Source organism: Cherax quadricarinatus, chromosome 33 (genome assembly GCF_038502225.1).
Source record: "Cherax quadricarinatus isolate ZL_2023a chromosome 33, ASM3850222v1, whole genome shotgun sequence".
In the NCBI taxonomy this organism is placed as follows: domain Eukaryota; kingdom Metazoa; phylum Arthropoda; class Malacostraca; order Decapoda; family Parastacidae; genus Cherax; species Cherax quadricarinatus.
In genome coordinates, this window is record NC_091324.1 from 27,293,742 (window position 1) to 27,365,830 (window position 72,089).

The 72,089-nt window shown below is 39.1% G+C and overlaps 2 protein-coding genes and 1 long non-coding RNA gene across 9 annotated transcripts in view; 2 read left to right on the forward strand and 1 right to left on the reverse strand.

Moving 5' to 3' along the window:
- Positions 1–5,854: 5,854 nt before the first annotated feature.
- On the reverse strand, positions 5,855–17,406 carry LOC128693921 (cell death regulator Aven). Its single transcript, XM_070090964.1, has 6 exons — positions 17,268–17,406; positions 16,312–16,379; positions 11,398–11,520; positions 10,368–10,529; positions 8,989–9,161; positions 5,855–7,679 (listed from the first exon to the last, which is right to left on the reverse strand). The coding sequence occupies exons 2-6, from the start codon at positions 16,361–16,363 to the stop codon at positions 6,780–6,782; spliced, it is 1,410 nt and encodes a 469-aa protein (XP_069947065.1). The 5' UTR covers positions 16,364–16,379; positions 17,268–17,406; the 3' UTR covers positions 5,855–6,779.
- A 2,155-nt stretch (positions 17,407–19,561) lies between these two features.
- Positions 19,562–60,133, forward strand: LOC128693833 (uncharacterized). 7 transcript variants are annotated; one of them, XM_070090966.1, is made up of 12 exons: positions 20,247–20,410; positions 20,527–20,593; positions 34,130–34,262; positions 38,846–38,954; positions 39,393–39,617; positions 40,338–40,601; positions 42,875–43,043; positions 46,792–46,926; positions 52,664–52,808; positions 53,166–53,282; positions 58,744–58,882; positions 59,921–60,133. In XM_070090966.1, the coding sequence occupies exons 3-12, from the start codon at positions 34,184–34,186 to the stop codon at positions 60,015–60,017; spliced, it is 1,479 nt and encodes a 492-aa protein (XP_069947067.1). In that variant the 5' UTR covers positions 20,247–20,410; positions 20,527–20,593; positions 34,130–34,183; the 3' UTR covers positions 60,018–60,133. The 7 variants fall into 7 exon arrangements, with proteins under 7 accessions (XP_069947066.1, XP_069947070.1, XP_069947069.1 ...); XM_070090967.1 differs by having other exon boundaries at positions 20,248–20,399; XM_070090965.1 differs by lacking the exons at positions 20,247–20,410; positions 20,527–20,593 and adding an exon at positions 19,562–19,659.
- A 10,047-nt stretch (positions 60,134–70,180) lies between these two features.
- LOC138853558 (uncharacterized) overlaps positions 70,181–72,089 on the forward strand; it is a 2,035-nt gene continuing 126 nt past the window's right edge. Inside the window, exons 1-2 of the long non-coding RNA XR_011392726.1 lie at positions 70,181–70,620; positions 70,706–72,089. The exon at positions 70,706–72,089 is cut by the window's right edge and continues 126 nt beyond it. This is a non-coding gene — a long non-coding RNA (uncharacterized lncRNA). The remainder of the gene's footprint in view (positions 70,621–70,705) is intronic.

Below are 72,089 nucleotides of genomic sequence, written 5' to 3' on the forward strand. Positions count from 1 at the left end.
ACAATAAAGAAGCCTCTGTGGAGGGAACTTAGCACTGAGTTCATGGAGTCATTCAAGCAATGTGCTGATACTTTACATACGAAAGATTGTCATTACATTGAGGATTGTTATTATTACAGTTAGGGGGAAGTGCTAAACCCAGAGGGGTTATACACAGCCTGAGGAATGGGAGGCAATAAAGTTTAATCCAGAGAATGGAGGACAAGTCAAATTCTTTGGCTCAGAAACTCCCTTCTAGCACTAAGGGAATTATTTATTTGACAATATCATTCCAGCGTTAATAGCTAACCATTCTTTATTTCCCCCTTATAGTTACATTCCTCTATTACAACCTTTTTTCTCTTTTTTTTTTGTAACAATACCACCAGTCCGATAACATTCTTCTTTGCAAATATACAGGGTCTAAAGCCAGCAACAAACAACAAAATACCTTTCATCCGTGGACTGCTTGCAGAGGCAAAGGCAATGTTCGCGGCTTTCACTGAGACCCACATAAAGGATCACTTGGACAATGAAATATGGATCCCAGGTTACAACCTATACAGATGTGACAGAGTGAACAGGCAAAAGAGGGGGGTTGGCCTGTACATTGCAGAGTCACTTGTTTGCACAGAACTGCTTAATGCCTCAAATGACGTAGTGGAAGTTTTAGCAGTAAAGGTCGAGAACCAAAACCTAGTCATTGTGGTAGTCTACAAGCCTCCGGATGCAACATCCCAGCAATTCCAGGAACAGCTGTTAAAAATTGACCACTGTCTGGAAAATCTTCCAGCTCCTGCACCCAACATCTTGCTCCTGGGGGATTTCAACTTAAGGCACCTAAAATGGAGGAATATAGCAAATAATATTGTTGCAGTAATAACACCAGGAGGCAGCTCTGATGAAAACTCACACTCACACGAGCTTTTAAATCTCTGCACAAAATTCAATTTAAACCAGCAAATAATAGAGCCTACTAGACTGGAGAATACACTAGACCTCATATTCACTAACAATGATGATCTGATAAGAAATGTCACTATATCAAAAACAATATACTCAGATCACAACATAATTGAGGTTCAGACATGTATGCGAGGAGCCCCAGACCGACAAAATGAAACTAGTCACGAGGGAGCATTCACCAAATTCAACTTCAATAACAAAAACATAAAGTGGGACCAAGTAAACCAAGTCCTAACCGATATAAGCTGGGAAGATATACTAAGCAACACAGACCCAAACTTATGCCTAGAACAGATTAACTCGGTGGCACTCGATGTATGCACAAGGCTTATTCCTCTAAGAAAAAGGAGGAGTAGATGTAAAATAGAAAGAGACAGGCGCTCCCTTTACAGGCGACGGAAAAGAATAACAGAGCGGCTAAAAGAGGTCAATATATCTGAAATGCGCAGGGAGACACTGGTCAGAGAAATAACAAGCATCGAACTTAAGCTAAAAGAATCCTTTAGGAGTCAGGAATCACGGGAAGAACTAAAAGCTATAAATGAAATCAAAAGAAACCCAAAGTATTTCTTCTCCTATGCCAAATCAAAATCGAGAACAACGCCCAGTATTGGGCCCCTACTTAAACAAGATGGGTCCTACACAGATGACAGCAAGGAAATGAGTGAGCTACTCAAGTCCCAATATGACTCAGTTTTTAGCAAGCCGCTAACCAGACTGAGAGTCGAAGATCAAAATGAATTTTTTATGAGAGAGCCACAAAATTTGATTAACACAAGCCTATCCGATGTTATCCTGACGCCAAATGACTTCGAACAGGCGATAAATGACATGCCCATGCACTCTGCCCCAGGGCCAGACTCATGGAACTCTGTGTTCATCAAGAACTGCAAGAAGCCCCTATCACGAGCCTTTTCCATCCTATGGAGAGGGAGCATGGACACGGGGGTCGTCCCTCAGTTACTAAAAACAACAGACATAGCCCCACTCCACAAAGGGGGCAGTAAAGCAACAGCAAAGAACTACAGACCAATAGCACTAACATCCCATATCATAAAAATCTTTGAAAGGGTCCTAAGAAGCAAGATCACCACCCATCTAGAAACCCATCAGTTACACAACCCAGGGCAACATGGGTTTAGAACAGGTCGCTCCTGTCTGTCTCAACTACTGGATCACTACGACAAGGTCCTAAATGCACTAGAAGACAAAAAGAATGCAGATGTAATATATACAGACTTTGCAAAAGCCTTCGACAAGTGTGACCATGGCGTAGTAGCGCACAAAATGCGCGCTAAAGGAATAACAGGAAAAGTCGGTCGATGGATCTATAATTTCCTCACTAACAGAACACAGAGAGTAGTCGTCAACAGAGTAAAGTCCGAGGCAGCTACGGTGAAAAGCTCTGTTCCACAAGGCACAGTACTAGCTCCCATCTTGTTCCTCATCCTCATATCCGACATAGACAAGGATGTCAGCCACAGCACCGTGTCTTCCTTTGCAGATGACACCCGAATCTGCATGACAGTGTCTTCCATTGCAGACACTGCAAGGCTCCAGGCGGACATCAACCAAATCTTTCAGTGGGCTGCAGAAAACAATATGAAGTTCAATGATGAGAAATTTCAATTACTCAGATATGGTAAACATGAGGAAATTAAATCTTCATCAGAGTACAAAACAAATTCTGGTCACAAAATAGAGCGAAACACCAACGTCAAAGACCTGGGAGTGATTATGTCGGAGGATCTCACCTTCAAGGACCATAACATTGTATCAATCGCATCTGCTAGAAAAATGACAGGATGGATAATGAGAACCTTCAAAACTAGGGAGGCCAAGCCCATGATGACACTCTTCAGGTCACTTGTTCTATCTAGGCTGGAATATTGCTGCACTCTAACAGCACCTTTCAAGGCAGGTGAAATTGCCGACCTAGAAAATGTACAGAGAACTTTCACGGCGCGCATAACGGAGATAAAACACCTCAATTACTGGGAGCGCTTGAGGTTTCTAAACCTGTATTCCCTGGAACGCAGGAGGGAGAGATACATGATTATATACACCTGGAAAATCCTAGAGGGACTAGTACCGAACTTGCACACGAAAATCACTCACTACGAAAGCAAAAGACTTGGCAGACGATGCACCATCCCCCCAATGAAAAGCAGGGGTGTCACTAGCACGTTAAGAGACCATACAATAAGTGTCAGGGGCCCGAGACTGTTCAACTGCCTCCCAGCACACATAAGGGGGATTACCAACAGACTCCTGGCAGTCTTCAAGCTGGCACTGGACAAGCACCTAAAGTCAGTTCCTGATCAGCCGGGCTGTGGCTCGTACGTTGGTTTGCGTGCAGCCAGCAGCAACAGCCTGGTTGATCAGGCGCTGATCCACCAGGAGGCCTGGTCACAGACCGGGCCACGGGGGCGTTGACCCCCGAAACTCTCTCCAGGTAAACTCCAGGTAATAGGTCCATCAATATACTTTACAGCAACTCGTTTATCTTTTCAAGTTTTTCTCACCGCTTTTTTTTTTAGCACTTCAGCCACTTCCCACCAAGGCAGGGTGACCCCATGAATAAGACATTCATTAGCAGTCTTCCCAGAAATGCACAGACATTAAAATCGTATGATCCTCTGACCAGCAACAGCCTCCATGCATCTTCCAGAGTACAAGCACTTGCAGAACTCAAGTCTGGTTAATTCATTTTCCTGAATCCTTTCATAATTATTGTAGTCACCAGCATTTAGGAAATAGGAGGGATAGTGGGATAATCAGGTGTGATTCCAGGAAGGGGAGGGTAGCACTAATATTTGGAATAAAAACCCCTTGACTAGCATCAGGACACCCCTTTTAAAGGAAATCCTATTATATATATAACCTTGCTCACACTTTGACAGCACATTAAACCCCATAAACAACTTAGTCTACACTCTAGCTAACACACTTATACATACCTGCTGGATGCTCAGGTTCATCTGAAAACCTCCTCCACACTTTTCTTCCAACATTTCCTGGAACATCTCCTACTTCTCCCATCCACCCCCAACTGATACACCCTCTTAATCAGCCTATCCTGTTTCTTCCTTTCTAAATGACCATTTTAACATTCCCTCCTTCTATTCTGAGTTTTATTTCCTCTTTCTCAGTTTTCTTTCATGCCACTAAACCATTTTCTAATTTTTATGCTCTTCATTCTCTGCATAATATTCATACCACACATTGATATTAAACATGGCATCTCCAATAAGCTAAGCCAACACTTACCATTCATATAAAATAACTGAAAGAAATTTACAGGGTGTATAGAGGTCACAACTGGAAGCTGAAAACTCAGATGATTCACAGGTATATTAGGAAGTATTTCTTCAGCAATAGAGTTGTCATGAAGTGTAACAATCTGGAGAGTGATATAGTAGAGGCAGGATCCATACACAGCTTTAAGAAGGGGTATGATGAAGCTCATGGAGCAGGGAGACAGTGGACCTAGTTGCAACCAGCGAAAGAGGTGGGGCTAGGAGCTATGACTTGACCCCTGCAACCACAATTAGGTGAGTACACACACACATATGTACGTGAATTTACTTCTTCCTCATATCGTTAAGCCTTCCATTGAGTGGTTAAGGCAAATTTAAAGCACTTATCTTTCTTATCTATCTCAGGGTAAATTTTTTATTATTATCACACTGGCCGATTCCCACCAAGGCAGGGTGGCCCGAAAAAGAAAAACTTTCACCATCATTCACTCCATCACTGTCTTGCCAGAAGGGTGCTTTACACTACAGTTTTTAAACTGCAACATTAACACCCCTCCTTCAGAGTGCAGGCACTGTACTTCCCATCTCCAGGACTCAAGTCCGGCCTGCCGGTTTCCCTGAACCCCTTCATAAATGTTACTTTGCTCACACTCCAACAGCACGTCAAGTATTAAAAACCATTTGTCTCCATTCACTCCTATCAAACACGCTCACGCATGCCTGCTTGATAGGAGTGAATGGAGACAAATGGTTTTTAATACTTGACGTGCTGTTGGAGTGTGAGCAAAGTAACATTTATGAAGGGATTCAGGGAAACCGGCAGGCCGGACTTGAGTCCTGGAGATGGGAAGTACAGTGCCTGCACTCTGAAGGAGGGGTGTTAATGTTGCAGTTTAAAAACTGCAGGGTAAATGTCTGTATTAATGTATGGGCAAGTGCTAAACTCATATGGGTAATACAGTGCCTGGGGGAACAGGATGCAGGTTAAGTTTGATCCAAGGAAGGGTAGATTAGGTCCAATTCTTTGGATGAAGAACCCTTTACTGGCATCATGGAACCTCCCTTCAGGGGAATAAATGTCTATAAAATTAAATTTGCTTAGTGAAATATTGAAATTACTGCTTCTGAAGAAAACAACAAAAACCATAAATATTCTGAGGTCTCAAGAATCATGGTAAAGATGAAACTTTTATGCATTGTAAATTGTGTATATTTAGTAGTGTAGTATAGTGAAGTACAACCGTGTATTTAAGCTCTTTTATTAGGAAAAAAAATCACGTACAGTGCTACAATGTTCAACCATATCAAACTGCATATCACAATAATGTGGATAAACCATGCTGCAGTGAAAATTATCAGAACAATTAATTTACTATGGTGTATATTTTAACTAGGTATAATTCTTGAGTATTTTACTATTTGGCTTAAAATATTCAATGCAGTGGCTGACAAAATATAAAAATCTTAAATACAATGACAATTTTTTTTTATTTTCTCATACAGAATAAGCAATGATGTAAATGAATGAGACTTCTTTGTTAATCAGTGTTGGTATAAATATTAATATGTTAGATATGACTTGATTAACAATATACATTAGAGATTCTTCACAAAATAATTTATACTTCAAGGATGAAAAAAATAATGGATAATTGAATACATAATTTAATAGAAATCATCTGATATTTAATAATTATTATTTTACTAGAATTATAATGATAGTTATATACTATCATGAATATCACACACAAGGGTGTATACAGCAATTAATTTTTGGTAATATAATTACTGAAAATGAGTAACATTTTTATCAACAAGCAGTATTAAATGAAACATATTTGATTAAAAAAAAAAGCATATACTGTACTGTGCATTTTTCTTTAATAGGCATGAAAGCTACCTCACATAAATTTTTGAAAGCAAAAGCTATGTTTGTCTTAATGATGAGGCTATTTATAAATCTTCAACAGAATGCAGTTGTGGGTACCATAAATAATATGGATATTCTACAGCCTTGAATAAAAAGAGTAAAATGAAGGAATATTACAGTACAGTATTTCACAGTACACTTGTAGCCAAACACTTTATCAAATTACCATCTTAAAGCAATGTTTTTAATCAAAATCACTGAATAAAGAAAACTTAAAAAAAATGGAATCAAATAAGTGCTGCTGACTGACTTTCAGTTATAATGAATTAAGAAATTTCTTTAATACAGAAAGAATTAGAATATTAGAGTAGCATGAACAATTTATAAATGAATATTTGGTGAAATTCCTATCACAGAGGATACAACTAAAAATCTAAACATTGATTTTATTATGCATCCTTGATGTTGTGCAGTTACTGTCACAAGCTCTTAAAAAGATTGACCAAATACAAAATGTTATCATTAATCATAGTAATACAATAAAACTAAGTTTTCATGGAGATATAGTAAATTCTGTTAACTCAAGCAATGTTTTGTACCCCACATGTGGTGATGCATTTAGCCAGGGCTTGTAGCCATTATATGGTATATTACAGCATGCATTTACTTGTTCCACTATATAACACTTGCCTAAGATAAATACATTAATCATCCAGTACAGAATCAAGCCAATCTTCAAGATCTTCTGCTTCAGTTTTACTAATTAGCAACACAGGTTTACTTTGCTCAGCTGGTGCATCTAGGTCTATAGTAGGACCCTCCTGTACCTCCTCAGTGTTTTCTGGTGATGGCAGAGAATTTAAAAGCTCTACAGCATCTGACACTTTATTATTTGCCTTATTGGACTTTTTATTTTTAAATGTATCAGTCTTAGCTACACCAAAGTTGAATCCAACTGATGGCTTAATATCATTAGTGGCTTTCTTTGAAAGACCAAAATCAAAACTTGTTGGGCTTTTTTCTTTGGATTTTTCTCGTTGCATATTTGATTTCTGTTTACGAGCTTTACCAGGTTGTTTAACTTCTTTGGCATCTGCAACTTTGTTAGAATCACATGGTACTTCCTTAACAGGGGTGGGCTGTTTTGCCAGTGAGGGCTCCATATTAATAACAAGATTTGGTTGTTTCTTTGCAAAAGGCTGTTTTTCAGGACTGGGTTCCTTTTCTGGACTAGGCTGTTTTTTAGGACTAGGTTGCCTTTCTGGGGTAGGCTTCTTTTCTGGACTGGGCATCCTTTCCGTATTAGGCTGATGAACAGGACTTGGATTTTCTACACTAGGAACATGTAAAAGAGTGTCAAGGTCAACATCCTCAGGCTCTGGGGCAAAAGCACTAGTAAGGGATAAGGCAACATCAACAGCATTCTTTGTGCACTGGCTACTTTCAGGCATCTCACTGGCCAGATCCAATGGCTCACTTTCACTTATGATTAAACTTTGAAGGATCTTCTCATTAACATCATTACATTCACTGTAATTACTGCTAGGCTGATAAAGCTTTCTATTGTCTTCAGCAAGCTGCATGTAAAATTCCATAACAGATTCCTGGATAGAAAAATTGCATTAACACTGTATTCGCTGGATAATATGATAAAAAAAAAGGAACATGATTACCAAAAACTCAAAGTTCATATACTTGCCTATTTCTTATCTCTAAAACATAAATAAGTATAAATATACCATCATATGGGATAACTGAGAATATCTGAAGCAAATGAGATTATAGCATATTTAGTGTTTAATACACAAAATTCTATTTTGTAGAATGTAAAATTTTTAAAGGCAGCCTAAATATCTTCTTTACTAATGTAATGAAATAAACACTGCCCCAAATGGTCTCAATTACACACTCTGAGGGTATTGGCAGATTATTAATAACATCACTGACTGGTAGCTAGACTATGAGTAAGGTGAGGTACAGAATATGGGTATGAAAAAAGAAAAAAGGTGGATGAGTTAAAGGGAATGGTTAGTTTTAAATGCAAACAACTCTTAGGAGAAATGTGAGTTAGGGTGAGAAGAAATCACTAGGTGAAGGAGTATGGTGTGGAATTAAGAATGAAGTACTAGAGAACACTATTAGTTTGTTTTATGAGTATGGATGTGAGGAGGAAAAGAAATGATTAGGAAAATAAATGAAAAAGGATTATAAGGGACTAAAGCTTGTTTGTGAAAGAGTAAAAAAACAGTATGGCAATGAAAATAAAAAGGCTCAAAAAGTAGTGAAAGAGCGCAAAAGAAGAGCAAATTGTGCTGAGACTAAGAAACAGTTTTGGAAACAGATAAAGTTAAAAATTAAATTAAAATAAAAAAATATTAATTTTATTTCCTTATGAGCCACATAAAGAAGTTACAGTAGTTATACATTTCAAATGACTGCTTTTTTGATTTTGACCTTAATTATAATACAGATATGCTAATAATGCAGTGCCACTAATTATGCAATGCATTTCAAGCAAACTAATCATAAGGCTTACATACCACTTAAATCTAGACAAAGTATATAGTTTTAAAGTCACTGAATATCAGTACAGCTTGAACATTTCATTACAATCAAGCACAATGTGACAGGTTGCAAATTATGAATTAGTCAGTTGCAAATGAACTGTGTCAGTACAATGACCTGCATTTTTATGGAGTAGGTGATTTTCCATGGCAAAATCAAAACATGAGAATTTACAAATAATTAATGGAGCAAGAGGACTTGACAGTTAACTGTGAGTGGTGAGATGTTAGATGAGAAGGGAGAAAGAGGAGCTACACACTTCAAATTATTAGTTACATCATGTAGAAAAAGATACAATTTAGCTTTATGAAATTTAATCATATACATAATATAAATAATACAGCTTACTGGGAGTGACTCTTCTGGTATGTTAAGCTGTGTATAAAGTGGGATAGTGTTGATGGAAGCAACGAGGTCTGCAACTCTGAGTGCTCCCAGGCCATGTGAGGTGAGGATGTTAGTCTCTGTCTCATCCCAGCTGGACTCTCCCTTTAATCGTAGGTGTCCACCTCCAGAATTGGCTAAAACAGAAATTATAAAATACACAATATAGTTTAAAAAATTAAGATGAATGACAATAGCATGGTATTTGACAGGTAATTTTACATATTTTGACACAAAATAAATGTAGCCTTCATGGAGAGTTATTTCAAAAACCTAACAATTATCATTTATGTATATACTGTACAGTTTGAAACATATTTGTAGCTGTGGCTATGACAATAGTATATGAAGAATTGAGACACTTATGCAACATATGGGAATCTTTATTGAAGAAATGTTTTGCCACACAGTGGCTTCATCAGTCCAATACAAAGTAGAAATGGGTAAGGAGAGGAGGAAATTGAGGTAATCAGTCCCTCAGCCTGGAACTGATGTGTTCAGTCCATCACTCTTGTAGGAAATACAGCATAGGGCCAGAGAGGTGGCTTATATACTGCAGTCAGGTGAGTCGAAGCAGGAGGAGGTGGGATCACAGTGGGACCTTCCACTAGTGTAAGTGGGTCATTGTCCAAAGGTTGGACAAGCATTGAAGAAGTTTTTGTACCAAGATACCATGATGTTGCAGTGTCTGACAGATGTATTAAATGGTTGCATAAGTGTCTCAATTCTTCAACTTGTCGGTTTTCAAAACCATTCAACACATCAGTCAGACACTGCAACATCATGGGATCTTGGTACAAAGACTTCTTCAATGCTTATCCAACCTTTGCACGACAACCTACTTACACTAGTGGAAGGTCCCACTGTGATCCCACCTCCTCCTGCTTCAACTCACCTGACTGCAGTATATAAGCCACCTCTCTGGCCCTATGCTGTATTTCCTACAAGAGTGATGGACTGAACACATCAATTCCAGGTTGAGGGACTGATTACCTCAATATCCTCCTCTCCTTACCCATTTCTACTTTGTATTGGACTGATGAAGCCACTGTGTGGCGAAACGTTTCTTTAATAAAGATTCCCATATGTTGCATAAGTGTCTCAATTCTTCAATTTGTCGGCTTTCGAAACCACTCAACACACTAGTATATACATATTGATTCTATATATCAAGAAACATCTTAGTACAGTATGCTTTTTTGAGAGCCATGAGGTGTTCAGTCTTTTTTGTGTTATTTGTTTACTTCTAAGGTGACAATGTGTGCTGTATAGGTTAATTCTTTGGTTGAGACAGCACTTTTTTTGCTCTTTCTGAAATACAAAGAAATAAGTTCTATTTTCACCTTGCTGTTCCAAGATTAGAGAGAAATCTTCACCCATAAGGTAGTCTTCTCCTTCTTCTGGTTCATCGGTTGGTATTTCTTCATATCGAGACCAATTACTCAAAACCTCTCGTCGATGATATGTCTGGGGTTCAGCCACTTCTTTGTCTGGCATAATTGTTACTGCAAAACAAAACTTACACAATTCCAGAATAATAAATTAAAACATCTAGTGGTTTTGGCTACAGTACTGAAAAGAATTTGAATTGAAGAGAGCACAGAATATGCCATTTAAACAGATAAATCACAAAGGCTTTCTCTGAGTAAACAAGAAATAAACTTTCAAAATTACTCAAGGGTACAAACACCATTGCTGATAATTACTCAAATTCTGTATCTTCATTCTTTGACTAATCATATTAATAAAAACAACTGAATAAAATACAACTGCAGTTAAATAAACAAATCAAGTACAGTTCAGTCCCACTTATACAGCAGGTTAGGTTCCAGGCTACTGCCTTAAAGTGGAAATCGCTGAAAAGCGGAACGCCATTTTTCCACTTATAAATCCATATTAATGCCAGAAAACAAGTTTACACTAACTTATATTAAGTTAGCAATAGAACTAGGCAATGAAAAGCACAAAACAAAACATCATAAAAATTAGCCTGTCTTCAAAAACATAAAATTATTTAAAAATGATTATATCTTTAACATGAGAGCCTTTGAAAAATGGTATGGTGATACAGACAAATGTGGAAAAAGACACATATGTATAGGTCAGGATATTTATTTGAGGAAACGTTTTGCCACTCGTAATTGTACGGCATCTGATAACATAAAACTTTAATTTTGTTTTCTGATGTTTAACATTAGCCATTTATAGATACAAGCCATTAGTACTAATAATAAATTATTACAAATTTAGCATATTAAACCTATATGACAAAAGAATTCCGGTTGAATTATCAAATTTTCCTATTTTTCTTTACATATCACAAAGATGTTAAGCTCATGAGTGTATTTTTTTTTTTTCTAAATATAAACTCACCAGATTCATACTCTTTTGGTTCAGCATATGCCACACCACTTCCTGCTTGTCTTTGAGGTTTAAAAGACTGAGTGTTCTCTTTTTCTGGGTCTCTGTTACTTTCACCCACAGATGGTTGGTTACCTGTATAGAAGATTAGGGTGAAGTTTTAAAATAATGGTCAAAATGGTCAAAATGGTCAAATGGTCAAAATAGCAAGGGTCACCCCGATCCACAAAGGAGGAGACCAAACAGAGTTGAATAACTATAGGCCAATATCCAACTTACACCCTCTCTCAAAAATCTTCGAAAAATTAATTCATAAACGAATCTACTCCTACCTTATCTCCCAAAACATACTCAACCCCTGCCAATTTGGATTCAGGCCTAATAAAAATACTAATGATGCTATTATACACATGCTAGAACATATATACACTGCAATAGAGAAAAAAGAAGTCCCACTGGGGATCTTCATTGACTTACGTAAAGCTTTTGATACAGTTGACCATGACTTGCTCCACGTAAAATTATCACACTATGGTATAAGAGGGCACTCCCTCAACTACCTCAAGTCATACCTCAGCAACAGAAGCCAATATGTGTACGCAAATGGGGCAAACTCTTCTGCACAACCAATTACAGTTGGTGTCCCACAGGGAAGTGTCCTTGGCCCTCTTCTCTTTCTCCTATACATAAATGACCTACCAAATGCTTCTCAATTACTCAAACCCACACTATTTGCTGATGACACAACATACGTCTTCTCCCACCCGAGCCCAGTCACGCTAGCCAATACTGTAAATACCGAATTACAGAAAATATCTACCTGGATGAGTACTAACAAACTTACACTAAACATTGACAAAACCTACTTCATTCAGTTTGGTAACAGAGCTACAGATGTCCCTCTTAACATAATGATAAACGGATCACCTATCACAAAGCTAACAGAGGGAAAATTCTTAGGAATCCACCTTGATAATAGACTCAAATTTCATACACATATACAACAAATTTCTAAGAAAATTTCCAAGACTGTAGGCATACTATCGAAGATACGGTACTATGCTCCACAGTCAGCCCTCCTGGCCCTATATCACTCTCTTATTTACCCCTATCTCACCTATGGAATTTGTGCATGGGGCTCAACAACAAGTAACCATCTCAGACCACTAATTACCCAACAAAAGGCTGCAGTTAGAATGATAACAAATTCTCACTACAGGCAGCACACTCCACCAATATTCAATACACTCAACCTACTCACCATACAAAACATCCATACTTATTACTGCACCTATTACATACATAGAACACTCAACTCTGATATTAACCCTCCCCTCAAACATCTCCTTGCCAACCTCAACAGAACACATGACCATAACACAAGGCACAGATCACTCTTTGATATTCCTCGTGTCCATCTCACGCTATGCAAAAACTCAATGCACATAAAAGGCCCTAAAATCTGGAATTCATTACCTGTAAATATAAAAGAAACACTACCTGTTTATAAATTCAAGTCTCTTCTCAAAGATCACTTACTCACCCAAAACCAAATAAATACTGAATAACTGAACCTTATAAATTGTATATCTTAAATGTTTCTCACAATTATATCACATAAATGTTAAACCTAAAACCCAATCTAACTTTATTATTTTTTAAATTCACTACCTAACAGAATACTCCATTCTACTGAATTTACAACAATGCATGCAACCATATGACCTGTCTTTGTAATACTCACTTGTGCTTTATAGTAATCAGTTTACATTAATGTTTTTCACTGATTTCATCATTGCTTAGTTAATCTTAAGTTAATTTTAAGCCAGCCCGTAATGCTATGCATAGTATAAGTGGCTTTGGCATGCTGCTCTTATCTGTATTTTTTTTTGTACCTCTGTAAGTGTGCTCAAATTATAAATAAATAAAGGTAAATAAAATGAAAATAAATGTTAGAAAAAAGTTCTATGCTCAGTTTTTTAGAACAGAAGGAAGCTGGTGAAATGTTGCTGAAATATTATAAAATCAACAAGCCTTCCTTAAACAGAAAAAACATAGTTAATTATAAAATACACCACCAAGAAGTCTGAATGTTGTATAAGATCAATGAATAAACTGCAAGTAGGATGTGTAAATCTGAAGCATAACCAACAAAAAATGGTCCTGAAAATGGCTGGCAAAGAGCAAAAGTAACTTAGAAAATTATGATATAAGTCTCAACATCCAGGCCATGGGAAAACCTGGGTAGCCACAGCCACTCAAGAGGGAGAGGTGTTTTAGTGCCAGGAAGGAAAAAAAACTGGCAGGAAATGGCAGAAATCGTACACCAAATCCAGTCATTCCTGGAGTGGAACCACAGTCGATGGCCTCCACTCCAAACCAACAGATACAGATACTAATGCCGGAAAAAAAATCCCGCCCCCCCAGTACCAACAATACCACCAGTCCGATGACATCCTTCTTTGCAAATATACAGGGTCTAAAGCCAGCAACAAACAACAAAATACCTTTCATCCGTGGACTGCTTGCAGAGGCAAATGCAATGTTCGCGGCTTTCACTGAGACCCACATAAAGGATCACTTGGACAACGAAATATGGATCCCAGGTTACAACCTATACAGATGCGACAGAGTGAACAGGCAAAAGGGGGGATGGTTGGCCTGTACATCGCAGAGTCACTTGTTTGCACAGAACTGCTTAATGCCTCAAATGATGTAGTGGAAGTTTTAGCAGTAAAGATCGAGAACCAAAACCTAGTCATTGTGGTAGTCTACAAGCCTCCGGATGCAACATCCCAGCAATTCCAGGAACAGCTGTTAAAAATTGACCACTGTCTGGAAAATCTGCCAGCTCCTGCCCCCAACATCTTGCTCCTGGGGGATTTCAACTTAAGGCACCTAAAATGGAGGAATATAGCAAATAATGTTGTTGCAGTAATAACACCAGGAGGCAGCTCTGATGAGAACTCACACACACACGAGCTTTTAAATAATCTCTGCACAAAATTCAATTTAAACCAGCAAATAATAGAGCCTACTAGACTAGAGAATACACTAAACCTCATCTTCACTAACAATGATGATCTGATACGAAATGTCACCATATCAAAAACAATATACTCAGATCACAACATAATTGAGGTTCAGACATGTATGCGCGAAGCCCCAGACCGACATAATGAGATTAGTCATGAGGGTGCATTCACCAAATTCAACTTCAATAACAAAAACATAAAGTGGGACCAAGTAAACCAAGTCCTAACCGATATAAGCTGGGAAGATAGACTAAGCAACACAGTCCCCAACTTATGCCTAGAACAGATTAACTCGGTAGCACTCGATGTATGCACAAGGCTTATTCCTCTGAGAAAAAGGAGGAGTAGATGTAAAATAGAAAGAGACAGGCGCTCCCTTTACAGGCGACGGAAAAGAATAACAGAGCGGCTAAAAGAGGTAAATATATCTAAAATGCGTAGGGAGTCACTGGTCAGAGAAATAGTAAGCATTGAACTTAAGCTAAAGGAATCTTATAGGAGTCAGGAATTGCGGGAAGAACTAAAAGCCGTAAATGAAATCGAAAGAAACAAAGTATTTCTTCTCCTATGCCAAATCAAAGTTGAGAACAACGTCCAGTATTGGGCCCCTACTTAAACAAGATGGGTCCTACACAGATGACAGCAAGGAAATGAGTGAGCTACTCAAGTCCCAATATGACTCAGTTTTTAGCAAGCCGCTAACCAGACTGAGAGTCGAAGACCAAAATTAATTTTTTATGAGAGAGCCATAGAATTTGGTTAACACAAGCCTATCTGATGTTATCCTGACGCCAAATGACTTCGAACAGGCGACAGATGACATTCCCATGCACTCTGCCCCAGGGCCAGACTCATGGAACTCCGTGTTCATCAAGAACTGCAAGAAGCCCCTATCACGAGCTTTTACCATCCTATGGAGAGGGAGCATGGACATGGGGGTCGTCCCACAGTTACTAAAAACAACAGACATAGCCCCACTCCACAAAGGGGGCAGTAAAGCAATAGCAAAGAACTACAGACCGATAGCACTAACATCCCATATCATAAAAATCTTTGAAAGGGTCCTAAGAAGCAAGATCACCACCCATCTAGAATGCAGATGTAATATATACAGACTTTGCAAAAGCCTTCGACAAGTGTGACCATGGCGTAATAGCGCACAAAATGCGTGCTAAAGGAATAACAGGAAAAGTTGGTCGATGGATCTATAAATTCCTCACTAACAGAACACAGAGTCAACAGAGTAAAGTCCGAGGCAGCTACGGTGAAAAGTTCTGTTCCACAAGGCACAGTACTCGCTCCCATCTTGTTCCTCATCCTCATATCTGACATAAACAAGGATGTCAGCCACAGCACCATGTCTTCCTTTGCAGATGACACCCGAATCTGCATGACAGTGACTTCCATTGCAGACACTGCAAGGCTCCAGGCGGACATCAACCAAATCTTTCAGTGGGCTGCAGAAAACAATATGAAGTTCAGCGATGAGAAATTTCAATTACTCAGATATGGTAAACACGAGGAAATTAAATCTTCATCAGAATACAAAACAAATTCCAGCATACATAAGGGGGATTACCAACAGACCCCTGGCTGTCTTCAAGCTGGCACTGGACAAGCACCTAAAGTCGGTACCTGACCAGCTGGGCTGTGGCTCGTACGTTGGTTTGCGTGCAGCCAGCAGTAACAGCCTGGTTGATCAGGCTCTGATCCACCAGGAGGCCTGGTCACAGACCGGGCCGCGGGGGCGTTGACCCCCGGAACTCTCTCCAGGTAAACTCCAGGTAGGAGGAAACCTAAAACCTCACTGTTACAAACTACACACGTGCAAACATATGTGTGCCAAATACAATGCATCTGTTTAGCATTAACTGTAGAAATGATGTCTTACCGCCAACATCGTGACGAACTCGCTGCTGACGCTGACGCCGACGATCTGGCATGTTTCTTGAAACGTTTCTGGAAATTACATAATTTTTATTAGTTTTAAGTGTTGTTACATGAAGGCTTGGCATAAAAGTGCAAAAATCAAATAACATTAAATAAAGAAAATTTATTCGTACTGAAATTCACCATGTACATGTATTAGTAAGAATCAGGAACTACAGCTAGAAACATTACTGTATGCTGTATAATTACAAGTACATACATGTATATGTATATATTTGTGTATTGTATACATGTATTTGTAACATGAAATAAAACTTCATACAGTATTACATACGTATATACTTCTGTATTAATATAATTGTTACAAATACTGTACTATTATTATAATAAAAAAGCGCTAAACCCTCTAGGGTCATACAGCGCTGCACAAGTACACTGTATATTACAGTACCTGTAAAATTATGCCCTTGCATTTGTGTATAATTATAATTACATACATTCGTGGGTGGAATGCTAAATGCATAGGGGTTGTACAGCACCTGGGGAATGGCAGGCAATTAGATTCCATCTGACTTGAAAACCAGAAGACTTCACCAGACACCACAGTAATATCTAGGTGCAAAATTTAATATGAAGCAAAAATTGAATTGCTAGTCTACATTTTCCTACAGAGAAGTGGCAATGACAAGCATATGTCCTGGGAAACACGAACTGTGTTCATTTTCTCTGGTATATGTAGACCTCGTATTATTATTATTACATTCAAGGGGAAGCGCTAAGTTCGTAGGGGTCATACAGTGCCAAGGGGGAAATACGAGGCAATCAATTTTGATTCGAGGAAAGAGTGGGTAGTTCCAACTGTCTGGATCAAGTGCCTTCACCCCCATTAACAGGGTACCTTCGTAAAAACTGTCTTTTTTTCATAAAGTATTACTATAAATACTGTATATTACTGACATCTTGGGCGACCAGCTGGACCACAACTATAAATGTTATTGTTGGGCTAAAAGGTTGTGATGGTTTTCTGGCTGTTTAACTTTTATGAACCCTTCACCCCGTTGCTCAGTCCAGGGACTGGCAAGAGGGTGAAGGGTTCTCTTTCTGTATAAAAGAGGGACTCCTGTTCCTTTTTCATCGCCCAGCTTTTGGCATTATATCTTCTCCGTACATTGGGAAGCAGGACTCCATACTTAGTTGGTTTAACTTTTAAAGTTTAAATAATATTACAAGGACTCCAATGGAATTAAGTAATTTTGTCTGACGTTTTTGGGTTATCCTAGGTAAATTACATTATATATTGTAGTTGTACTTATATGTACCTGTGTTCAGTCCATCACTCTTGTGATGGACTGAACACATCGATTCCAGGTTGAGGGACTGATTACCTCAAACTTCTCCTCTCCTTACCCATTTCTACTTTGTATTGGACTGATGAAGCCACTGCGTGGCGAAACGTTTCTTCAATAAAGATTCCCATGTGTTGCATAAGTGTCTCAATTCTTCAACTTGTCGGTTTTCAAAACCATTCATCACATTCCCATATGTTGCATAAGTGTCTCAGTTCTTCAAACAATGTATCATGCTGAAATTAAGAATGTTTAACGTTTAACGTAGTCTGCCCGAAATGCCCCGGCATGATAGTGGCTTTCTTTGCACTTAGTTTAGTTTAATATGTTAATTATGCACCCCAAACCAATCCTGTGGGCGGTAGTCAAAAGATTACATTCACATGACTCAGTGCAACCCCCAACACGTGTGTTTACCTGGAGAGAGTTCCGGGGGTCAACGCCTTCGCGGCCCGGTCTGTGACCAGGCCTCCTGGTGGATCAGAGCCTGATCAACCAGGCTGTTACTGCTGGCTGCACGCAAACCAACGTACAAGCCACAGCCCGGCTGGTCAGGAACCGACTTTAGGTGCTTGTCCAGTGCCAGCTTGAAGACTGCCAGGGGTCTGTTGGTAATCCCCCTTATGTGTGCTGGGAGGCAGTTGAACAGTCTCGGGCCCCTGACACTTATTGTATGGTCTCTTAACGTGCTAGTGACACCCCTGCTTTTCATTGGGGGGATGGTGCATCGTCTGCCAAGTCTTTTGCTTTCGTAGTGAGTGATTTTCGTGTGCAAGTTCGGTACTAGTCCCTCTAGGATTTTCCAGGTGTATATAATCATGTATCTCTCCCTCCTGCGTTCCAGGGAATACAGGTTTAGGAACCTCAAGCGCTCCCAGTAATTGAGGTGCCACCGAGTTAATCTGTTCTAGGCATAAGTTGGGGTCTGTGTTGCTTAGTCTATCTTCCCAGCTTATATCGGTTAGGACTTGGTTTACTTGGTCCCACTTTATGTTTTTGTTATTGAAGTTGAATTTGGTGAATGCTCCCTCGTGACTAGTCTCATTATGTTGGTCTGGGGCTCCACGCATACATGTCTGAACCTCAATTATGTTGTGATCTGAGTATATTGTTTTTGATATGGTGACATTTCGTATCAGATCATCATTGTTAGTGAAGATGAGGTCTAGTGTATTCTCCAGTCTAGTAGGCTCTATTATTTGCTGGTTTAAATTGAATTTTGTGCAGAGATTTAAAAGCTCGTGTGAGTGTGAGTTTTCATCAGAGCTGCCTCCTGGTGTTAATACTGCAACAATATTATTTGCTATATTCCTCCATTTTAGGTGCCTCTTTACTGCTAAAACTTCCGCTACATCATTTGAGGCATTTAGCAGTTCTGTGCAAACAAGTAACTCTGCAGTGTACACAGCAATGTACACAGCAATGTACACAGCACACACCTGATAGATATATAAAGCCATTATACAAAAACACAAGAAAACCGTGCAAGTAATACTAATTAAAGAGAGTCCACATTACCCCTTCCATTCGGTAATATACAATATACACATTAATGAAGTACATTAATAAAAATTATTTTTTTTGTGCGCAATAAACTAGCCACTTCGGTGGCAAAATCTAATCTAACCCTCCCCCCCTTTTACCCCAGATCACTATATTGCACATGGGCATACCATTGTTCATTTAACGCAGAAACGAATAACCAACATAATTTAAGCCTAGAACATAGTATCTTGATGACAAAAACATCTCTTTATTAGTGTAATATGCATATATGATGCCAACATTACAATTGACATTAAGAAAAGGAACACATGATTGGACTTAGTATTATGACTATAACACAAAAACCCTTCATATAGTTAAGAATGCCATCATCCATGAGAACATTATACTTGATATAGAACACATAATACATGTACTCTTTATACTAAAGTGTCAGTGGCCCTGATGAACACTACAAGGAGAGACGTTGTCTCCAGTTCTCTTTCAAAGTGACCGCTGCAAGTATCTTATTTTTGTTCGGGTTTAATGCACATATTTAGATTTCAATTTTTTTAATAGTAACTGTTATGTAAATTAACCAAGGATGACCTTGTGAAGTCACTGGCTGATTTGTGGCAAATAAGATAAATGCACAATCAAGATATTTGTTGATGTCTCACCCCGGGTTTCTTCAAAACTAATAGAGGTGGTTAAGCACTTCGTTTTGGTTGTAATAATAATAATAGGGAAGTTGCTAGAAACACGGGATAAATATACATAGGAGAGAGGTGGAAAAGGAAAGACAAGTCCAGTATAATGCGATCCATTAGTGACGACGTTTCGCCCTCACACTGGTCTTTATCGTCACATTATGTGACTTGTTTTTTTGGGTTACCCTAGGTAATTTACACTATGTATGATAAGCAAAAGACTCGGCAGGCGGTGCAACACCCAATGAAAAGTAGGGGTGCCATGAGTAAGAAGATTTTAAAGATATGATGGATAAGAGACGACACGATAAGTGTCGGGGGCCCAAGACTGTTGAACTGCCTCCCAGCATACATAATAGACCCCTGGCTGTCTACAAGAGGAAGCTGGACAGACACCTGAAGTCAGTACCTGACCAGCCGGACTGTGGTTCATACCTCGGTTTATGTGCAGCCAGCAGTAACAGCCTGGTTGATCAGGCCCTGATCCACCACAAGGCCTGGTCATGGACCAGGCCTTGGCAGCATTGATCCCCCGAAACACCCTTCAGGTATTCTCCAGGTATATACCTGTGCTAAAATAAACTTACTATTGTGTGAGTAAAACGTGCCTGTAAGGATTGCATTATACTCCTTTTCCATGGTTTTGATATTTTACACCATTTTTCTTCATAACAGATAGTCAGGTGTGACCCAAAAGGACTGACTAGTTGAGATCACTTGTGGTGATGAGGGACTGAGTCATGTAAGTAAGTTTATTGGGCACAGGTGCACTTAAGTACAATCATCATACACAGTGTAAATTACCTAGGATAATCCAAAAAAAAATCAAAGTAACTTTTTTTTCCTTTGGGGTTCTGGGTACTGCATTCAATTCAAACAATGTTGAATTTACAGAATTTGGTTGTTGTGTGGTTTACATGTAGTTAAATAATAATTACAGAGTGTACCACTAGAACGCCTAGCATGGCTAGGCATTTCGGGCAGACTTAGTTTAATTCTTTATTTTAAAATATTACAAATTATGAGGTAAGTTGGTATTATGGCTAAGTGACTAAATACTAGTTTGTGAGTTTAGCAATGTGAATGCTTTTGTTTTGGCACAGTACATAGTTTCAGTATTGGAGTATCATAGGATTCATTATTTTAAGATTGAGATTAATATTTCTGTTTATGGTCAAATGGGTGAGTGAGTGTAAGTGTGAACCACCAGGTGGTATTCGTGTAGTTAGTTGACGGGGTGTATCAGGGAGATAAGATGTTTTCTAATGGTAGTTTGAAGGTGATGAATGTGTCTGCAGTTCTAGAGTTCTCAGGTAGGGTGTTCCAGATTTTAGGGCCTTTGACATACATTGAATTTTTGTAAAGGTTTAGTCGGACACGGGGAATGTCGTAGAGATGTTTGTGTCTGGTGTTATGCCTGTGGGTTCTGTCACAGCTATCAAGAAAGCATTTTAGGTCAAGGGTGATATTGGAGTTTAAGGTCCTGTAGATGTAGATTGCACAGTAGTAAGTGTGGATGTACTGAACTGGGAGTAAGTTTAGATCTATGAAGAGTGGGGGGGTGTGTTGCCAGGGATGGGATTTAGTGATTATTCTTACTGCAGCTTTTTGTTGGGTTATTCTTGGCTTTAGGTGTGTTGCTGCAGTTGATCCCCAAGCACAAATAGCATAGGTGAGGTATGGATAAATAAGTGAGTGGTATAGTGTGAGAAGGGCATTTTGCGGCACGTAGTATCGTATCTTGGAGAGGATCCCAACCATTTTGGATACTTTTTTGGTTATGTGTTGGATATGGGTGCTGAAATTCAGGTTGTTGTCAAGGTATAGGCCTAGGAATTTGCCCTCATTATGTCTGGTAATTAGAGTGTTGTCGATCTTAATGTTAATTTGTGCATCTCCTGCTCTGCTACCAAACATAATATAGTGGGTTTTGTCAGTGTTAAGCGTAAGTTTATTGGCTGTCATCCAAGTCGATATTTTGATCAGCTCCTTGTTAACAATGGCGTTGAGGGTGGCAAGATTAGGGTGAGAGATGACATAAGTCGTGTCGTCAGCAATGAGAATGGGTTTCAGGTGTTGGGATACGTTTGGAAGATCATTGATGTATATGAGGAAGAGCAGGGGACCAAGGACACTTCCCTGCGGAACTCCAGTATCAAGTGGCCGTGTTGTTGATGCTGTCTTTAATGGTGACATACTGATACCTATTAGTAAGGTAAGATTTGAAATAAGCAAGCGCATGGCCTCTTATACCGTAATGGTCAAGTTTGTGGAGTAGGATGTCGTGGTCTACTGTGTCAAAAGCTTTTCTTAGGTCAATAAAAATTCCTAGTGGATATTCCTTATTTTCCAATGCTGTGTAAAGCAGATCTAGCATTTTTATGATTGCATCATTAGTGCTTTTATTTTTCCTGAATCCAAATTGGCAGGGGTTGAGTATGTTTTGTGCTGTTATAAATGAATATAGTCTCCTGTGCACGAGCTTCTCAAAGATTTTGGATAGCAATGGTAAGTTTGATATTGGCCTATAGTTGTTTAAGTCTGTAGGGTCACCACCTTTATGTATTGGTGTAACCCTTGCCATCCTTGGGTAAGAAGGATCTACCTAGCATAGGCCAGTAGGCCTATTGCAGTGCTCCTCAATTTTTAAGCCACCTGTATTTTTATTATTAATGGTGGTGGATGAAACAGCATGTATATGTGCTTAGGTACATATTGATGAAACTTCATTATATAAATGATTCATGCATATTACTGAAATTCATATATAGTGTTTGATGTGGAACCTGCCTAGTATGGGCCAACAGGCCTGCTGCAGTGTTCTTCCTTTCTTATATTCTTATGTTCTAATTTTTGCTTTTTGACAATAAGTGATCAATTTAAAAGGTAAATAATTATGTAAATGATATATTCATGTAACTAATTCATTTGGGTATTGCAATTTTATTAATGTTCATAAAAGTTATTAACAGTTGTGTAAATAATCATGATGTACCGCAACTATTACATTTGTTGATAATAGTTGTAACCCATACTTGGCTGATTTCAACCATTTTAGTTTAAATTGTAAAATATTAAGTTGGTATTGTTGTTGGTAAAACATGCAACCAAACCTAACTAAACCCACCTAACCTAAAATTACCTAATTTATATAACTTAATCCAACCCCTGCCATCAGTGCTGATGCCTTTTTGTTCACATTTGGCCAGCATTTGACATGACTTCTTACTAAGTGTTCATTAGTTTGGACCTTCTGTGCTATTTTCACTATCTCCCAAAATATAAATTTGTACAAGAAATACTGACAGAAATCCCTTGATTTAACAAACTTCAATTTAACAGGACACTACTGATTTAAATACAAGAAAGTCCATTAGTTACAGAATTGATAGCTATTGTTACAGTGACAGCATAATATTCTCATCTTTGTTCACTACAGACTCACGAAATCGTAATGACACGATTGCAAACAAACCATACCACGGGCAGGGATAGAACCCGTGATCAGAGAGTCTCAAAACTCCAAACCATCGCGTTAGCCACTGGACCAGCTAGCCACAATAAGATTCGTCCAACTAGGTATATTTCTACACCATAGGAAGGTTAGCATAGGCACCACTCTGACCACAAATGCAAGTTTTTACAGACTTGAGGGGACTTGAGCTAGAGTTCGTCACGGCCACGCTAGCTGGAGATTCGTCTGTAAAAACTTGCATTTGTGGTCACAATGGTGCCTATGCTAACCTTCCTATGGTGTAGAAATATACCTAGTTGGATGAATCTTATTGTGGCTAGCTGGTCCAGTGGCTAACGCGACAGTCTGGAGCTTTGAGACTCTGATCGTGGGTTCTATCCCCACCCGTGGTATGGTTTGTTCACTACAGTTACCATTGCTGGCCACCAACTTCCTTCTATTAATCCTTTAAATTGAAGGGTTTATAGTACCTATTCTGTGGTGTACATAGGTTGTATTGTAAAATGTAAACTAATTATTTTTTATTTTATTATCAAACTGGCCGATTCCCACCAAAGCAGGGTGGCCCGAAAAAGAAAAACTTTCACCATCATTCACTCCATCACTGTCTTGCCAGTAGGGTGCTTTACACTACAGTTTTTAAACTGCAACATTAACACCCCTCCTTCAGAGTGCAGGCACTGTACTTCCCATCTCCAGGACTCAAGTCTGGCCTGCCGGTTTCCCTGAACCCCTTCATAAATGTTACTTTGCTCACACTTCAACAGCACGTCAAGTATTAAAAACCATTTGTCTCCATTCACTCCTATCAAACACGCTCACGCATGCCTGCTGGAAGTCCAAGCCCCTCGCACACAAAACCTCCTTTACCCCCTCCCTCCAACCTTTCCTAGGCCGACTGATACACTCTTGAAGTCACTCTGTTTCGCTCCATTCTCTCTACATGTCCGAACCACCTCAACAACCCTTCCTCAGCCCTCTGAACAACAGTTTTGGTAATCCCGCACCTCCTCCTAACTTCCAAACTACGAATTCTCTGCATTATATTCACACCACACATTGCCCTCAGACATGACATCTCCACTGCCTCCAGCCTTCTCCTCGCTGCAACATTCATCACCCATGCTTCACACCCATATAAGAGTGTTGGTAAAACTATACTCTCATACATTCCCCTCTTTGCCTCCAAGGACAAAATTCTTTGTCTCCACAGACTCCTAAGTGCACCACTCACCCTTTCCCCCTCATCAATTCTATGATTCACCTCATCTTTCATAGACCCATCCGCTGACACGTCCACTCCCAAATATCTGAATACATTCACCTCCTCCATACTCTCCCTCCAATCTGATATCCAATCTTTCATCACCTAATCTTTTTGTTATCCTCATAACCTTACTCTTTCCTGTATTCACTTTTAATTTTCTTCTTTTGCACACCCTACCAAATTCATCCACCAATCTCTGCAACTTCTCTTCAGAATCTCCCAAGAGCACAGTGTCATCAGCAAAGAGCAACTGTGACAACTCCCACTTTATGTGTGATTCTTTATCTTTCAACTCCACACCTTTTGCCAAGACCCTCGCATTTACTTCTTTTACAACCCCATCTATAAATATATTAAACAACCATGGTGACATCACACATCCTTGTCTAAGGCCTACTTTTACTGGGAAATAATTTCCCTCTTTCCTACATACTCTAACTTGAGCCTCACTATCCTCGTAAAAACTCTTCACTGCTTTCAGTAACCTACCTCCTACACCATACACCTGCAACATCTGCCACATTGCATCCCTATCCACCCTGTCATACACCTTTTCCAAATCCATAAATGCCACAAAAACTTCTTTAGCCTTATCTAAATACTGTTCGCTGATATGTTTCACTGTAAACACCTGGTCCACACACCCCCTACCTTTCCTAAAGCCTCCTTGTTCATCTGCTATCCTATTCTCCGTCTTACTCTTAATTCTTTCAATAATAACTCTACCATACACTTTACCAGGTATACTCAACAGACTTATCCCCCTATAATTTTTGCACTCTCTTTTGTCCCCTTTGCCTTTATACAAAGGAACTATGCATGCTCTCTGCCAATCCCTAGGTACCTTACCCTCTTCCATACATTTATTAAATAATTGCACCAACCACTCCAAAACTATATCCCCACCTGCTTTTAACATTTCTATCTTTATCCCATCAATCCCGGCTGCCTTACCCCCTTTCATTTTACCTACTGCCTCACGAACTTCCCCTACACTCACAACTGGCTCCTCCTCACTCCTACAAGATGTTATTCCTCCTTGCCCTATACACGAAATCACAGCTTCCCTATCTTCAACATTTAACAATTCCTCAAAATATTCCCTCCATCTTTCCAATACCTCTAACTCTTCATTTAATAACTCTCCTCTTCTATTTTTAACTGACAAATCCATTTGTTCTCTAGGCTTCCTTAACTTGTTAATCTCACTCCAAAACTTTTTCTTATTTTCAACAAAATTTGTTGATAACATCTCACCCACTCTCTCATTTGCTCTCTTTTTACATTGCTTCACCACTCTCTTAACCTCTCTCTTTTTCTCCATATACTCTTCCCTCCTTGCATCACTTCTACTTTGTAAAAACTTCTCATATGCTAACTTTTTCTCCCTTACTGCTCTCTTTACGTCATCATTCCACCAATCGCTCCTCTTCCCTCCCGCACCCACTTTCCTGTAACCACAAACTTCTGCTGAACACTCTAACACTACATTTTTAAACCTACCCCATACCTCTTCGACCCCATTTCCTATGCTCTCATTAGCCCATCTATCCTCCAATAGCTGTTTATATCTTACCCTAACTGCCTTCTCTTTTAGTTTATAAACCTTCACCTCTCTCTTCCCTGATGCTTCTATTCTCCTTGTACCCCATCTACCTTTTACTCTCAGTGTAGCTATAACTAGAAAGTGATCTGATATATCTGTGGCCCCTCTATAAACATGTACATCCTGAAGTCTACTCAACAGTCTTTTATCTACCAATACATAATCCAACAAACTACTGTCATTTTGCCCTACATCATATCTTGTATACTTATTTATCCTCTTTTTCTTAAAATTTGTATTACCTATAACTAAACCCCTTTCTATACAAAGTTCAATCAAAGGGCTCCCATTATCATTTACACCTGGCACCCCAAACTTACCTACCACACCCTCTCTAAAAGTTTCTCCTACTTTAGCATTCAGATCCCCTACCACAATTACTCTCTCACTTGGTTCAAAGGCTCCTATACATTCACTTAACATCTCCCAAAATCTCTCTCTCTCCTCTACATTCCTCTCTTCTCCAGGTGCATACACGCTTATTATGACCCACTTTTCACATCCAACCTTTACTTTAATCCACATAATTCTTGAATTTACACATTCATATTCTCTTTTCTCCTTCCATAACTGATCCTTCAACATTACTGCTACCCCTTCCTTTGCTCTAACTCTCTCAGATACTCCAGATTTAATCCCATTTATTTCCCCCCACCAAAACTCCCCTACCCCCTTCAGCTTTGTTTCGCTTAGGGCCAGGACATTCAACTTCTTTTCATTCATAACATCAGCAATCATCTGTTTCTTGTCATCCGCACTACATCCACGCACATTCAAGCATCCCAGTTTTATAAAGTTTTTCTTCTTCTCTTTTTTAGTAAAATGTCTACAGGAGAAGGGGTTACTAGCCCATTGCTCCCGGAATTTTAGTCGCCTCATACGACACGCATGGCTTACGGAGGAAAGATTCTTTTCCACTTCCCCATGGACAATAGAAGAAATAAAGAAGAACAAGAGTTATTTAGAAAAAGGGGAAAAACCTAGAAGTATGTATTTATATATATATATATATATATATATATATATATATATATATATATATGTATATGTATATATATGTATATGTATATGTATATATATGTATATGTATATATATGTATATGTATATATATGTATATGTATATATATATGTATATGTATATATATATGTATATGTATATATATATGTATATGTATATATATATGTATATGTATATATATATGTATATGTATATATATATGTATATGTATATATATATGTATATGTATATATATATGTATATGTATATATATGTATATGTATATATATGTATATGTATATATATATGTATATGTATATATATATGTATATATATATGTATATGTATATATATGTATATGTATATATATGTATATGTATATATATGTATATGTATATATATGTATATGTATGTATATGTATATGTATGTATATGTATATGTATGTATATGTATATATATGTATATATATGTATATATGTGTATATATATGTATATATGTGTATATATATGTGTGTATATATATATATATATATATATATATATATATATATATATATATATATATATATATATATATATATATATATATATATATGCATGTGCGTGTGCGTGTCTGTGAAGTGTGACCAAAGTGTAAGTAGGAGTAGCAAGATATCCCTGTTATCTAGCGTGTTTATGAGACAGAAAAAGAAACCAGCAATCCTACCGTCATGCAAAACAGTTACAGGTTTCTGTTTCACAGTCATCTGGCAGGATGGTAATACTTCCCTGGTTGGTTGCTGTCTACCAACCTACTACCTAATATATGGTATAAAAGAATTGTGCTAATTCATTTTTATTATTTTTCTGTTAATTATATCTGACATATTCTTGTAATTAATATTTATGTAACACAAGAATCCCAATAGTTAGTGTTTAACTTTACTGGGGTCATCCTGTGTTAATTCACACATATTACTATGCAAGACAAATATGCCTAATTTAAGAATATAGTAGATGATATCATCATCATATTTCCATTTTTTGTGGTTGTGTTCAAATTAAAATACACCAGTAGATGACTCAGTAGTAACCACCCATTATGAAAATGCACGTGCCCTAATAATGAAACATTCATTAACATGTTCAGCTATGCAGTATTCACTGTCCATTTTTTTATTCTTGTGTTGGATAAATCGTTTATTAAGAATACGTATTGACTTCGGGGAAAGGAGTCTGGAACCTATTTAGTACAGGAGGGTCCTGCATTACAGCACTTTGCTTTATGGTGTTTTACTAATGCAGCAGTTTTCAATTACAGTGGAACCCCGAGTTTCAGCTATAATCCGTTCCAGGAGCTAGGCCTAAACTCGAAACGGCCGAAAATCGAAGCAGTGTTTCCCATGCCCCATTTGTAGTAAACAGTGACCCTCTCATAACCCCTCACCCCTGCACCTCAACCGTTCAACTCTCCCGCCTCGCCCACCCAACTCCCAGCGCCACCCCAACTGTAGAGGGTGCTTTTTCCCTCCCAGCCCACAATGTCAGTGATGGCACAGGGTGTGCCGGGCTCACAGGAACTTCCACTGTAGGGAGAGTGCTGTGGGGTTTGACAGCGAGGCAGCTGTCAGGTGTGCCACAGGCAGTGTGCACTTGGTTCCTCAAGCTTTAACATCTGTGCGCATGGTGGATGTCTGGGCACTCGGATGGCTCCAGGTGGGAACAACCAACAGCCCCTCCCAGCAGACAAAAGTGACCGCTGCCCTGCCTTCACCTTTACAGAGGGCCTGGGATTTGCAATCAAATTGGCATCCATCAGGACACTGACAGGTCCCCAGGGCAGCTCTCCCTTGGGCTGCTAGCAGAGTCGCTGACCTCTTGGACCTCTTGGGGAGGGTCGATGGTGCTCCTGCAAGCACCAGATCCTGGCGCAACCTGCTGCTGTTTGCAATGGCTGTCTGGCTGTCCTACCAAGGAGGGACAGGCACCTAGCAACATCTGTTGTTGGGGCAATGATGCATTCCCTAGAATGTTTGTTAATTGCTCATTACTCTGTAATTTGTTCATGATTGTAACCATGTATGGACGTGTTTATGATTCATTACCTTTGTAACTTGTCACGAGTGTGACCAGATCTAGTTTATACCTATGTAACTTGTCATGAGTGTGACCAGATCTAGTTCATTACCTATGTAACTTGTCATGAGTGTGACCAGCTCTTCCTGGAGCTCATTACCTTTCTAACTTGGTCATGTTTGTGACCAGATCTAGTTCATTACCTTTGTAACTTGTTCAGCTATCAAAACTTTGGAGTCCAGTCCCTGGACCAGTTATGTACCTCTGTAATCTTTTGATTACTGCCCACAGGATGGGTATGGGGTGCATAATAAAGATACCGAACTAACTAACCATAAGAAATAATGTAGATACAATTAATCCATTCCAGACCCACAAAAATATTCACAAAAAATAAATTTTTTAGAGAATGTAGTTTAACATACATATAGTAATTAAACATGCATATACATGTACATACAATATATAAATAAACATTTAAAAATCACATTTACATACCTTTATTGAAGACACTTGTTGGCATCTGGAAGATAGGGAGGAGGAGAAAGGGAGGACTTATTATTGCCTCAACCACTGCCACCACTACTGCCTCAACCACTGCCTCAACCACTGCCTCAACCACTGCCTCACTGCCACTATGAAGTTTCTTTGGGCCCATGGTGGCTTATTTCACAGTCACAATCAATAAACAAGCACTAAACACAATGAATTTATGTATTGTGAAATGTTCAGATGAGCACGCAGGGTAATGTTCACTCAAGGATAAACAAAGCTAGACTGGCTCACGACGCCTGCATGGGGAGGCGCACAGGTGTGGGTAGGCAGACAGGTCTGGTATGCCAGCCGAATGTAGACAGCCTAGGTCTACCAGGAATGACTCGAACAACCCATAAACACGAAACACGGGGCAATGGCCGAAACTCGGGACAAAATTTAGTCGAAAAAAACGGTCGAAACTCAAAGCGGCCGATATGCAGGGCGGCCGGAACTCAGGGTTCAACTGTATACCCATTCTTCATATATTCAGACTTCCTACAATAAATATATTCATCACTCTGTAAGCTAAGGATGAAAATATTTTAAGGTAAGTAGTAATATGTTTACCGTATGTATATGCATTTTTGAGGCCTAGCTCTATTGCTCACTTAATATACGAGTCTAAACATGTTATCAGGCTTTTATATGTATTTGAAAGTGGAAAAAAGGCTGTTTCACTTTACAGCAATTTTCACTTTACAACGGTAGCCTAGAACTTATCCTGTTGTATAAGAGGGGCCCTCCTGTATAGTAAACTAGGCTCACTGAATATCTGAAGTCTTTTTCTGAAATATTCCATGTTTAATGTAAATTCATAGTATACATATTAATTTTTGGTTACATAGCATTTTACATTGACAATGACATTAATTGAATGTGATTTTATCACCAGCATTTCAGACGGTTCTGTTTTTCTGTTATTTAGTATTCACTGTTAAATTTAAAGTGATATTTATACACATACTGTATCAGATACAATATTTAACCCTTTGACTGTTTCCGACGTATAAATACGTCTTACGAGCCAATGTTTCTGACGTATTTATACGCACAAATTCTAGCGGCTTCAAATCAAGCGGGAAAGGCCTGGTAGGCCTACATGAGAGAGAATGGGTCTCAGTGGTCAGTGTGCACCCTGTGAAAAAAATCTGGGACCCAGCGGTGCATTGTGGGAATGCCATGTTGTTAGTCCATTTTCACCATGCCTCTCGGTAAGAAGTTCCTCACTCCTCGGCGGATTGGAGGTCTTTTGTTCCCAAGTGATAGCTCTAACAGCGATGAAAATGTCAGTGACAGTGAATTCCAGGGTTTTGAAGTGAGTGTTACTGGAAAAAGTGCCCAGGATAACGTAATTAGTGATGAAAACCCAGATGACCCACAACCTTCCACCTCTGGTGCTGGGCCGGCTTGTTCACATTCACGTTCGCCTGTACCAGGACGAAAGAGGAAACTATTTGGTCGTGTACAACACCCAGATGTTAGCAGTGATAGTGATAGTGATTTCAAGGTCATTGAAAGCAGTTCTAGTGACAGTGAGAGTGAATATTCCCCAGTGAAGAAGCGGCAGTATGTACGACGTGGCATGCTGTCTGGTAGTGTTTCATATGTTGTTCCAAGGGGAAGGAGAAACTCTGGGAGCACATCCCGTGGCCCTACACCACGACCTGATAGTGAAGATGACGATATTGTAACGATGGGTATGAATGATGCGAGTGATGGAGCAGGCAGTGGTGGTGATAGTGAGGGTGGCACGGCCCATGTGGCACCATCAGTGGGCCACGCTACTACCCACGCTGCTGACTCAGCACAGCAACCAGCCTCACCCTACCCCACACTCCCACAACCTGCACCACCACAACCTGCACAACCACAACCTGCACAACCACAACCACGGTACAATATCCAGACCCCACCAGCAGACCGCATCTGGGATTGGCAGGACGGTGACGAGTTTGTTCCCAGTCCCCACGACTTTGATGAAACACAAAGTGGAATAAAGCCATCTTGTCCACTTGGGAACAATGCCAGTGAACTGGACTGCTTTGAGTTATTCTTCGATGAATCCCTGATGGACATCATTGTCAGGGAAACAAACACATACTGTGATTACACCATGGCAAATACAATTCTCTCGCCAAAATCACGGCTACACAAGTGGAAGGAGACAACTGTGGCAGAGATGTACCTGTTGTTTGCCACAATAATGCTTATGCCACATGTGTATAAGCACACTGTCACCACATACTGGGCAACAGAACGCCTGATTTCAACTCCAGGTTTTAGTGACATTATAGGTGTCAATCGTTTCCTGATACTGTTAGGTATGTTACACTTTTCAGACAAAACCAGGCCTGACAGAAGCAACAGGTTATATAAGATCAGAAATGTGTTTATGTACCTGAAACAAAAGTGCTGCATGTATTTTTATCCCTTCAGGAAGCTTGTTATTGATGAGTCCTTGATTTTATTCAAAGGAAGACTCTCATTCAAGCAATATATACCAAGCAAGAGGAAACGCTTTGGTATAAAGCTATTTGTACTGTGTGATTGCAGAAGTGGTCTAGTTTTGGATATCATTGTGTACACTGGCAGCAATACTTTGAGAGATACCATGAAGTTATTGGGTATCTCTGGTGATGTGGTTCGAACAATGATGGAACCATATCTTGGTAAGGGGCATATGTTATTTACTGATAACTGGTACACAAGCCCCATCCTCAGTGATTTCTTGCGAGTGAACTTGACAGACGTGTGTGGCACAGTGCGTGGTAATCGTAAACATATGCCAAGGTTCGACGCTGGCACTCGCAGAGGTGAGGTGCAAGCCTTTGCTGCCAATGACATCATGGCATTTCGGTGGCATGACAAACGTGATGTCACATTGTTGACATCAGTTCACAGAAACGAAATGGTACCCAGTGGCAGGGACAACAGAGAGACCAATGAACCCATTCTAAAGCCTGCAGCTGTCATGGACTACAACCTCAATATGCACTTAGTGGACAAATGTGACATGCAGATTGGGTTTGCAGACTGTGTAAGCAAGAGTTATAAGTGGTATATAACTTTTTTCCATCTTGTTGATATCTCTATGCTAAATGCTTATAACATATACAAGTTGAAGACCAACAAAACACCAAAATATGGTGAATTTTGCCTGTCAGTAATCAGACAAATAATTGCAAAGTACCAAGGAGCAACTCCTGCAATAGACCAGCGCCCACACACATCATCTCGTTTCAGGCCTGGTGATCACTACCCCATACAACTGCCTCCTACTACTGCCAAGAAAAATGGTCAGAAGAGGTGTTATGTATGTATGCATACCACAAAACGCCCACAAACACGCAGAGACACTCGTTTTATGTGTGAGGAGTGTGAAGTGCCCCTCTGCATATACCCATGTTTCAAAGAGTTCCACAAGCTGCAGCAGTTCTAGGAACGTGTTTAGTGACTGTACATATGTATATATATTATGGAACAATAGTAATAAACATTGTTTTGTATTGTTTGTTTGTTTGTGTAAACAAAGTGTATACACAAACTAATAGTGATAAAGTTTGTTCTGTTATTGTGTTGTAAACAATGAGTGTATATTTGAACAATGCACCTTACATTGGTCTCACAGGCCACATAAGTTACCTGGAACAGAAAAATATTGAAAAATGCAAGAAACCTTTGAATTAGAGTAAATAAAAGAATACCGGGTGGGCAGCAGTCGCCGCTGTTGCCGTACGCACGTCACTTTCTGCAAACTTTACGGCTCTATATCTCGGTAAGTACTGATGGCAAAAAATTTTTTTTTAGGCTTAAAACACTCATAAAAATGTTTCTAACATTTTCATAAGAAATTTTTTTTTTTTTCGAATATTTGGCGACATAGAATGACAGTTTCAGAGAGGGGCCTGAAACAGTCAAAGGGTTAAGGGTTACATAAGTGTTTAAATTCAAGTGTAACTTAGGAATTTGTATTACTGTCCTCTGTACCTGACTTCATCATTGAATAGTAATGTCTTCCTGAAGCTCTCTAAATAAATTATTTAACTGAGAGACATAAGCTATAGAATTCAATCATTATTTTTCTTTGCCTTTAGCAATCTCATGTTGCCGTGATCATTAAAATTTAGTGATATAGCTGCTTCTCTGGCAATGGCCATTTTCTATAATTAGAATTCCCAGAGCAGGAAAAATACACTGCAACATGCCTTATTCATGCATTAATGGACTAATTAAACACTACTTTCTATTGTTTTTCATTGATTTAAATTACAATACTTCTGAAGACAATGAAAATAGCATTGAAATGAATTTTTAACCAACATACTTTTGTAACTTTAAGAGTTGAAGACCTCAGTGAATATTTATAAGTGTATCGGAGAAGTTGCCCGTTAACATGTCAGAAGATGAAGATACGACCTTGAACGCCACAAATCCTGAGTCTGTCGAACCATCTGGAGCCTCGCTCAGCTCAGGTAAAAGGATAAAAAAGAATTGTTTATTCATGTAGATCGTAGACAGAAAACTTCATGCAGCAGGCATGTGTGAGCATGTTTGATAGGAGTGAATCAAGACAAATGGTTGTTGGGACCTGACGAGCTGTTGGAGTGTGAGCAGGGTAATATTTTGTGAAGGGATTCAGGGAAACCAGTTAGCCAAACTTAGTCCTGGAGGTGGGAAGTACAATGTCTGCACTTTAAAGGAGGGGTTTGAGATATCTGCTGTTTGGAGTGACATCTGAACTGTCATATCTGTGTGCTTCTGCAAAGACAATGATTATGTGTGAATGATGGTGAAAGTGTTGAATGATGAAAGTTTTTTTTTTTCTTTTTGGGTCACCCTGCCTCAGTGAGAAATGGCTGTCTTAAAAAAATATATGACAGACTAAAAGTGTAACGTGGTACTGGATGGTAAGAAAAAATTGAGTTAGAATTCAAATCAGATTGTTATCAAGAACAGTTTTTTTACAACATTAGGTGACAATCGATACAATATATTAAAGCAGTAGTGTTAATATGGAGAACCTAATAAAAAGAGTAAAAGGCATTTACAAATGATTTGACTACAATTTTTTATTTTTAAATTGGCTAGGTGTATTACAATTTTTCAATTCATCTGTTAAATTATCCCACATTTTTGGACCTCTAATTGGCATAGAATTTGTGTAGATGTTCAGTTGAATATGAGGAATATGAAAAAGGAATTTGTTTCTGATGTGGTGCCCATGTATTCTGTTACAATAGAAAGTGTGCAGCCATCACAATTCAGATGTAATGATTATATTATACAGTAGCCCATGATGACATTCTTCAGGTTGCTTGTTCTATCTAGGCTGGAATATTGCTGCACACTAACAGCACCTTTCATGGCAGGTGAAATTGCTGACCTAGAAAATGTACAGAGAACCTTCACGGCGCGCATAACTGCAATAAACCACCGCAATTCCTGGGAACGCTTGAAGTTCCTAAACCTGTACTCCCTAAAATGCAGGAGGGAGAGATACATGATTATATACACCTGGAAAATCCTAGAGGGACTAGTACCAAACTTGCAAATGAAAATCACTCCCTACGAAAGCAAAAGACTTGGCAGACTGTGCAACATCCCTCCAATGAAAAACAGGGGTGCCACTAGCACGATAAGAGACAACACAATAAGTGTCAGGGGCCCAAGACTGTTCAGTTGCCTCCCAGCATACATCAGGGGGATTACCAAAAGACCCCTGACTGTCTTCAAGCAGGCACTGGACAGGCACCTAAAGTCAGTACCTGACCAGCCGGGCTGTGGTTTGTACGTTAGGTTGCGTGCGGCCAGTAGTAACAGCCTGGTTGATCAGGCCCTGATCCACCATGAGGCCTGGTCACAGACCAGGCCATGGGGGGCCTTGACCCCTGGAACTCTCTCCAGGTATACTTCGGGTATAGACCGTTGTTTAACACAGTATTGTCTGGCACATTTTGGTTATAGCACGACTGAAGAATTGCTGCATATTTTTGTATAACACTTTGTAAAATTAACACTATTCACAGGAGGGGAAAAAATTTTGAGCGCGTTGCCCGCGGGATATGTACAGTCCTCTGCTAGGAATTTATATCTTTTTCTTGCAGTCATGGCACCCAGTAGGCATACAAGTGTTGCTGAAAGTGGCAAGAAAAGGTTTAAGCGTTTAAGTCTTAGAATTAACGAAGAAAATAGAGATACACCTACCATCCGACTTACGACCTCCTGCTTGACATACGACCACTCGACTTACGACCATGTTTTTTATGCCAAATTTCTGTGAAATAAACAACTGTTTGTGTTGTACACAGTGTTTATCCTAAACCTTGCAGTATAAAATACAGTACTAACAGCATCAAAAGTAAAGTAAAAAATGAAATACCAAAATAAAACAATTAAATACATAAAGTCATTACAAAAATGTGATGTTGATATTCAGTAGTAAAGTTGACTTTCGTCCATTTTGACTTTCGACTGGTTGGTTGGAACCAAGCTCGGTTGTAAGTCGGATGGTACCTGTACTAGACGAGATAGCCTGTAGCCGTAATGAAGCATCTCTTTGTGCACATAAAAAGAATTAGGTAAATGTGAGTTTGTGTGATGACTGATTTACTGAGTGACTTACTGACTAACTTGACTGACTTACTGATTGACTTGACTGGCTTACTGACTGACTTGACTGACTTACTGATTGACTGTATTACTGACTTACTGATTGACTGTATTACTGATGCACTGACTGACAGTATTACTGATGCACTGACTGACTTACTGACTGACTTGACTGACTTACTGACTGACTTTACTGACTTACTGACTGACTTGACTGACTTACTGACTGACTTGACTGACTTACTGACTGACTTGACTGACTTACTGACTGACTTACTGACTGACTTGACTGACTTACTGACTGACTTGACTGACTTACTGATTGACTGTATTACTGACTTACTGATTGACTGTATTACTGATGCACTGACTGACAGTATTACTGACTGACTTACTGACTTGATTGACTGATTTACTGACTTGACTAATTTACTGACTTAGACTTTTTCACTGAAGAGGATCCTGAAATGGTGTCTAGAGCAGCTGATGCCTTACTGTCAGTTGTATAATGTACTGCCGGGTAAAATAGAACAGAAATCCATTACAAAATTTATGCACACTCCAGTACAACCATCGACTTCAGTACCAGAACCTCTACCATCCACCTCAGCACAGTAGGGCCACAGCACAACTCTCCACTTTCCACAATCATTTACAAACACCAGCACCCACAATTTAGCGTAAGCAATACTATTATTTCTGTTGTACTTGTAATCTTAACCTTTTTAGGGTCGGCAGGGCCTCTACTAAATTTGTTCTCAGGGTCAAAAATTTTATATATAAAAAAAAAAAATTTCTTATGAAATGATAGAGAATCTTTTCCTGATCATAATGATGCCAAAAGTATGAAATTTAATGGAAAACTTAAGGAATTATGCTCTTACGAAGTTAGCGGTCTCGACGATGTTTATGCATCGGCGATTTCGCCCTTTTTGAGCCCTATGTTCGGCCAGTTCCAATGTACCAGTCGAAAAAATCATAACTGTTTTGCTAGAACTCCATTTTTTCTATTGAATGAGTACAAGAAACCACCCATTTACCTATTTCAACTATAATAAAGTGGTCAGGAATTGGCAATTTTGCCAATTTCACACAAAGTTCAAAAGATGTCAATTTCCAAATAGGGTCCAGAATAAACAAGACAGATACTCTGGCACTAAAATAACATTTCCTCTGTTCATTAGTCATGTCCCCAGGCCTCTGTTACATTTTTTTTGCTTTCCACTTTGAATTTTTATTCTCACAAAAAATAGAAAATTTACTGTTATGCAGACTACTGCATTAGTGTAGAAATGGTATAAATAATATCAGCGCATTTGTGAAAGAATGTTAGACTCACCAGTTGACGTGTATTGGACGCATGACGTGATTTGTTTACTTTTGAACTTTGGCAAAAATCGAACATTTCTGCTACTTTGAGCTCAATTTCAAGGTACTTTTCATGGTGAAACCAATCAAAATCATCTTAATTTCCGTAATATGTCTTCCATTCTATAAAATGAGACCAGGAAAACTAGAATACAACCATAAATAGTGTACGAAACTACACTGCAAACTCACTGTTTTAAACCAAAAACACAGTCGGAGTTTTTTTTTTTCTCATGCACTGTGTGCTGCAGGATTTTTTTATACTACACACATTGACCATGTCGACCCATTCTTTCATATGTAGGCCTACCAGCTTTCTCTCACTAGATTTGAAGGTGCTAGAATTTATGCGTACTAGTACGGCACCAACCCTGGTGTGCAAGCCGTACTAGTACGGCACCAACCCTGAAAGGGTTGAAAGGTACTTTTCATGGTGAAACCAATCAAAATCATCTTAATTTCCGTAATATGTCTTCCATTCTATAAAATGAGACCAGGAAAACTAGAATACAACCATAAATAGTGTACGAAACTACACTGCAAACTCACTGTTTTAAACCAAAAACACAGTCGGAGTTTTTTTTTTTCTCATGCACTGTGTGCTGCAGGATTTTTTTATACTACACACATTGACCATGTCGACCCATTCTTTCATATGTAGGCCTACCAGCTTTCTCTCACTAGATTTGAAGGTGCTAGAATTTATGCGTACTAGTACGGCACCAACCCTGGTGTGCAAGCCGTACTAGTACGGCACCAACCCTGAAAGGGCTAAACAGTAAAAACAACATAATACATCACGACAGTGAACTACAATTACATATTCACTTTTATTTTTGTAAGATCTGAAAGCCGAAAAAAAAATTGTTTGGCTTTTTTTGGGGCTCCCAGAAACATAACCCTATTTTTCCCATAAGTTCTTCACTTTGCCTAACAAGATTTTAAATAAAACGGTGTTTTCAGGAATGTAACTACAGTGTTAAATGACGGTCTACTGTATATAAAATTTAACAAACAAAATGTTAGTCAGAGTTATTTTGAAATGGGATAATTTTTATGCAATAAGTTTTTTTTTTAGGTATGAGCCAGTCAGCATCAGAACTCTCTGGCAAATGTACCAGAAAACAGCCCAGTAAAAGTAAAAGTGACAACGGAAGTGGTGTTGCTGATAACACTACTAATACTGGGTAATTCATTCTGCTGTATTTTTCTTCTCGTAACTTTTTATTCTTTGCACCATAGTACGTATTATGGCATGCCTCTGCAAAGACTGATTGTGTGAATGATGATGAAAGCATTTCTTTTTTGGGCCACCTTGCCTTGCTGGGAGAAGGCTGGTGTGTTAAAAAAAATGATAAAACAAAAAGTTATTTTTGTCATTAATGTTGCTCTAATTGGACTCTGTCATTGTCTCACATGCCTCCAGTGTCTTTGTTTTATGCTAATTACATGGTTTTATGACAGCTTAGATATTCAGTGAATATTGTTTTGTGAATATTTCTTGTATGAGCTGTATTGCACTGTATTGTACTGTATATAGGTTAGTATAGTACTGAAATGTAAAGATTAAAGTTTTTTTATTACCTATAGCAACTGATTTTATTATATTATATTCATTCTCACAGCAAGGAAAAAGTGCAGGTAAAACGACCGACAACCAGGATTGTTCAGTCACGATTTAAAACTGCAGGTGCCATTTCAAAGGACAGCAGTGGCGGAAGTAATAGCAGTGGTAATAAATCCAACAGTGCTGGCTATAGTAGACTTCAGAAGAGTGGCCTCAACAATACTCTGACAACAAGTACATCCATTTTAGGGAAGAAACAAATTCAAAAACCAAAGCCTGTGAGGTAAGGAAAGATACAGGCTTTAGTTGCATGTTGAAGAAATATTGTGGATAAATGAAAGCACTTAACATTTCTCTTATACAGTCTTTGCAAAAAAAAAAATGGGGAAGGATGAATAAAACACACAAACAGTTTAATGAGGTTTACTAGCTAACTTAGAAAATACAAAACATCAGCATCTGGTCATTTGACTGTTTTCATTGAATATTTTCAAGTAGCAAAATTCCCATGGGAGTAGTATTAAAATAGTGTCTCAAATAATTTTTAATGAGCAGTGGACATTAAGCCAATACCTGTACATGATGCAGAAATGCTGTTGGGATGATGTTTTTATTATTACTTTTAGATATGTACAGCTTGTAAAATTTACTGTAAAAAAAACAATTTTATGAAATCCATATTAAGAAAATATTTCAAGAATTGACATAATTGAAACTGAATTGTTTCTGGCTTATGATGCCAACACTTTATATCTACTAACAGTATTTTGTCGGGTTTAAGGATTAGGGTGACATCGTTCGTCTCTGTAGCTTCTAACAGTCTGAGCTTGCATCACAGTAGCTTGTCAGTATAATTGTGAATCATATATACGTATTTTGTTTTTTAATTTTCTGTTGATTTTGTCTAACTTGAGATTTATAAAGCAATGTAATTTTATTCAGTAGCTGATATATATGTGGTGAATAATTATGTATAATGGATTCAACTGACTCTGTTTCACAGATCAACACATGCATCAAAACTTGGCCCCACAAGTCGATCTTCAAGTGTGCTAAAAATATCAGGATCAGGAAGTCAGGCTAGCCATCAAGGAGCTTCTCTTTTGCCACAAGCTAATCTAGAATCAAAATCAAATAAACTAGATGCAAAGAAGTCATCCAGGGCTTCATCTATACAGGCTAGCAATGCTAAATTACACTCTACTGTTCTAAATGCCACCATGCTCTCAGATTTAACTGCTGTAAAGAATTATGAGAATGTTTTCAGGTAAGTAATTACTCTTTTCTATTTTTTAACACATGCAGCCTCCTACCAAGGTAGTAACTAAAAAAGGAAACTACCATCATTCCTTCAGTAGCCATAAATGCACACATGACAATTCAAGTGACTTATCGAACTGCAACATCCCCACCCCTGTGGTGTGCAGACACTGTATATCCTACCTCTAGGATATAGTCTGGCTAACTGGTTTCCTCTAATTTTCCTTTCTCCCATTTCCATTACATGACATTTATTGAAATTAAATTCAGTCGTCCATTTTTTGCTTTAATGAAAAGGAGGCTGAAGGCAGCAGAGGTGCCATCTTTGAGAGCAGTGTGTGATATGAATATCATGCAGATAATTCAGAGCATAAAAATCAAAAGAAAATGTGGAGTGACCAAGGGTATAATTCAGAGGGCTGAGGAGGCAGTGTCATGGTATGGGCATATAGAGAGGATGGAGAGGGAAAGGTTGGAGAGAATGTATAACTCTGGGGTGGAAGGGAAGAGAAAAAAGGGTCATCTCAGGAAATGGATGGAGGAAGGGGATACAAGAGGCTCTGAATTTTAGGGGTTTGAACATCTAACAGGCTTGTGTGAGTGTGTTAGATAAAAGTGCATGGAGACAAGTAGTTTTTAATAGGTGTGCTGTTGGAGGCAAGGTAACATTTTGAAGAGATTCTGGAAGACTGGTTAACCAGACTCGAGTCCTGGAGGTGGGAAGAGCGGTGCCAGCATTCCGAAGAAGGGGTGGGAATGTTGCAATCAGAGGGTAATCTGACTGTGATGTCTGCACACTTCTGGAAAGATGGCAGTTAAGTGAATATTGTCGAATGTGTTTTCTTCTCTGGGTCATCCTGTCTTGTTAGAAGATGGCTGTTGGGTTAAAAAAAAAAATGGTACTGTACATATAAAAAATATTAATCTGTATAGTCCATTTTGGAGGCTTAATGCAGCTTATTGTGCTGTCAGTTTACATTTAAGTGAATGCCTGTGGTTGGTATCTCTTTGAGACCCAGTATTTGGCATCCTTCTCTTGGCAATAACTGAATCTAGGCTCCCCTGGTTTGTTTGGTTCATATTATTAATATGATGCATTAGCTGGAAATCCAGTATGTGAGTTTTAAATGTTATCTCTTAATAGTGTATGAACATTCTTCTGGAATGAGATATCACATTTAACAATTTTCATTAAAGTAGTGATTAGCTTTCTCTATCCTTCATTCATTTTAAAAGCTAATTTTTCCTGGACATCCTTTTGAGTGTATATTGCAGTGAAAGCAAATTTGCTTAGCGACCTGATGCTGTCAACCTGTTTACAAGTACAGTATAGTAACTGTCTTCAGGCAAGCCGGTCAAAACTGCGTCAGAATTTGTTATAAAATACTATACTCATAAATTACCTTTTTACTTGAACTGGTGATGTTTTCACAAGTAGTATTTACTACACTTGATACCAATGAGGCATTTGTTAGAAGTGGGACCTTTTAGTTACAGTCCAAGCATCTGTGTAGATGGGCCAGACATAATTCAGGATTAAGTAAAATGTTTAACAAAATTCAGTTCAAATTTATACTGCTATATACATATATATATTTCATACCCTTGAATAGTTTTAAAGCTCTGAAAAGACTCTCACCATTTTGTGACATTAAGAAAATGTGTAAAACTTATAGGGCCTGAACCGGCGTCCTTGCAATTGAAAGTCTGCGACTACCATCTTTACCGCAGTGTAGGCTTTCCAGAATTTCTCTGTTACCCCTTTTATCTTTATTATGTTTTAGATCTATTCCTTTATAGTCCTCTTAAGCACAGCAGTCTTATTCAATTTTATAAATCCTGCATAATTTCTTTGTTCAAAGGGATCCTTTCAAATAAGGAAGGTGGGGTAAGGGTTGTCCCTGAAAAGGTTGGAGGGAGGGGGTAAAGGGGGTTTTGTGGGCGAGGGGCTTGGACTTCCAGCAAGCGTGCGTGTGCGTGTTAGATAGGAGTGAATGGAGATGAATGGTTTTTGGGATCTGACGAGCTGTTGGAGTGTGAGCAGGGTAATATATTTTGTGAAGGGATTCAGGGAAACCAGTTAACCGGACTTGAGTCTTGGAAATGGGAAGCACAATGCCTGCACTTTAATTAAAGGAGGGGTTTAAGATATTGGCAGTCTGGAGGGATGTCTAAACTGTCGTATCTGAGTGCCTCTGCATGTTAAGAAGAAAAAATTATAATGCAGTATATAAAGGATAATGTTTAGTGCTCTACATTGTATAATTTATGTATCCTCAGCACTACACTGGTGGGAGGTTTGGCTCCTGGTGGTCGCAAGTTGGATATAACTGGAGTTGTCCTCCCTGAGCTTCCTGATATATCTGCTATCAGGTTGGATAGTAACAGCAGTGGAAGTAAAACTGGCGATGCAACCATTCTCTCTTCTGTCAGCGAAAATGATTTGTCAGTAAGTCTTTTGGTCAACATAAATTTTGAATTTGTTAAAAATGCTAAGCATATTGGAATGAATTAAGATGTAGGCCAGCTCCTGTTGTTTCCTGGGAAGCTGGCAGTCATTCCTGTAGACATCCCATAAGGATTCCTCCATAACCACCACTGCAGGTCTTATATTATTTATGGTTTATTATACTGGCAAATGAGAATGAGACACACAGGCAACTCTTTGGTGTCTTTATTTGCCAGACTGTTTCACATACACATCAGGCTTCTTTAGGTGAACAGAGCTGATTTAATACTAGAGAAAGTGGAAGAAGCAGAAACATAATTTTGAGGTGTTCACTCCCTTTTATGAAGGCTGAGGGACTGAAAACCTCAAAATTACCTCAATTTCTTTCAGTGTTTTGGCAGATAACAATACCCAAGTGTTGTGCATGTCTTGCTTAGATCCTAGCCTGTTGAAGTGTTGCCTTAGCTGCTGCTTCTCCTTACAGCTGCTACTATTTTGATGGCACTTGAAGTGAATGACCACACCTAAGCTTGGTGAATGGTCTGAGAGACCATGTATTGGGTGGCTTTTTTGGAAGGGAATTGTGATGGGAATAGTCTCTTCTTTAAACAAACTGGCTGTATCCCACCAAGGCAGGGTGGTTCAAAAAGAAAAACAAAAGTTTCTCTTTTTAAATTTAGTAATTTATACAGGAGAAGGGGTTACTAGCCCCTTGCTCCTGGCATTTTAGTCGCCTCTTACAACATGCATAGCTTACGGAGGAAGAATTCTGTTCCACTTTCCCATGGAGATAAGATAAAATAAACAAAAATAAGAACTAGAAAAAAATAGAAGAAAACCCAAAGGAGTGTGTATATATACATGTATATGCTTGTACATGTGTGTGTAGTGTGACCTAAGTGTAAGTAGAAGTAGCAAGATGAACCTGAAATCTTGCACGTTTATAAGATGGAAAAAAGGACACCAGCAATCCTACCATCATGTAAAACAATTACAGGCTTTCATTTTACACTTGCTTGGCAGGACTGTAGTACCTCCCTGGGTGGTTGTTGTCTACCAACCTGCTGCCTAGAAGGAATAGTGTCATCCTTGCAATTTTCACCCCAAGTGGGTTCTGCCCTCTGTTCTTGGACATTCTGTCCATGTACAAGCCTCTGCTGTGGAATAGGTCCCCCCACAGCTGTACACTAGCTGTGTGTTGTGCTTGTTAGCTGTATTGTCAGATGCAACTTGTAGACCTCTGTGAGCTTGTATTTCATTCCTATTTCTCTGCTATATCTTTTCACTTTGGCCAGTTATTGTGGTTACATGAGCATCTCTTACTGATACTGTCATGTGCTAATTTTCTTTCATAAGAATCCAAGAACATTACAGCCAGTCCTGATGTACAGTGGACCCCCGCTTAACGATCACCTCCCAATGCGACCAATTATGTAAGTGTATTTATGTAAGTGCATTTGTACGTGTATGTTTGGGGGTCTGAAATGGACTAATCTACTTCACAATATTCCTTATGGGAACAAATTCGGTCAGTACTGGCACCTGAACATACTTCTGGAATGAAAAAATATCGTTAACCAGGGGTCCACTGTATACACGTGTCAAAAACTACGAAGTGTTGATTTTACAATATTCTGTTAGGTCAAAGACCCTTCCAGTCAGTGCTTCTCCTCACTCTTGAACTAATGTATATCCTGTCCTCATGGCTCTTCAACATCTAGTGATGTCTACTTCATTGGTGGTAGCCCCATCGGATTCTCAGTTTTGTATGGGCAGTGAAGGCCAGGCTCGTGCTACAATTCATACCATGAGCAGGCTAAGTGTTGTAATTGGAAGTTCACTATTCTAACCCAGTTATGGTAGGTCCTAACTAGCACCTCAAATTTGCAGTTTACTCATGCCCTTCGAGGGGGTGCATTGTACAAGATTTCTATCCTTTCTCAACCACAAAATATGCTGATTGATTAAAATAATTGCTGATTTTTTAAAATTAAGTACTGTATATGGGGATTCAGGGAAACCTGTTATTTTTATATAGCCGGACTTGAGTCCTGGAAATGGGAAGTACAATGCCTGCACTTTAAAGGAGGGGTTTGGGATATTGGCAGTTTGAAGGAATATGTTGTGTATCTTTATACATATATGCTTCTAAACTGTTGTGTTCTGAGCACCTCTGCAAAAACAATGATTATGTGTGAGTGAAGTGAAAGTGTTGAATGATGATGAAAGTATTTTCTCTTTGGGGATTTTCTTTCTTTTTGGGTCACCCTGCTTCGGTGGGAGACAGCCGACTTGTTAAAAAAAAAAAAATTACATAACTGTTGTACCTTTATGTGCTTGTAATACTGGATGCTCGGTTATTGATTGTTTTGTTAATTTTTTTTAATATTTATTTTATTTTTTTATTTTTTCAACAAGTCGGCCGTCTCCCACCAAGGCAGAAAATACTTTCATCATCATTCAACACTTTCACCTCACTCACACATAATCAGTTTTTGCAGAGGTGCCCAGAATACAACAGTTTAGAAGTATATATGTATAAAAATACACAGTATATCCCTCCAAATTGCCAATACAGTGGACCCCCGGTTAACGATTTTTTTTCACTCCAGAAGTATGTTCAGGTGCCAGTACTGACCGAATTTGTTCCCATAAGAAATATTGTGAAGTAGATTAGTCCATTTCAGACCCCCAAACATACACGTACAAACGCACTTACATAAATACACTTACATAATTGGTCGCATTCGGAGGTAATCGTTATGCGGGGGTCCACTGTATTTATATCTGAATGTTTTCGGATATTTAGGAGTTGACGTGTCAGCGGATGGATTTATGAAGGATGAGGTTAATCGTAGAATTGATGAAAGAAAAAAGGCGAGTGGTGCGTTGAGGTATATGTGGAGACAAAAAATGTTATCTATGGAGGCAGAGAAGTGAATGTATGAAAGTATGGTAGTACCAACACTCTTATATGGGTGTGAAACTTGGGTTGTAAATGCTTCAGCAAGGAGGCAGTTGGAGGCAGTGGAGATGTCCTGTCTAAGGGCAATGTGTGGTGTGAATATTATACAGAAAATTTGGAGTGTGGAAATTAGGAGGTGTAGAGTTAATAAATGTATTAGACAGGGGGCTGAAGAGGGGTTCTTGAGGTGGTTTGGTCATTTAGAGAGAATGGATCAAAGTAGAATGACATGGAGAGCCTATAAATCTGTAGGGGAAGGAAGGTGGGGTAGGGGTTGTCCTTGAAAAGGTTGGAGGGAGGGATTAAAGGAGGTTTTGTGGGTGAGGGGCTTGGACTTCCAGCAAGCGTGCATGAGCATGTTAGATAGGAGTGAATGGAGACAAATGGTATTTGGGACCTGACGAGCTGTTGGAGTGTGAGCAGGGTAATATTTAGTGGAGGGATTCAGGGAAACCAGTTATTTTTATATAGCCAGACTAAGTCCTGGAAATGGGAAGTACAATGCCTGCACTTTAAAGGAGGGGTTTGGGATATTGGCAGTTTGGAGGGATATGTTGTGTATCTTTTTACGTACATGCTTCTGAACTGTTGTATTCTGAGCGCCTCTGCAAAGACAGTGATTGTGTGTGGGTGGGGTGAAGGTGTTGAGTGGTTATGAAAGTATTTTCTTTTTGGGAATTTTCTTTATTTTTTGGGTCACCCTGCCTTGGTGGGAGACGGCCGACTTGTTGAGGAAAAAAAAAATCCTGTATTTATCAAAATATATATAAAATTGTTTTACAGCAAAACAGTGGCAGCAGCATTTTTCATGAAGTTACTACAGAGGAGTTAGAGAAGGAATACATGAGTTACCTACAGTGGGCCTATGTTGATACTTACAGTGAAGATGCCTTCAATGTTCAACTTAAAAATGCACAGGTATGACTTTATTTTTAATTTTTTGCTGTTTTAATTCCTTGTAGAATCTGCATTCATAAATATAATTCCATCATAATCATCCTACTTCGGGGTGAACCATCAATGTGGTAAAAAATTATATGTTCACTTAAGTTAAATTTTTAAAATTCTGACAATTTTGTAGTGTTTTAGTTAGTACAATACGTTATTAGAAATGAGTTAATTCATAACAATAACTCACTCCTGCTTGTCCCTTCTCTGACTTTAATATTGAGTGCAAATCTGTTATATTTTTGATAAGGTTAACCCTTTGACTGTTTCAGCCATATATATACGTCTTACGAGGTAACGTGTTTGACGTATATATACCCATAAATTTTAGCGGCTTCAAATCGAGCAGGAGAAAGCTGGTAGGCCCACATGTGAGAGAATGGGTCTGTGTGGTCAGTTTACCTGGAGTTTACCTGGAGAGAGTTCCGGGGGTCAACGCCCCCGCAGCCCGGTCTGTGACCAGGCCTCCTGGTGGATCAGAGCCTGATCAACCAGGCTGTTGCTGCTGGCTGCACGCAAACCAACGTACGAGCCACAGCCCGGCTGATCAGGAACTGACTTTAGGTGCGTGTCCAGTGCCAGCTTGAAGACTGCCAGGGGTCTGTTGGTAATCCCCCTTATGTGTGCTGGGAGGCAGTTGAACAGTCTTGGGCCCCTGACACTTATTGTATGGTCTCTTAATGTGCTAGTGACACCCCTGCTTTTCATTGGGGGGATGGTGCATCGTCTGCCAAGTGTGCACCATATAAAAAAAATCCTGGAGCACGCAGTGCATAATGAGAAAAAAAAAACTGAACATTTTTTTAATTAAAATGCCAACTTTGTGGTCTATTTCTGTACAGTATTTATGATTGTATTCTCGTTTTTTTAGTCTCAGTTGATAGAATGGAAAACATATTATAGAAATAGAGGTGATTTTGATTGGTTTTACTATAAAAAGAACCTTGAAATGGAGCTCAAAGTAGGGGAAATGTTTGATTTTTACCAGTGTTCAAAAGTAAACAAATAAATGTCCAACTAGCCATTCTAATATGCAGTCATGAATGGGTTGACATTATTTGTACAATTATTACAATATTGCAGTAGTCTGCATAACACTAAATCTTCTATTTTTTGTTTGAATAAAAATTCAAAATAGAAAGCAAGAGTAATATCAGAGGGGCCTGGAGATGTGACTGATGAGCCAGGAATGTCTGCATTGTTCATTCTGGACCTTATTTTGAAATTGTCACATTTTTTAATTTTCGTGAAATTGGCCAAATTGCAAATTTCTGGCCACGTTATTGGGTAGTTGAAATCGGTAAATGGGCAGTTTCTTGTACTCAATCAATAGAAAAAATGGAGTTCTAAAGAAATAGGTATGAGTTTGGTCCACTGGAACAATGGAATTAGCTGAAAATAGGGCTCAAATTGGGCGAAATCGCCAATTTGTTAATATCACCGAGGTCGCTAACTTCGCGAGAGCGTAATTCCGTCAGTTTTCCATCAAATTTCGTTTTTTTTTTTGTGTCATTACAATTGGGAAAAGATTCTCTATCATTTCATAAGAAAAAATGATTTTTTTTTTTTTTTGAAATTTTGCGACACCAGGAGACACCTCAGGATTGGGGGTCGCGACAGTCAAAGGGTTAAGATAGTTCAGTGGTCTTAGTAATAATTGTGATAGTTCAATGGCCTTGGTAATAATGGTGATGAGCATTATGCAACTGTCTACACATTATCAATGTCATTAACCCTTAAACTGTCCAAACGTAGATCTACGTTCACATGTGTAGCACTCTGAACGTAGATCTACTTTTTTTTACATGCTTTCAAATGGAGAAAATTATGGCTGGAGCGCTATGCGCGTGAACATAGATCTATGTTTGGACAGTTTAAGAGTTAATTGGGAACCTTCTCACTTATATTTTCTTCTATATTAGAACACATCCACTGTGGTCATCATTGCTAGATTTTTTTTAATGCTGGCCATCTCACACCGAGGTAGGGTGGCCCAAAAAAAAAGAAAGAAATACTTTCACTATCTTTCACACATAATCAGTCTTTGCAAAGATGCATAGATACAGCAGTTTAGATGTCACTCCAAACAGCAGATATCCCAAACCCTTCTTTAAAGTGCAGCCATTGCACTTCCCACAGATAAGAATCTGTACATCCTGGATTTGTGCAGACATTGTAACTGTAGCAAGTGCAGTAGTTGTTAAAATGCCAAGAATGAAAAGATAAAGATTAAGAACTGAGAAATTAATGGCCTAAAATATAGTAATTAAGGAAATGGTACAGATAATTTATGTACAGTTGGCCATCGATTAACACAGTCATGTTCCTGAAATGGTGTGTATTAAAAAAAGGCATGTTAAATTAACTGAAGAATATATGGGAAAAATAGGGTTACAAACCTTAGACCCCCAAAAATGGCAGGTTTTAAAGCATTGTAATTTATCATGGCTCAAAAATAATAAAGTTTCTATCCATTACATTATGGTTGTCATTGCTTGTTGATGCAAAACGTGTGGGGAGGATTGATGTGACCCTGTACAATACTTGTGCAAGCATATGACAGGCAGTTCCATAATTATCATCTGCCTCCACAGTCACCTGGGGGGGGAAAAATATTATTGTCCCATAAGACAAGATTTTTCAGCAAATAAATATTCTCAAGGTAATACCCACCATAATATGAGTACCAGCTAGCCCAAAAGCTGTGAAAAATGAGCAAAATAACTAAACTCAGATTATCACCATGTCCTGTTGTTATGGGTGGGTTTAAGAATTTCAACAACTCAGGGTCTGTATGTCCATCTTATTGCTGTTGTCATTGTTGGTTTTAAAGGTTATGATGACCTGAGGGTCTATGTCCATCTCATGGTGTATTATTATTATTATAATCAAAAGGAAATGCTTAACCTACCAGGGTCATACAGCACTGCAGGGTAGGAATTGATGCAGGATCTAAGGATAAATGAGGGTGGAGATGACAATAAAGGTAAAGTTAGGAGGGGCTGTGAGGAGTGCTAAAGGAAGGATTATCAAAGTTTGTGTAATAAATCAATTGCTATCAAAAAGTCAAAGAGGGACTCTGTGTCAAAGGTGGGTCTGTCAGCAAGGAGGAAAAATGAAGTAAGGGCATTAGAGCAGTGACAGTGTCGGAGAAAAATTCTGTGTGCTCGTTGATAGACAGGTCAGTTCAGTAGAATGTGGGAAATTGAAACAGGAACTAAACTATTCTCACAAAGTGGAACAGGACGCCTCTCCATGAGATACCCATGAGTTAGACAAGTGTGTCCAATGCGAAGATGAGAGTGTTGTCTCCCAGCCTCAGTATCGATGACAAAAAAGTATATGCTATGATGCTCCTATGAACTTCCAACAAAAATTTTTATCATGGTAGTGCAACAAGGTTATTCCTTCACTTTCTTTATTAATTAGTGTACTTTCACAATTATCAATCACTAACACATTCATTTTTTATTTTTTTTTATTATCACACTGGCCGATTCCCACCAAGGCAGGGTGGCCCAAAAAAGAAAAACTTTCACCATCATTCACTCCATCACTGTCTTACCAGAAGGGTGCTTTACACTACAGTTTTTAAACTGCAACATTAACACCCCTCCTTCAGAGTGCAGGCACTGTACTTCCCATCTCCAGGACTCAAGTCCGGCCTGCCGGTTTCCCTGAACCCCTTCATAAATGTTACTTTGCTCACACTCCAACAGCACGTCAAGTATTAAAAACCATTTGTCTCCATTCACTCCTATCAAACACGCTCACGCATGCCTGCTGGAAGTCCAAGCCCCTCGCACACAAAACCTCCTTTACCCCCTCCCTCCAACCTTTCCTAGGCTGACCCCTACCCCGCCTTCCTTCCACTACAGACTGATACACTCTTGAAGTCATTCTGTTTCGCTCCATTCTCTCTACATGTCCGAACCACCTCAACAACCCTTCCTCAGCCCTCTGGACAACAGTTTTGGTAATCCCGCACCTCCTCCTAACTTCCAAACTACGAATTCTCTGCATTATATTCACACCACACATTGCCCTCAGACATGACATCTCCACTGCCTCCAGCCTTCTCCTCGCTGCAACATTCATCACCCATGCTTCACACCCATATAAGAGCGTTGGTAAAACTATACTCTCATACATTCCCCTCTTTGCCTCCAAGGACAAAGTTCTTTGTCTCCACAGACTCCTAAGTGCACCACTCACCCTTTTCCCCTCATCAATTCTATGATTCACCTCATCTTTCATAGACCCATCCGCTGACACGTCCACTCCCAAATATCTGAATACATTCACCTCCTCCATACCCTCTCCCTCCAATCTGATATCCAATCTTTCATCACCTAATCTTTTTGTTATCCTCATAACCTTACTCTTTCCTGTATTCACTTTTAATTTTCTTCTTTTGCATACCCTACCAAATTCATCCACCAATCTCTGCAACTTCTCTTCAGAATCTCCAAAGAGCACAGTGTCATCAGCAAAGAGCAACTGTGACAACTCCCACTTTGTGTGCGATTCTTTATCTTTTAACTCCATGCCTCTTGCCAAGACCCTCGCATTTACTTCTCTTACAACCCCATCTATAAATATATTAAACAACCACAGTGACATCACACATCCTTGTCTAAGGCCTACTTTTACTGGGAAATAATTTCCCTCTTTCCTACATACTCTAACTTGAGCCTCACTATCCTCGTAAAAACTCTTCACTGCTTTCAGTAACCTACCTCCTACACCATACACCTGCAACATCTGCCACATTGCCCCCCTATCCACCCTGTCATACGCCTTTTCCAAATCCATAAATGCCACAAAGACCTCTTTAGCCTTATCTAAATACTGTTCACTTATGTGTTTCACTGTAAACACCTGGTCCACACACCCCCTACCTTTCCTAAAGCCTCCTTGTTCATCTGCTATCCTATTCTCCGTCTTACTCTTAATTCTTTCAGTAATAACTCTTCCATACACTTTACCAGGTACTCTCAACAAACTTATCCCCCTATAATTTTTGCACTCTCTTTTGTCCCCTTTGCCTTTATACAAAGGAACTATGCATGCTCTCTGACAATCCCTAGGTACCTTACCCTCTTCCATACATTTATTAAATAATTGCACCAACCACTCCAAAACTATATCCCCACCTGCTTTTAACATTTCTATCTTTATCCCATCAATCCCGGCTGCCTTACCCCCTTTCATTTTACCTACTGCCTCACGAACTTCCCCCACACTCACAACTGGCTCTTCCTCACTCCTACATTCATCATGTGTATAATTGCACTTGGGATAAGTGACTGTTGAAGGCACAAGATTGAGTAGTTTGTGAAATTATCAATTACGTATTGCCTTTCATGTTTACCTTCTTTTAGCTATTTTCCCTAAATTTACCCCATATTAAATGATGGTTTGCTGCTCATTGAAAATATGCCTCAATTTTTCATCCATGCTAATGTTGAAAAAGTGTTATAGCTTGTGTTAATTGATGGTTTAATGTAGTGTATTCTGTATTAATGTTAGAAAAAAAAATAGCCACATGTGTTATGTTAACTACCAAGAGAAATCTTCCAACGAAATATGACATTTTTGTCAGCAGTAAATACTGATGTCTTGTTACAGTGCGTTGAGAAATTTGATCAGTGTACAGAAGTAGATTTATTTCTATATTAAGCTAATAGCATTGTTTATTCACAAGATTCAGCTGTTGTTCCTGGAGCAGCTAGTGAATGAAAAACAGAGAGAATTAAGTGAGCGAAAACAGGTGAGAGATCTCATCCTTCATCACCAGAGAGTTAGCGAAGCTCACAAAATGCAATCTGATCTACTCCAGACTGTAGTTGGTGAGTAAAAACTGAATATTGTAGTTATTTTATTCACTAGGGAAATAAAATGACCTAGTCAGCAGTGCTGCCACTATAACAAGAGCATGACAAATGTGTTGAAAGGGCATTTCTGGTTCCATGGCATGCAACAGCAATCATTGGCTTAGCACTGCGGGACTTTAGTATTCCATACTTATCATTCCATTTACAAGGATAGTTAGATATAATAAAATCTTGCATATTTAGTTTATATTAATTTTGTATAAATTTCTCTCTCTCCTTTTCTCACTCCCACCCCCTCCCTCTCTACCACCGTCTGTGTGTGTGTGTGTGTGTGTGTGTGTGTATGTAACTAATTTTTTTTTTCAACTGCAGATGGTCTACCAGCATGTGAAGAAGCTACACAGGTAATGAGTCAAGAATTGGCAAAGAATCTTCACCAGGTGAAGATGGATAATCTTTACGTTCCAGAGAATCATAATAAATACAGAGGTAAGTAATTGAAACATTATATAATTAATAAATTGGATTCAATAGGCTTGTGACAACAAATGTTTTTTGTTGATGGTTTAGCACAGATGTTTTTTTTTTTCTTGTTCAACATGTTGGCCGTCTCCCACCAAGGCAGGGTGACCCAAAAAAGAAAGAAACATTTTCACCATCATTCACACATAATCACTATCTTTGCAGAGATGCCCAGATATGACAGGTTAGATGTCACTTCAGTCAGTATACAAAACCCCCTCCTTTAAAGTGTAGGCATTGTACTTCCTACATCCAGGACTCGGGTCCAGCTAACCAGTTTCCCTGAATCCCTTCACAGAATATTACAAATGGGAATTATATTATAAAAAAATTAATAATATATAGTGCCTCTCTTCCTGAAGAGTGAGGCAAGGAAGGCAAAGAGTGCTTGAATTTTGTATGGTAAATCATTCTTGTGAAAAAATTAATATTCATGATTAATACACTACTTTTCAAGTTTAAACAGAATTAAGAAATGTGACCATGGAGTGATAGCCTGTAAAATGAAGTTAATAGGTATAACTGGAAAAGTAGGGTAATGGATTTCAGATTTCCAAGTGATAGTGGTAGTTAACAAAGTCTGGTACCCGAAGGCTTGATCCTGGTACTGATTGTTTCTTACCGTAGCAGACATGGAGATATTGTTATTATAATTAAAGCACTAAACCTGTAAAGGTTATACAGTGCTTGTTTCCCAGGAAAAAATGGATTTCATAAGTTATCATAATCATTTAGTATAAATCATATCATAGAAGTGATGACAAAACGACACCATAATCACCTCTACTGTATTTCTTTTTGTTGTTCATGTAGCATATGACAATTCTGAGAGCTCATTTATTCTAACTAAAGACATAAGACTAATCCTTGAGCTCAAGACAACCTTTTAACCCAAGAGGGGCTAAAGATGACTCTTCAACCCCAGAGGAGCTCAAGAAGACCATTTGACCCCTGAGATTGTCATTTTTATGCATTGTCTTGTAAATTTACCTGTGTATTTTGCTTATTGGCTGATATTTATCTTAACAGTATATTTTTTTCTTTTGCTCCTTATTTAGTGGATGTGGATTTACTTTAGCTTGTAGTTATAGGGAGATACATCTTTGATAGTGTATCTTGATTCCTAATTTACATTGCTAAGTAAATGGTGTTACAAAGATATACATAGATAACAAGTCTGCAATAGAACTGGTTAACTTTGTCTTTCTAGTGTGCGTTAAATGTGTAGTGGTATACTCATTGCTTGTATATTAAGGTTCGTGTCTTGGTATTATTTAACCCTTTCAGCGTTGAGACCCCTGCTCTCAGATTTGCTCTCAGGGTGGAAGAATTTAAAAAAAAAAAAATTATTTTATCATGAAATGATATAGAATCTTTTTCCAAAGGTAATGAAACCAAAAGTACAAAATTTGATGGAAAATGTATGGAATTATGCTCTCACAAAGTTAGTGGTTATAGTAGTAGGTTGGTAGATAGCAACTGCCCAGGGAGGTGCTACTATCCTGCCAAGTGAGTGTGAAACAGAAACCTGTAGCTGCTCTACATGATGGTAGGATTGCTGGTGTTCGTTTTTCTGTCTCATAAACATGCTGGATAACAGGTATATCTTGCTACTTCTGCTTACATTTAGGTCACACTACACAGGCATGCACATGCATACATACACATACACACATCTAGGTAGGTTGGTAGACAGCAATTACCCAGGGAGGTACTACCATCCTGCCAAGTGAGTGTAAAACGATAACCTGTAATTGTTTTACATGATGGTAGGATTGCTGGTGTCTTCTGTCTGTCTCATAAATATGCAAGATTACAGGTATGTCTTACTACTTCTACTTACTACTTAGGTCACACTACACATACACGTACACATTTATTTATACACATCTGATTTTTCTTTGATTTTATCTTAATAGTTTTTGTTGTTAGGTAGTAGGTTGGTAGACAGCAACCACCCAGGGAGGTACTACAGTCCAGCCAAGCGAGTGTAAAATGGAAGCCTGTAATTGTTTTACACGATGGTAGGATTGCTGGTGTCTTTTTATTGTCTCATACACATGCAAGATTTCAGGTACGTCTAGCTGCTTCTACTTACTTACACTTAGGTCACACTTCACATACATGTACAAGCATATATACACACACTCCTCTGGGTTTTCTTCTATTTTCTTTCTAGTTCTTGTTCTTGTTTATTTCCTCTTACCTCCATGGGGAAGTGGAACAGAATTCTTCCTCCGTAAGCCATGCGTGTTGTAAGAGGCGACTAAAATGCCAGGAGCAAGGGGCTAGCAACCTCTTCTCCTGTATATATTACTAAATGTAAAAGGAGCAACTTTCATTTTTTCTTTTGGGCCACCCTGCCTCGGAATACGGCCGGTGTGTTGAAAGAAAGTAAGTTTTTGTTGTTATTACTTTTCCTTTTATGTCCATGGGGAAGTGGAATAAGAATATTTCCTCCGTGAGCCATGTGTGTTGCAAAAGTCAACTAAAATGCCGGGAACATTGGGCTAGTAACCCCTTTTCCTGTAATGATTACTAAAAATAATAATAAGAAAAAAATTGTCAAAGTGGGATGTCTGAATGTGTGTGGATGTTGTTCGAATGATAAGAAAGAGATGAATGTGGATGTTATGAATGAGAAGAAGCTGGATGTCCTGGCTTTAAGTGAAACAAAGCTGAAGGGGGTGGGAGAGTTTCAGTGGAGAGAAATAAATGGGATTAGGTCAGGGGTGTCAAATAGTTAGGGCTAAAGAAGGAGTACTAATAATGTTGAAGGATAAGCTATAGCAGAAAAAGAGGGAGCATAAATGTATTAATTCAAGGATTATGTGGAGTAAAATAAAGGTTGGATGTGAAAAGTGGGTTATAGTAAGCGTATATGCACCTGGAGAAGTGTTACCACACACCTGTTAGTGTGTGGTTACAGGAAAGTGGGTGTGGGAGGGAATGATGTAGAGAGATTAGTAAGCGAGAAAAAGTTAGTTTATGAGAGGTTTTTACAAAGTAGAAGTGATGCAAGGAGGGAGGAGTATGTGAAGAGGAAAAGAGAGGTTAAGAGAGGGGTGAAGCAATGTAAAAAGAGAGCATATGAGAGAGTGGGTGAAATGTTATCAACAAATTTTGTTGAAAACAAGAAAAACTTTTGGCGTGAGATTAATAAGTTGAGGAAACCTAGAGAACAAACGGATTTGACAGTTAAAAGTAGGAGCGGAGAGTTATTAAATGGAGAGTTAGAGGTATCAGGAAGATGGAGGGAATATTTTGAGGAATTGTTAAATGTTGATGAAGATAGGGAAACTGTGATTTCGTGTATAGGGCAAAGAGGGATAACACCTTGTAGGAGTGAGGAGGAGCTAGTTGTGAGTGTGGGGAAAGTTCATGAGGCAGTGGGTAGAATGAAAGGGGGTAAGGCAGCTGGGATTGATGGGATAAAAATAGAAATGTTAAAAGCAGGTGGGGATATAGTTCTGGGGTGGTGGTGCTTTTATTTAATAAATGTATGGAAGAGGGTAAGGTACATAGGGATTTGGCAGAGAGCATGCATAGTTCCCTTGTATAAAGGCAAAGGAGACAAAAGAGAGTGCAAAAATTGTAGGGATATAAGTCTGTTGAGTATACCTGGTAAAGTGTATGGTAGTTATTATTGAAAGAATTAAGAGCTTACTAAGATGGAGAGTAGGAGGCTTTAGGAAGGGTGTTTACAGTGAAACTTATAGGTGAACATTATTTGGATAAGGGTAAAGAGGTTTTTGTGGCATTTATGGATTTGGAAAAGGTGTATGACAGGATGGATAGGGGGACAATGTGGTAGCTGTTGCAAATGTATGGAATAGGAGGCAAGTTATTGAAAGTGTTGAAAAGTTTTTACGAGTTGTCACAGTTGTTCTTTGCTGATGACACTGCTTTTGGGAGATTCTGAAGAGAAGTTGCAGAGGTAGGTGGATGAGTTTGGTAGGGTATGTAAAAGAAAGTATGCATGAGTGTGTTAGATAGCGAATGGAGACAAATATGAAGGGATTCAGGGAAACCGGCAGGCTGGACTTGAGTCCTGGAGATGGGAAGTACAATGCCTGCACTCTGAAGGAGGAGTGTTAATGTTGCAGTTTTATAATTGTAGTATAAGTGCACCTCTTGCAAGACAGTAATGGAGTGAATGATGGTGAAAGTTTTTCTTTTTTGGGCCACCTTACCTTGGTGGGAAATGGCTGATGTGTTAATAAAAAAATAAATAAAAGTAAGCGGTCTTGGCGATATTTATGCATCAGCAGTTTCGCCCACTTTGTGCTCTTACTTTTGGCCAATGCCATTGTTCCAGTCCACCAAACTTGTAGCTATTTCATCAGTACTCCTTCTATCGACTGAGTACAAGAAACCGCCTATTTACTTATTTCAACTATCCAATAAAGTGATCAGAAATCAGTAATTTGGCCAATTTCATACAAAATTAAACAATTTTCCAATTTGAAAATAGGGTCCACAATAAACAATGTAGACATTCCTAACACTAAATAAACATTTCCTGTTCCCTAGTGACGTCTCCAGGCCCCTCTTATATTACTCTTGCTTTTCATTTTTAATTTTTATTCACACAAAAATAGAAGATTTACTGTTATGCAGACTACTGCATTATTGTAATTGTATAAATAATGTCAATGCATTCCTAAATGTGTATTAGACTGGCCAGTTGGATGTGTATTGGACAAATGACATCATTCTGTTACTTTGAGCTCACTTTCAAGCTACTTTCAGTCCTGAAACGAATCAAAATCATCTCTATTCCTGTAATATATCTTCTATTCTTACAATTGAGACCAAGAAACCAAGCATACAACCATAGAAGCCATACAAAAATACACTGCAAATTCACTGTTTTAAACCAAAAACAGTTTTTTTCTCATTTTGCACTGCCTGATGCAGGATTTTTTTTATATGATGCACACTTGCTGCATAGACCCATTCTTTCATATCTAGGCCTAAATTTACCACTCACAGCTTATTTTGAGTGGGCTGAACTCGTGGCGTCATACTACGGGACCGACACTGGCTTCAAAACCACAATACAATGGGACTGACACTGGAAGGGCTAAAGATATACAGGAGGGCCCCACATTACAGCATTTCACTAATAGCAGTTTTCAATTATACCCATTCTTCATTTATTCAGGCTACCTACAGTAAATATATTCACCACTCACTATCAGCTGAGTACAAAAATATTTTAAGGTAAGCAATGTGTGTACTGTATATGCATTTTTTTAGGTCTAGCTCTATTGTTCACTTAATTTGATATTGTAAACATGTTATCAGGCTTTTACATGCATTTCAAAGTGAAAAAAAGGGCTGTTACACTTTACAGTGGTGCCCCAGAACCTAACCTGTTGTATAAATGGGGCTTGCCTTTACAGATGTATGATTTTTTCCTCAGATCAACTTTTGGAGGCTCTTAAGACACAAATCACTTTGCTGAGTGACATTGAATGCTTGGTAGAGCCACGATCTTACCAGTTGAATTCTACTATTAATCTACTTGGAGAATTACAGAATACATCACAACACATTCAGCAGTAAGTGTTAACCCATTTGTTTACTATTTATCCATTATTACTCATTCACATTTAATATTATCAATATTAAATAAATTCATAATTTTTTTTATATAGTTTGTAAGCATAAGGATGTTGCAGTCTTGTGCCCCATTACTGTGTTGTAACAGCTCTACAATATATGGGGTGGTTAGTGGACTGGAGCTTCACCTTCTGTTTCCTCACAGGGTGCTCCCCTCAAGGGAAGTTCCCTGATGCCAGTGAGCAGCTCTTGATCCAAGGAATTGGGCTTAACTTCCCCTTCTTTGGATCAAAACTGATGGCTTCCCTTCCCCCAGGTGGTGTTATAACCCCCATGGGTTTAGTGCTCCACTCTCATAAGTGTAGTAATTGCAGTATAGTGAACCCAGCATCTCAGTATAAATGGTTTGAACATTTCTGATTTTTTCCTAAATGTGCAATTCCTGAGCAGTGAAATAAAGTGAATTATGACAGTTGTGGAATGTAACTAATATAATGTACTTTGATTTTGCTTTCCTTCTGATCTGTAATATGAAATAAATTAGACCTAATAGTAGCAAGTTGGTAATTATGCTGGTATCCTATGAATAAGCAAACTGTTGTTTTGCTTTTTAAGTCAGTCAAAGCACCACTACCTCTGCCTTCAAAACAGATGCAGAATGGGGCCTGTGGCTGTCCAGGCCTCACCAATGAAAGAATTTTTAAGTCTTACAAGCATGCCAGAATGAAGTTTAATGTACATTATCTAGACTTTCAAGTTCAAGTGAAATGTAGACTACAACCAGCGAAATTACAATGTGGCAAAGCAGCAAGTGTGGACAGTTGTATGTAGAAATTATGGAATGAAAGAATGGGATCAGTGTAGATTGACTTCAATCACTAAACTTGTATGGGTCATTTGAACACTGCGAATGGTTGTGAAAGACTCACCAGAAGTCATGGCAAAGCATTGTTCTGCAAGATGATTAGAATAGACTTGATGGACATTTGTCATAAATGGAAACTGCTTAGATTCATAGTTGAAATCTTTTATTACAGGTGTGAAAATGAAGTGCATCAAGCAGCCAGACTTGCAGTACAGGAGGCATCTCTGCAAATAGGTGCAAAACAAATGAATTGTTCAGCATTCAAATAAACTTGCAAGTGCCATTTGATGGATCTCAATGTTATTTGCAAAATAAAATAGCTCTTAACTTCAGGCTACTAAATGTAGAGATAGTGGCTAGAAGTTTTGCAGAGTTGGGAATACAATTTTTTTTTTTAACACATCAGCTATTTCCAGAAAAACAAAGAAGCACATTCACCATAAATGAATTTCTTTTCTACCAGTAGTGTGATGATATCACAGTTCAGATGAAACTTTGAATTGGTAGGGAAAAATACAACTATTTTTTTTCTTTTCAACCAGTGGGTCACTCCCACTGAGGCAAGGTGACCCAAAAAGAAAGAAAATACTTTCATCGTCATTCAACACTCGCCTCACTCGCACATAATCACTGTCTTTGCAGAGGTGCCCAGATACATCAGTTTAGCAGCATATATAAAATATATAACATACCCCTCCAATACCTGGAGAGAGTTCCGGGGGTCAACGCCCCTGCGGCCTGGTCTGTGACCAGGCCTCCTGGTGGATCAGAGCCTGCTCAACCAGGCTGTTACTGCTGGCTGCACGCAATCCAACGTACGAGCCACAACCCGGCTGGTCAGGTACCGACTTTAGGTGCTTGTCCAGTGCCTGCTTGAAGACAGCCAGGGGTCTATTGGTAATCCCCCTTATGTATGCTGGGAGACAGTTGAACAGTCTCGGGCCCCTGACACTTATTGTATTATCTCTTAACGTGCTAGTGACACCCCTGCTTTTTATTGGGGGATGTTGCATCGTCTGCCGAGTCTTTTGCTTTCCTTGTGAGTGATTTTCATGTGCAAGTTTGGTACTAGTCCCTCTAGGATTTTCCAGGTGTATATAATCATGTATCTCTCCCGCCTGCATTCCAGGGAGTATAGGTTCAGGAACTTCAAGCACTCCCAGTAATTGAGGGGTTTGATCTCTGTTATGCACGCCATGAAGGTTCTCTGTACATTTTCTAGGTCAGGAATTTCATCTGCCTTGAAAGGTGCTGTTAGTGTGCAGCAATATTCCAGCCTAGATAGAACAAGTGACCTGAAGTGTGTCATCATGGGCTTGGCATCCCTAGTTTTAAAGGTTCTCATTATCCATCCTGTCATTTTTCTAGCAGATGCGATTGATACAATGTTATGGTCCTTGAAGGTGAGATCCTCCAACATGATCACTTCCAGGTCTTTGACATTGGTTTTTCGCTCTATTTTGTGGAAGGAATTTGTTTTGTACTCTGATGAAGTTTTAATTTCCTCATGTTTACCATATCGGAATAATTGAAATTTCTCATCGTTGAACTTCATATTGTTTTCTGCAGCCCACTGAAAGATTTGGTTGATGTCCGCCTGGAGCCTTGCAGTGTCTGCAATGGAAGACACTGTCATGCAGATTCGGGTGTCATCTGCAAAGGAAAACACGGAGCTGTGGCTGGCAGCCTTGTCTTTGTGTTCTGTTTGTGAGGAAATTATAGATTCATCTACCAACTTTTCCTGTTATTCCTTTAGCATGCATTTTGTGCACTATTACGCCATGGTCATGCTTGTCGAAGGCTTTTGCAAAGTCTGTATATATTACATCTGCATTCTTTTTGTCTTCTAGTGCATCTAGGACCTTGTCATAGTGATCCAGTAGTTGAGACAGACAGGAGCGACCTGCTCTAAACCCATGTTGCCCTGGGTTGTGTAATTGATGGGTATCTAGATGGGTGGCAATCTTGCTTCTTAGGACCCTTTCAAATTATTATTATTATAATCAAGGGGGAAGCGCTAAACCTGGAGGATTATACAGCACCTGGGGGGGGGATGTGGAAGGCATTCAGGCTTAATTTGGGGAACGAGCACAGATCCAATTCCCTAAATCAAGAGCCCCTCGCCAACATCAAGGAACCTTCTTGAGGGAAGGACCCTTTCAAAGATTTTTATAATATGGGATGTTAGTGTTATCGGTCTGTAGTTCTTTGCTATTGCTTTACTGCTCCCTTTGTGGAGTGGGGCTATGTCTGTTGCTTTTAGTAACTCTGGGACGACCCCCGTGTCCATGCTCCCTCTCCATAGGATGGTAAAAGCTCGTGATAGGGGCTTCTTGCATTCTTGATGAACACGAAGTTCCACGAGTCTGGCCCTGGGGCAGAGTGCATGGGCATGTCATTTATCGCCTGTTCAAAGTCATTTGGCGTCAGGACCCCTCAAGGAAGGTTCCTTGATGTTGGTGAGGGGCTCTTGATTTAGGGAATTGGATCTGTGCTCCAGTTCCCCGAATTAAGCCTGAATGCCTTCCACATATCCCCCCCCCCCCCAGGCGCTGTATAATCCTCCGGGTTTAGCGCTTCCCCCTTGATTATAATAATAATTTGGCGTCAGGATAACATCAGATAGGCTTGTGTTAACCAAATTCTGTGGCTCTCTCATAAAAAATTCATTTTGATCTTCGACTCTGTCTGGTTAGGGGCTTGCTAAAAACTGAGTCATATTGGGACTTGAGTAGCTCACTCATTTCCTTGCTGTCATCTGTGTAAGACCCATCTTGTTTAAGTAGGGGCCCAATACTGGATGTTGTTCTCGACTTTGATTTGGCATAAGAAAAGAAATACTTTGGGTTTCTTTCGATTTCATTTATGGCTTTTAGTTCTTCCCACGATTCCTGACTCCTATAAGATTCCTTTAGCTTAAGTTCGATATTTGCTATTTCTCTGACCAGTGACTCCCTATGCATTTCAGATATATTGGCCTCTTTTAGCCGCTCTGTTATTCTTTTCCGTCGCTTGTAAAGGGAGCACCTGCCTCTTTCCATTTTACATCTGCTCCTCCTTTTCCTTAAAGGAATAAGCCTTGAGCATACATCGAGTGCTACCGAGTTAATCTGTTCTAGGCATAAGTTGGGGTCTGTGTTGCTTAGTATATCTTCCCAGCTTATATCGTTTAGGACTTGGTTTACTTGATAGCACTTTATGTTCTTGTTATTGAAGTTGAATTTGGTGAAGGCTCTCTCATGACTAATCTCATTTTGTCGATCTGGGGCTCCGCGCATACATGTCTGAACATCGATTATGTTGTGATCTAAGTATATTGTTTTTGATATGGTGACATTACGTATCAGATCATCATTGTTAGCGAAGATGAGGTCTAGCGTATTCTCCAGTCTAGTAGGCTCTATTATTTGCTGGTTTAAGTTGAATTTTGTGCAGAGATTTAAAAGCTCGTGTGTGTGAGAGTTCTCGTCAGAGCTGCCTCTGGTGTTATCACTGCAACAACATTATTTGCTATATTCCTCTGTTTTAGGTACCTCAAGTTGAAATTCCCCCAGGAGCAAGATCTTGGGGGCAGGAGCTGGCAGATTTTCCAGACAGTGATCAATTTTTAACAGCTGTTCCTGGAATTGCTGGGATGTTGCATCCGGAGGCTTGTAGGCTACCACAATGACTAGGTTTTGGCTCTCTATCTTTACTGCTAAAACTTCCACTACATCATTTGAGGCATTAAGCAGTTCTGTGCAAACAAGTGACTCTGCGATATACAAGCCGACCCCACTCCTTTTGCCTGTTCACTCTTTCGCATCTGTATAGGTTGTAACCTGGGATCCATATTTCGTTGTCCAAGTGATCCTTTACGTGGTTCTCTGTGAAAGCCGCGAACATTGCATTTGCCTCTGCAAGCAGTCCACGGATGAAAGGTATTTTGTTGTTCGTTGCTGGCTTTAGACCCTGTATATTTGCAAAGAAGAATGTCATTGGACTGGTGGTACTGGGGGGGACTTTTTTTTCCATCTGTGTACACAGATGGCTCTAAGTCTTCAGACTGTGTCGGATTCGCAGCAGTGTTTCCGGACAGCATCGTGCGAGGGCATTTACTATCTTTGGCTAGCATTTTTACTGCTGAATTGTATGCCATTCTTGCAGCACTTATTTGTATCGCATCTATGCCTGTGTCATCATTTGTGGTTGTCTCAGACTCCCTTAGTGCACTACAGGCTATACGAAAATTTGATACATCTCACCCCCTAGTTCTCCGTATCCAACTTTGGCTACGCCGTATCTCTACCAAGCATAAAGATATTATTTTTTGTTGGGTCCCTGGTCATGTCGACGTACAGGGCAATGAACAGGCAGACACTGCTGCGCGGTCAGCAGTACATGACCTACCAATTTCCTATAGAGGTGTTCCATTTCTGGACTATTTTGCTTCAGTAGCTACCCACCTTCACACCCGTTGGCAACAATGTTGGTCAACTCTGCTCGATAACAAACTTCATTCTATTAAACCAAGCATAGGTTACTGACCGTCTTCTTGTCATCAGTGCCGAGGTTGGGAGACCACTCTCTCCCGCCTTCGCATTGGCCACACTCATCTTACTCATGGGTATCTCATGGAGAGGCACCCTGTTCCTCTCTGTGAGCAGTGTCAAGTTCCAGTATTGATTAGCCACATTCTGTTAGACTGCCCTCTCTATCAACGAGCACGCAGAATTTACCTTCTTCGTTCTACTCCTCTCTCTTTACCTTCCCTTCTTGCTGATGGACCCTCCTTTAATCCTGACTCTCTCATTGACTTCTTGACAACGACTGATTTACTCCACAAACTCTGATGATGATACCTTTCGCACTCCCCTCAGCCCTTTCTAGTTCAGTCTCTTGCTGCCCTTTACCCTTTCACCATCCACTGCCCCGCTGTTATCCGTAACCTATTACTCATCCATCTCCCTTTTGCCACCTGATGCCCTCGCTTCCTTCCTGCCCTGCAGCGCTGTATATTATTATAATCAAAAAGAAGCGCTAAGCCACAAGGGCTATACAGTGCTGCAGGGTAGGGAAGGAAGCGAGGGTATTGGATGGAAAAAGGGAGGAGGGATGATCAGTAGGTTACAGAAAACAGCGGGGCAGGGGATAGTACGGGGGTAGAGGGTAGCAAGAGATTGAAGTAGAAAGGGCTGAAGGTATCAGAATTCGTGAAGTAAGTCAGTTGTTGTCAAAAAGTCAATGAGAGAGTCTGGATGAAAGGTGGATCCATCAGTGAGAAGGGAAGGTAAAGAGAGAGCAGGAGAGCGAAGACGACGACGGAGGCAAATTCTGCGTGCTCGTTGATAAAGTGGGCAGTCCAACAGAATGTGGCTGACTGATAATGGAACTTGGCAATTCTCACAGAGAGGAGCAGGGCGCCTCTCCATGAGATATCCATGAGTAAGACGAGTATGGCCAATGCGAAGACGGGAGAGAGTAGTCTCCCAACCTCGACACTGGTGATAAGAAGACGGCCAGTAACCTATACTCGGTTTAATAGATTGAAGTTTGTTGCCGAGCATAGTAGACCAACGTTGTTGCCAACGGGTGTGAAGTTGGGAAGATATTGCAGCAAAATAGTCCGTAAATGGAATACCTCTACATGAAACTGGTAGGTCATGTACTGCTGACCGCGCAGCAGTGTCTGCCTGTTCATTGCCCTGTACGTCAACATGACCAGGGACCCAACAAAAAACAATATCTTTATGCTTGGTAAAGATGCGGCATAGCCAAAGTTGGATACGGAGGACTAAGGGGTGAGGTGTATCAAATTTCTGTATAGCCTGTAAAGCACTAAGGGAGTCTGAGACAACCACAAATGATGACACAGGCATAGATGCAATACGGATAAGTGCTGTAAGGATGGCATACAATTCAGCAGTAAAAATACTAGCCGAAGATAGTAAATGCCCATGTACGACGCTGTCCGGAAACACTGCTGCGAATCCTACGCCGTCAGAAGACTTAGAGCCATCTGTGTACACAGCAATGGCATGAGAATGAGAGTGAAAGTGGTCAAGAAAAAGAGAGCGGGAAGCGACCGTAGACAGTTGGGCTTTCGAGCAAGGGAGAGAGAAAGAACAGACTCGAACAGCTGGAACTTCCCAGGGGGGTAGGGAAAAGTGAGATGCTACATGTACATAGAAAGGTGGTAACTGAAGAGAAGACAAGAGCGAATGAAGGCGAAGAGAGAAGGGACGGAGTAAACAGGGGCGGCGAACAAATAAAGAATGTCTACTAATATCAGTGACCATTCTATAAATGGAAGGATTGTGGAGATCATGAGAGCGTACATAGTAGCGAAGGCAATGGGCATCACGGCGATCGGATAAGGATGGAACGTTCGCCAGTTCCAATTATCCACTTGTTCCAATACTCCCCTACATGACAAGGATTCCCTGCGTGAAGCTGGTATTCTGGAGTCCCTCGATGGAGCTGGAGGCACTCCCAAACTTGTGGGTGTGTCCATAGATGGTAACTTAATTTTTGTCTTTCCCTGGCCTTAAGGATCTTCTGGATCTCAGTAAAAAGCAGAGGAAAGGAGAGGGACAAATGATATTTTCTGGCTGAAAGTTATAGAGAGTGTCATCCAAAACATGATGGAAATCCACAGAAAGGGATTCATTCACTTGGACCTCAAACTGAACAATTTTATGATTGACCAATCCGACCCAGAGTCTTCCAAAACGTCTATAATTGATTTTGGATTCACAACCCACTCAGGCCAGCCATGGATACATGGTGACAACTTCAAGCCCCATGTCAAAAATATTCTGAAAATGAAACCTTGGGTCAGTTATGAGGCTGTCATGGGTGAGCCTGTCACAACAAGAGTAATGTAGTTGAGTTGGTATCTCCTTCCTCATCCAGCTGCTAGTTCTTATGGACTGCCAGTCCCACCAGTTGATGACTATGGCTAAATAGGTGATGAACAGGAACCCTAAGGAGTGACTACCCTTAAGAATTACCTCAAGATGAAACAACAAATTATCAAACAGCTCAACACAAAGTTTGGTTGAGCTGTTCCTTGAAATACATTATCTAAAAAATCTTCACTTTCTCTCTGGCTAAATCAATATTTCTTCACCTTTAACCTTTTAAGGGTCGAGAGGCCCTCTCCCAAACTCGTTCTCAGGTTCAGAAAAAAAAAAATCTTGGTAAAGGAGAGAGAATATTTTTCCGATCATAATGACACCAAAAGTATGAAATTTGATGGAAAACTTATGGAATTATGCTCTCGCGAAGTTAGCGGTCTCAAAGTGGGTGATTTCGCCGACTTCGAGCCCTATTTTAGCCCAATTCCAATGTTGCAGTTGACTAAAATCATAAGATATTTCCCTAGACCTCCATTTGTTCTATCGATTGAGTTCAAGAATCCGCCCATTTACCAATTTCAACTACCCAATAACATGGTCAGAAATTGGCAATTTCACACAAATTTCAAAAGATGCCAATTTCAAAATAGGGTCCAGATTAAACAAGACAGACATTCATGGCACTAAAATTACATTTTATCTGTTCATTAGTCACGTCTCTTAGGCCCCTCTTACATTACTTTTGCTTTCCATTTTGAATTTTTATTCTCAAAGAAAATAGGTTTTCTTTTATGTATACTATTGCATCACTGTAAAAATGGTATAAACGATATCAGCGCACTTGTGAAAGAATATTAGACTCGCCAGTTGACGTATACTGGACGCGTGGCTTGATTTGTTTACTCTTGAACATTGGCAAAAATTGATGCTTTTCGCTACTATGAGCTCAATTTCAAGGTACTTGTCATCGTGAAACCAATCAAAATCATCTCTATTTCTGTAATATATCTTCCATTCTATCAAATGAGACCAAGGAAATGAGAATACAACCATAAATACCATACGAAAATACACTTAGAAAGTCGCTGTTTTAAACAAAAAACACAGTCGAAGTTTTTTTTTTGTCATTATGCACAGCGTGCTTCAGGGTTTTTTTTATACTGTGCACATTAACCACACAGACCCATTCTTTCATATGTAGGCCTGCCAGCTTTCTTCCACCAGATCTGAAAGCACTAGAATTTAGGCATACAAGTAAGTGACCGACCCTCAAAGGGTTAAAAAACTATTTCTACCTAAAAAAAAAAAAATTCTTCACTTCTCTAAAAAAAGAAAAATCTTCATTTCTTTTCCTCCCTCTTAGAGCTCTCTGAGCAGCCACCTCCCTGTGGTGAGTCCTGGGTATTGAGTGGCTGGTCATAACCAGTCAAGCAAAATAGCTTGAACTGCTCACACAGTCCATATTGAACAAATAAAAAGTCACAATACTGTGGCTGGGACAATACACAAATAACCTGCACATAGAAGAATGAAACTTATGAAGATTCAGTCCGACTTAGACCATCAACTAGTTACACACACAAGTGCGTAAGTGGGGAGCCAGTGTATATGTACAAGAGATAGGCGGGGCCAGGAGAAAGAGAGGAGGAAATAAAATGAATGAAGTAGTGGTAGTAGGTAGGGGTACTCCCACAAGTCAGAGACTGGGGTGTAACGAGGCAATAGCAGTAATGGAAGAAGTCTAAGGACAAGAAAAAGGAACATGGCAGGAGAGCTAATGGCCCATGAGGGTGGGACCAAAAACATGGAAAGAAAACTCATAGAATAAAACAGAGCTAGGTATCTTTCTAGCAACCCTTATTCTCCCAGTGGAAACATAAGTTATCCTCATGTCAAATTTCAACTTATCTTTAACCTTTAAGACAGTGAAAAAATAAAATGTAAGAAAACTGTCTAGAGTTTGATATGGTTCCTCTGAAAACAAAGAACCACACTGAAACCATAAAAACTGGTTCTCACAATGGACATTATTAAGCTAATTTTTTCCAATTTCAATGGGAAGTTTTTGTACTGTAAACATACATAGGCTTTGTCAGTATTAAGTCAATATGAAGAATAATCCAAGATATACTATTAACACTAAACCCACAGGGGTCATACAAAGCCTGGAGAAAGGCATTAAAGATTTAATTAAATTAAATGGAGCACAGGTTCAATTACTTCTCAGACCAAAAGCCCCTCATCAGCATCAAGGAACCTCCCATGAGAGAGAAAAAAAAATTAAATGAACAAATCCAACAGGTATCATTACATAAAATATCCATTAACAAAGTATAACAAAAGGAATCACTGCTTCTAATATTTATGTATTTAACTCACAGACTGGGTTAATTTAATTTTCAATTTGGCCAACAGAATATTAATGCTGCAGCACTAATAATGTACAGTACTATAAATTGCTATGAAAATATCTTTATATACTGTACTGTACTGTTTATTGTACTTCAGCATTTCATTCCCAGGCTATACAATATTTACATATAAATTGGTAATGCAAAATTTTTATACATGTTCAGAGGACAAGGTTTATATTATCACAGGCACATAACAGTTACAAAATGGTGACAATTCCAATTCAAAGATACATTTTATTAATACAATAAGAAAAAAAAATTGTATAGAAATTTACTTGATCTGTTATTCTTTACCAGTAGGATCTTGCATACTATATAAATTATAAAATGCTAATAAAGCTTGATGTTTATGTTTTAACCCCTTCAGAGTCCAAGGCCAAAATCTGAAGTGGTGCTCCAGTGTCCAAGAAATTTAAAAAAAAAAAAAAAAAAAAAAAAAAAAAAACTTACAGAATTAAAGAGTATATTTTTGTGAAGGTAATAAGACAAAAAAAAAAAATTCTGATCAGTACTTGCCGAGATACAGTGGCGGGAAGTTGACCCAAAATGACCGGGTGGCGGCAACATCATGACTTCCGCAAAATCCCATTTTTTTTTTATTTTACGTTTTTTATACTTTTTTCTTTTCTTTTCTAATTTTTTCTTTTTCTAATAACATTTGTGGCCTGTGAGACGAATATAATGTATATTGTAAAAGTGTACGCTCATTGTATACAACACAATAACTGCACTAATTTGTTTGTCATTATATTGCTTACAAAACTTGTTTACAAGTTTATTGTAAACAAAATGATGAAAATATTAGTCTGGTTATTGTGTTGTATACAACGGTACTATATAGTACCATATGGTACAATGGTGCTATAGGGTGCAATGGTACCATATGGTACAATGACACCATATGATACAATGACACCATGATACAATGGTACCATATGGTGCAATGGTACCTTATGGTACCATATGGTGTAATGGTACCATATGGTACATTGTACCATACAGTACAATGATACCATATTACAATTGAACCATATGGTATGATGTAACGGTACCATATGGTACACTGTACCATACAGTACAATACCATATTGTAATTGTACCATATGGTACAATGGCACCATATGATACAATGGTACCATATGGTACAATGGCACCATTTGATACAATGGTACCATATGATACAATGGTACCATATGGTGCAATGGTACCTTATGGTACCATATGGTGTAATGGTACCATATGATGCAATGGTACCATATGGTACTGTTGTATTCAACAATAAACTTCTAATATTTTCATTATTATTTTGTTTACAATAATTGTTTACAACAAAAATATGCAAAAATTTTATATATTAGTAATGGTCTATTATACATTTACAAGTGTACAGGAACTTGACGTGTTCCTTGAGGTGGATGACAAAGCACTTTATCTCGGAAACTGTGGAGTCAGTAGCTAGCTTGTGTCGCCACTCAGTCTTGGCTGGTGTCTCATGCCACCAACACCTATTGACCATATGGTACACGGTATCATATGTTACAGGGTACCATATGGTACATTGTACTATATGGTATAGGGTACCATGCAGTACAGGATAACATGATGCAGGGTACCATATGGTACAGGGTACCATATGGCACAGGGTACCATAAGGCACAGGGTACCATAAGGCACAGGGTACCATAAGGCACAGGGTACCATAAGGCACAGGGTACCATAAGGCACAGGGTACCATATGGTACAGAGTACCATACAGTACAGGACATCTTATGGTACAGATACAGGGATAACTATGGAAATAAGTCACCCTGACTTTTTTGGGTTATCCTAGGATTTTATAGGTATGCTGCTATGTATGATAATCTATGTAATTGTATTTCTGTACACCTGAATAAACTTACTCAAGTGCATGTGGCATCATAAGTAAGTTTATTTAGTTATACACAAATAAAGTTATATAGAATATCATACTTAGCAGCATATGTTTGGAGAACCTAGGATAACCCAAAAAAGTCAGACAGACTTATTTCCATTAGGGTCCCTGTACCCTGTACCATATGGTATAATGTACCATATGGTACAATGTACTATATGGTACATTGTACCATATGGTACCACTCTACCATACAATACCATTGTACCATATGATACCATTGTATGACATGGCACCATTGTACCATATGGTACCATTGTACCATATGGTACCATTGTACCATATGGCACAATGGTACCATATGGCTCAAAACCATAGAATTCGTCTTCATCTCCACTTCCATCAGTCTTAGAACTGTAAGTTGTGAAGAGGAGAGTCAGAATTCGCCCAGAGAGTGAGAGGTTCCTTGCCGCCAGGCACAATGAACAAAGCTACTTTGCCGGTGTTCCCACAATGCCATGCGGGCGTCCAGATTTTTTCTATGGTGTGCACACTGACCACCCAGACCCATTCTCTCAGATGTAGGCCTACCAGCCTTCTCGCACTAAATTTGACGCCGCTAGAATTTTGGCGTAGATCTACGGTTTGGACCCTGAACATAAAGCCGTAGATCTACGGGACGGACCCTGAAAGGGTTAACAGCACTTTAGTGCTAATGCTTCATTATAAACAAAGTACTGTATACAGTAAAAGGAAATCCCAAATTTTGTATGTTTTTTACAGTATATTACAGTGTACTGTTATTATTTGATTACTTAGGTAGTAAAAAGTTCATACAGTACATGTTCAATGAACCGTATAGGTGTTAACCATACACCATGCTCATCCAATCACTTAAACATAAATAAGAGCTAAAAGGGAAAATTACTCTGACATGTACAGATTTAAAATTAAGGCCTTTATATATTTCCTAGTTCAGAAGTCAAATTCATATACAGAACAATATTCATATTTAAAGATAAGTCTAGAAAAATCTCTTAACTAATCTACAGTCTTTTATAAAGGGCAGGAACCTCATATCATTGCCTCACAATTGTCACTACCTCTACTTAAAACCACAGGTACTCACCAGCTGGAGGAATGGTAAGCAACATTCTAAAATATTTTTGTTATTTTTTGTAACATATGCTTGTTTTCCATTTACATTTGGTATAT

What these genes read in the sequence shown, in the direction of transcription:
- LOC128693833 (XM_070090965.1), top strand. Translation starts at nt 34,184, where the DNA reads ATGTCAGAAGATGAAGATACGACCTTGAACGCCACAAATCCTGAGTCT. An exon ending in AATTATGAGAATGTTTTCAG is followed by an intron (nt 40,602 to 42,874) that starts GTAAGTAATTAC and finishes ATGTATCCTCAG; the next exon opens with CACTACACTGGTGGGAGGTT. An exon ending in TCTACTCCAGACTGTAGTTG is followed by an intron (nt 52,809 to 53,165) that starts GTGAGTAAAAAC and finishes TTTCAACTGCAG; the next exon opens with ATGGTCTACCAGCATGTGAA.
- LOC128693921 (XM_070090964.1), bottom strand. Translation starts at nt 16,363, where the DNA reads ATGCCAGATCGTCGGCGTCAGCGTCAGCAGCGAGTTCGTCACGATGTT. An exon ending in ACCAAAAGAGTATGAATCTG is followed by an intron (nt 10,530 to 11,397) that starts GTGAGTTTATAT and finishes TTTGTTTTGCAG; the next exon opens with TAACAATTATGCCAGACAAA. An exon ending in TACCAGAAGAGTCACTCCCA is followed by an intron (nt 7,680 to 8,988) that starts GTAAGCTGTATT and finishes TTTTCTATCCAG; the next exon opens with GAATCTGTTATGGAATTTTA.